Genomic DNA, 72,089 nt, shown 5'->3' on the forward strand with positions numbered 1-72,089 from the left:
TCCATTCCTATTCTTTTGAGGACCCTCCATACTGATCTCCATAGTGGTTGGACTAGTTTACAATCCCATCAACAGTGTATGAGATTTCTATTTCCCCACATCCTTGTCAGCACTTATTATTGTTTGTATTCTTGATTATTGCTGTCCTTCTTGGAGTTAGATGGAATCTCAGAGTAGTTTTGATTCACATTCCCCTTATTGTTAATGATGTTGAATATTTTTCCATATATTTACTGGCCATTTGTATTTATGTTTTGAGAAGTGTCTCTTTAGTCCAGTAGCCTTTTTTAAAAATTGAGTTATTTGGCTTTTTTAGTCCTAAGTGTTTTGAGTTATTCATATATTCTAGCTGTCAGAAGAGTCGCTGGCAAAAGTGTTCTCCCATTCTGTACGTCCTCTCATCAAATACTTGACTGATCCTTTGCTTCATAGAAGCTTTCTAAAATAATAATATCTCATTTATTCTTGGTTTTATTTTCTGAGATTTAGAGGTTTTATCGAGGAAGTATCTACCAGTGTCTATAGGTTGGAGAGCTGCTCCTGTATTTTCTTCTAGTAATTGCAAAGATTTTGGTATCTTAGGCCAATTTCTATAAATACTCAAATACTTGGAGTATTGTACTTGTCTTTAACTCTTTAGGTCTCATCATAATGTTTTTCTAAGGTTTGTTTTTAAAAATACAAGCCTTGAACTCTTTCAAAATGGTGCTCAGTTAGCTTTAAAGATAAAAGTGAAACTTGAACAAAATTACTGCCCAGAGCACAATCAGTGTCATTTTGTTGGTAGCCTATAAATAATACATAGTAGTTATCTGTCAGATTAACAGTTAAAACTTCCAAAATATTGATCAGTGCCCATGTGGTCTTTTCTGATAGACTTCAGGTAATTTAAGGGCTCTTGCCCTCACATAGGTCCTTTTTGTTTGGAACTCAAAATTGCATGGAAGCCAGGCATGGTAGTACAGACCTGTAATCCCAGTACTTGCGAGGCTGAGACAAGAGGATCACAGATTTGAGGTCAACCTCAGCAATTTAGTGAGACTCTCAGTAACCTAATGAGACCATTTTAAAACAAAACAAACAAAAAGGCTGAGGGTATAGCTAGGAGGTATAATTCCCTATTAACACAGAATGCTCCATGATATTTTATGATACCATTTGTTATTCCCAGTGTTATTAAACTTCATGACCTGCCCATCTTTTAATACTAGTCCTTTTGGCACTTACTCATGTTTTGCTAAGTACCAATGGAAAAAAAAAAGAGCAAGTACGTAAGGTAGAGGATTGTAAGGGGCACTGTGGTATAGTGGAGAGGTGCCTGGACTAGGAGAACCTAGATCCGCCCTGATGGTGCTGCATGTATGATCCTGGGCACAGCTCTTAAGACCTCTTCATTAGTTATCTAACCTAGAACATAGGAAACTTGGATTAGTTGTTCTTTATGCCAAATTAGCTTTCTAAGTAATTTTTGCTTCAAAGCCCCTGTGTGTGTGTGTGTGTGTGTGTGTGTGTGTGTGTGTGTGTGTATTTGTATGTGTGTGGTACTGAGGGTGGAACCCAGGGGCTTTTCTGCCTCCCGGCTGTACTCCAGATGTATTTTATACTTTATTTGGAAACAGGATGTCACTAAGTTGCTGAGGGCCTCACATAGTAGCTGAGGCTGGCTTCGAACCTGTGTGATCCTCCTGTCTCCCAAGTGCTGGGATTACAAGCGTGCGCCACCATGCTTGGCTGCTTCAAAGCCTTTAAAGAATTCAAGTGAAAAGGCAAATCTTAATGTATTGGAAAATGTTAGTGGGTACTTATTAACCTTTACTAACCAAGTCACTTAAGAAAATGTGTCCTTTGGCATTTAGGTCAAACTATCATTGTACAACTACCTCCTTGTACTTCTATTTTGTATATTACTAGACAGATTATTAAGTCCACGCATAAGCACTAGAATTTTAATCCTTCCTTACAGCCTATTTCTCTCAGTCAGGATATTTATAAAATAAAAAGATTAACATGATGTGAGAGCCTGTTTTCTTTCTTATATTTCACTGAAGGGGCAAATTGTAATCATGGGGCAATCTGAGAATGACATGTTAGTAGTATTAAGCATCATTGTTATGATTTTATACTAATATATGATACTTCAACATTGCACCTTTACAAAAATCACTCAATACCTTTGAGTATAGTTTACTCTCATCTGTAAAATGTGATCTGTGAATCTGACATATCCCAAGAGAACTAGCATAGAATCAGTACCCATTATTGCAGTAAGAGTCCAGTGCTTAGTAGAATAATTATATCTTCCTTCATTTGGGCACTTAGCAAGTACCATCTATACTGCTCAGTGCCAAGTTGGTTTGTTTGTTCTAATTTTTCTCTGTGTATGGTTTTGTTTTCTAGATCTGTCAATTTCTATGTCAGTTGTATTTAAAATTTTTGGCTAGTAGTTTTAAGTAGCTCATGCCTTTTAGAACTTAAAATGAATACAATTTTACTGGTTCATCTGAAGATGTGGCTTGTCGTAGTTTGTGCATATATAGTCTAAGTTGTTTTCTAGAACTTTATCTTCACAGTTTTATAGTAAGTTTTATCAAGAAAAACGCTAACAATAAACTAGCATTTTTTTTGTTGTTTTTTAACCAAACATGCTGCTTTGAAGTCTCGACCTAACTTTGATTATTGTATTAAGTGTGAAATAATAGGTGTGGTACTTGAAAGTATACACATTTCTTTTCTTATTCTAGAGAAAGCTGTTAAAACTGCCAAGAATTTTGAGTTTTGAAAGACCTTTTTAAAAGTAAAAACCTTTTTTGTGTGTGTGTTCCCAGGGAAGGAACCCAGGGGCATTTTACTTTCAAGTGACACCTCCAGCCCTATTTTTTTAATTCTGTATTTTGAAACAGGGTCTCACTAAGTTGTGGAGGGCCTCACTAAAGAGCTGAGGCTGGCCACAAACCTATGATCCTCCTGTCGCAGCCTCCCAAGTACTGGGATAACAAACAATTCAGCCCCCCATTTCTGAAGCACCCTGTCATCGTGGGGACTACAAAAATGGCCTTCATCCCCAAGCTTGCAAGGCGTTCAGTAGCTTCTCAGGTGGCTTTTTATCATTAATTAATATATTTAAATATTGTAGTACTGAGGATTGAATTCAGGGTCATTCTACCTCCAAGCTACACCCCCCAGCCTAATTTTATTCTTTATTTTGAAGCAGGGGTTCAAAGTTGCAGAGGGCTCCACGAGGTTGCTGAGGCTGGCCATGAACCTGTGATTCTCCTATCTCAGTCTCCCAGGTACTAGAATTACAGGAGTGTACCACCATCCCTGGCTCAGGTGACATTTTTAAAGTAATAGCTTTATGGATATATAATTTACATATCATATAATTTGCCTACTTAAACTGTACAATTCAGTGGGTTTTGATATATTCACAGAGTTGTACAATTATCCCTACAAGCATCTTAGAACATTTTTATCACTCTAAAAATAAATCTCATTAGCAGCCAGTCCTCATCTCCCTCTAGCCCTAAGCAACCAGTAATCTATTTTCTGCCTTTACAGGTTTTTCTGTTTTGAACATTTCACATGGGTTTGTGTCCTTATCAATGGCTTCTTTCATGTATCATAATGGCTCAAGGTTCATTCATGTTGTATTACGTATCAGTACTTCATTTCTTTTTGATTTCATATAATACTTCATTTTGTAGAGGTATACATGCTACATTATATTTATCTATTTATTAGATGATAGTGTTGGAACTGTTTCTACTTTTTTTACTATTATGAAAAATAATGCCATAATAACAGCCAGAGACTGGAAATAGCACAGATGCCCTTCAGGGGGTGAGTGAGTACACATAGGGCAGTACGCCATGCCAAGGAAGACCACTAGCGATAAAAATAAATGACCTGTCGAAACACAACAGCCTTTATAAGTCTCCAGCGAATCATGCTGAGTGGAAAAGGCCAATCCCCAAATATTATATCTTGCATGTTTTTGGTTGTTTTATATTCTTTAAATAACTATATCGTAGCAATGAAGAGCAGATTAGTGGTTGCAGTTGATTAAAGCAGTGAAATGAGCCTTCCTGCTAAAGCGCAATGTTGGTCATTATGGCAACAGTCTCCTTCCTGACTGGATTGTGGTCAGTGTTCTGGTTGTGATATTGTAATACAGTGTTGCCAAGGTATCACCATTGGGGGAAATGGGACAAAGGCTATAAGGAATGTCTGTATTATTTCTTATATATAATTACATCAAAATATCTTTTAAAAATTAAATTGGCTCTTTCAGCATTCTGTCTAGAAATCTCTTTAGTCAGACCCACATTTATTGAGAATATTTTCTGGCTTTCAATTTAACACATTTGCCAACTTCTGCTGTCACTATAAAACAGCCCTTCCTCCAATCTGCAGTAGAAATTTTCCCATTGCCCTGTCAGCCTCCCTCCTACCTGGTCTCGAAACCAATGCCAATGATGAAACCCATGTTTTCAGTTTTTGCTTTTCAGCACCCCACTTCAGTGCACCAGTTTTCATTTTGATAATCTTTTTCTGTGTTAAAAAATAATCTCAAACTGGGCATGGTGGCACACACTTTAATCCCAGTCCTTGGGAGACTGAGACAGGATTTCAAGTTTGCAACTAGCCTCAGCAATTTAGTGAGGGCCTCTGTGACTTAGTGAGACTCTGTTTCAAAATAAATAATATAAAATAGGGCTGGGGTGTAGCTCAGAGGTAGAATGTCCCTGGCTTCAATCCCCAGTACCACACACACAAAAGTCTCAAAGTTCTGTGTCTAAACCAGTTTTATTATTCCTCATGACTCTGTACATTGGCTGAGTAGTACCCTAACTGTTTTTTTGCCTAGGCTCATGTTGTATTTGGTTGATGGGAGCTGGGCTTAATTGGAATGGCTGGACCTCTTTCTCTTCATGAATTTTCAGTCATGAAGAAGGCCATCAGGAAGTCTTGGAGCTCCAAGAACCTCAAAGGCCTAACCTGGGAAATTTTATAATACCTCTCTACCACAAGTAGAAGTTGAAAGGTTGAAAATAGGGTTAGGTAAAAACACCAACCGGGTTATCAGAGACCGCTGCTTTATTCGGACCAGCACCCTCTGGGGAGTCAGCCAGCTGTGGGGGAAGGGACCGACGGGCCCACGCATCTGGAGAGTTGCACATAGTCCTGATCAGCCCACTGAGTCACATGGCAGATCAGAGGCACCAATGTTTTATAGGCATGCTGATTCTCTCGCAGCAGCTGTAGTCTCATGATCTCAAGTATGTCTCGCAGCACCTATAGTCTCGAGATATCTCCACTTATGGCTTCTGGGGTTCCGCCTCCTGTTCCTGGTGCAAGATCACATAGGGGAGGGGAGGGACCTGACTTATCAGAAGTATTACAAGTAGCTCACAAAAGGTTGAACCTAGATTCAAGGGGGGTAGGAAAATAGTCTCCATTTCTTAGTGGAATAAATAGCAGTTACATTGCAGAGAAGTATAGGAGGAATTCTCATGGCTGCTTTTGAGAAGAGTCTACCAGAGAGCCGAAATCAGGAATCCAGTTTATCTAGCAGTATCTCTCAGATGCAACCACCCCATGTATAAGGGGTTCAGTCAACAAGCAAATCACTTCGAGTTATATGGTATTTATGACCTATAAAATGTTTAGAAAGAGCTTATAAAATACAGGCTTTATAAACATTAGCCTTAGGTTCACATATGTATTCCCCCCCCCCTTGAAAACATACTTCAGACTGTTTGAGCAGTCATAATCTTACTTATGGTATAATATTCTCTCTTACTACTATTTTCAAAAATGTTTATTCTTACCCTGAATCTATTTCTAAATACTGTTTGTCAGTCTGTAAAATAGGGTTAATATAATAATAAACAGCATTACAAAATACAATATAAACTCATGTCTGATGCTATTTAAATATATTAACAAAGTTATCTTACATGGAGTTTAAGAGTTTTATATTAATTTAAGTGGATTTGGAGATATAGCTTTTAACTTAATATACATGTCTAATTTTTAGTTTACTAGCTCACATACTGTTCCAGGAGCTTTCTTTTTTGTAAGTTAGTTTTGTATCCATTTTCCCTCGGAGTACCCTTTAAAAGAGAAGAGCATGATGTACTATGGAATTAAGGAATGCTGTTAGTCAGATCTCTGTCTCAGTGATAAAATACCTGAGAAGAGTCAGCTTGAAGGAGGAACGGTTTGTTTTGGCTCACACTGCCCATGTTTCTGGCCTGGTCACGTGGCTCCGTTGATTCTGGGCATGTGGTGAGACAGAACAGCATGGTGGTGAGCAGGTGCCTAGAGCAAAGGCCAGGGAGCAGAAACAGACCAAAGGGATGCAGCCTTCAGAGGCGCGCGCAAGGACCACTGCCACCAGCCAGGCCCGCCTCCTGAGTTTCCCACTTCAGTGGTCCGTTAAATTATGACCCCATCAGTACATCAATCCATCGATGCGATTACAACTCTTAGGATCCGCTCACCTTCCACAAGCAGTCACCACTGACCACAAAGCCTTCAACAGTTGAGCTTCTGGGAGATGTTTCCGATCCAAATTATAGCAAATTCCTTGAAAATTAAAATACTTTTTTTTGTGTGTGTTGAGACTGAATTTATCTTATATTGGATTAATGTTTATGCGTGTGTGTATGTGTGTGTGTGTGTGTGTTTTGTTGGGAATTTATCCTTTTTAAAAAACTATTCCCCTAGCTGGGCATTGTGGCACATGCTTGTTATCCTAGCATTCGGGAGGCTAAGACCAGAGGAACGCCGTTCGAGGACAGCCTCAGCTACTTAGTAAGGCCCTCCGCAACTCAGTGAGACCCTGCCTTGAATTAAAAAGAATAAAAAAGGTCAGGGGATGTAGCTCAGAGGTCGACTACCCCTAGGTTCTATCACCAGACAGCAAAAAAAAAAAAAAAAGAAAGAAAAAGAAGAGCTATTTCCCAATAACAAAATAGTTTTAAAAAAGAGTAAAGATTTTATCTATCCTTCACCCAGATTCCCTAAAATGATGTCTTACAAAAGCACAGTGCAGTTATCAAGATTAGGGAATTAACTAACATACTGCCATATTTACATATTTTATACAAATTTCACCAGTGGTCTTACTAATGTCCTCTCCCTGGCCCAAAATTCCGTCTAAGATTGAATATAACATTTTAGTCTCTTTCAGTCTAGAACAATCTCGGTCTTTATTTTTCATGATTTTTATATTATTAAGGAGTACTGGCCAGTTATTTTATAAAATAATCTGCATTGGAGCCAATCAGCTGATTTGAGTCAGAGAAAGAGAGCTTTCTGGTTTCATTTTCAAGTGGTTGAATATACTGAAACATTGCAAATAAAATGATTTCTTTCTGTGAATAATAATCATAGCAGTGGATGGCTGAGGAATTGGATATTGAGACATTTTCAGTATCTTGAAGCAACTCTGTGTCTTTTTTTTTTTTATGAGTGCATTATAGGTGCTTAATTTTTTTTTAAAAAAAGACCAAAATTCTTTTGCTTTCATGTATAGTTCATAGAATCATAAACAGCCCTTCATGATACCCACAGATAGCTAGAGAATGCTTTCATCTTTCTCTGAGGCCCACGTTGATGTGTGTTTTATATGGATACACATTGAAGTATCAGCAGAGCTTTCTATCTAAAGTAAGCAGATAGTTGTAAGATTTTATCTGGATTTGTCTATATAACGTTCTTTTAATGTTCGTGTTTCTCAACACAAATCATAAAATATTTTGCTTGCATACACATTTTTTGTGAGTACTTTTGGTCTCAATTTACTCATGCCTTTTATAATTACTAATTTTCTGGGCTTGCATTCTGTTTTGGAAAAAAGTTACACATCAGATTTACTACAAGAGTTCTATCTTTAAAATATTCATGTGTAAAGAAATATATAATAACCCACAATAAACATTTCTTCCCAAAAAAAGTTGAGGAATCATTTTTTTCTCTCTTGCACATATTCATTTTTATATTCTGTTTCGTATTTTCTCTTTCTTACATATACACATACATCTTCTTTCTTTCTACTTTTTACCCATAATTTGTTTTCTAGGAACAGTGATTTTGAACTGTGGGCCACAGTTTGAAAAGCAGTGGGTCATAAGCCAATTTAAACAGATTTTTTTTTTTTTACAGCTTTAACAAGTCTATTACAAAATCAGTAGGAAATAGAGAAGAAAAAGAAAAAGCAGCATGCTGGCACACACACTGGAGAGTCTGAAAGTGGGACTCTCCAGAATATTTTTAAATAAAAATAAAAATACTAGAATGTGCCATTTAGTAAAGAAAAGTATTAGTTCATTAATTTGTTTCAGTTCTGTATCTTAGAATTTATTATTATGGATTACCTTTTATTTTATTGCAGTACTGGGGATGGAACCCAGGGGCATTGTGCCTCCAAGTACACCCCCAGCCCTATTTTTTTAGTCTTTTTTCAAAACAGGTTCTCACTGAGTTGCCAAGAGCCTCCCTAAGTTGCTGAGGATGTCCAAGAACCACAATCCTCTGGTCTCAGCTGCCCAAGTGCTGAGATTACAAGGTGCACCACCACACCTGGCATGGATTACCATTTTAAAAAGTTTAAGAACAAACATTGTAAAGTATTCCACCCCTTTGTGTCTTGAACCTAATGTTCTTTAAACATACATGTTACATTGTTGCTGCATAAATATTTGGATAAGATTTTTAAAATTAGAGCTTTGTTTATTTTTGATATCTTGTTTCTAATCTGCATGGCCAGAGGCTACATCAGAGGAATCCCCAAAGTGTTGACAAGTTTTTAAAGCATGACTTTAAACTTTTACTTTCTTTAAAAAATTTGCAGCATCTTCAACACAACGCTGTTAAAATAATTTGCACTACTGGTTTGCACCGGTGATGCACTAGAAAGCATGGCTGGGTATATGTGGTAATAAAAAATTGGTTTGGTCAGCTTTAAGGAGAAGGTACCCTGGAACTGAAATGTTTCAGATTCACCTGGAAGCAGTATTTATGCTTAAAACAAGTTGTTTAGGGGCAAAAAGGGAGAATCTACCACTAAAATATCCTTCTGTGGGAGGCTGTATAGCAGACCACAGAAACAATAGAAATATGACTTTTTTCAAGCTATGACAATTGCAGTGCTTTTCCTTTCTGGTCCAGGATAAAATCTGATGTTCGTTGCTATTGAGTACTGGCACTGGCATTTGAAAAGATATCTACAATTACCTTTGAGTCTGGGTTGTGATTGAAATCCAGGGATAGAGAGTTCAACAGACCCAGATTTAAATCTCTGCCCATCACTTGCTAGCTACGTGACCTGAGATAAGTTACTTCTCAGTGACTTTATTTTCTCATCTATAAATGGAGATAACAGGATATGATGTTCACTCCTCAACCCAGAGGCTAGCACCTAAGAGCTCAGTAACTGACCTGTTTTTAAATGCTGTGATGATCTACCACTACAGTAAGGAACACCTCGTGACTGAAGAAAATCTCTAGCAGTTATAAATACTATTCCAGACCAAGGTTTCCTACTGCTTCATTATGCACTCAGAGGACGACAAAAGTGCATAGAATAAAAAACTAGGAGAACCTGAAGAAGGGTCTCTTGAAATAATCCTTTTATTTTATAACTGATTTTGACAGCTTTACAGTGTTACTGCCTTTTTACTTCATATTTTAGCTGTCCTTAAGTTGTTATATAACCACATTTTATGTTACAAAGCTCCTTTAGACAAATCACCATGAGAAACATTTTGCAGTTACCAATTAATGTTAACAGAACCCATACATTTTTATTCAGACGTAGTTTAGTTGTATTGACTGAACTGCTTTAAAATGCTTTCTGGTACTGGAAATATCTAAAGATAACCAAAGTGTTAAGTTTTACCCTGCAGCAGAGCTAATAATATCCTTATATAAAATGGAAACTAATAATTTCACTTCTAATAGAAGGGGTGTTTATTAAAATTAAGCTTTTCATTTTTAGATGATTGAAAATGCATGTACAATTGTAAGAATTAAGAGACAGACAGACAGACATCCTGTGATACCTTTATTCAGTTTCCCTCATTAGTAACATTTTGTTAAAACAATGGGACAGTATCACAACCAGAATACTGATCAAGATAGAGCTTGAATAAGATTAATATTAGTACTAACAGATTGTCCATTTCCCACCTGCTTATATTCATTTATATGCACATATTTAGTTCTGTGTAATTTTTATCATATGCGTTCACATATTCACCATCAGTCATAATACACATAATCCCATCACCACAAGGATTGCCCCCATTGCCCTTTTATAACCAACCATACCTAATACCGTCTGTCCTGAGCATATATTTCTTCTCAAACACATCTCTCCTTATTCCCTGGCAACCACTAATTGGTTCCTCACTTTTATAATTCTTTCATTTGAAGACCATTATGTAAATAAAATCATGAAATATAACCCTTGGGATTAGCTTTTTCACCCCACATAATTCACTGTATTCAAGCTGTCTTATCAGTAATTCATTCCTGTTTATTGCCAGGTAATATTCCATAGTTATATATATTACAGTTTAATCATTCACCTGCTAAAGAATATATGGGCTGTTTCCAGTCTTTGACTTTTACAAATAAGGCTACTATAAAGATTTTTATGCTGATTGTTGTGTGAAAATAATTTTTCCTTTCTCTGGGTTAAATGACCAGGAGTATAATTGCTGGGTCATACAGTAGTTGTATGTTTAGTTTTTTTAAGAAAATACCAAGCCATGAAGCTGTCATTTCCTTTTTTTCTCTCCCCTGTCTATGGCAAGTAGAGATGACAGTAAACATTTATAAACTTTCTTGAGTTTATTTTTTTACTGCCATAACATCTAAGAATACTATTTTGTATTTAATTAAAATATTGGCCCATAGTGAATTGAAAAAGGTTTTCTGGGGCAGTTTGAGAACTGAGTTAGATGACTGTCCTGCTGATCTAGCTGTAGTTGGTTAGGTGCTCGTCATCTGTAGCAAAGCCAAAATAAATATATCTCCATGGCATAAAATAACGGTTAACCTCAATATTAGTAATAATCATGATTATTCAATTAATCATGGCTCATAGCTCTTCACACAGCTTCTGAATAGCTTTATAGTTTTTGTTTTTGTTTTTGTTTTTGTTTTTTTTTTGGTGATACTGGGGTTCCTGGAAGCCCTTCTACCTCCGGGCTACACTCCCAGACCTATTTTTACATTTTTATTTGGAAATAGGGCCTCCTAAGCCAGCGCATGTGGCTGGCTTCGAACCTGTGCGATCCTCCTGTCTCCGCCTCCCAAGCGCGAGGATTACAAGCGTGCGCCACCACGCCCGGCATAGTTTTTTTTTTTTTTTTTTTTTTTTTTTTAACTTGGAATTGAAGTACCATCTGCTAAAGTTAAATCATCTGACAACACCCTTAGCAGTTCTGACATTCTCTCTGGAAAGTTGTTAAATCACTTGAAAAAGCTGTTTCTTTTATATAGTAGTCAATTATATTCACTATAGAGGGTAGTAGTGGGCATTTTGAAACTGCCTGCTTTTCTTTTCTTTTCTTTTCTTTTCTTTTCTTTTATGTACATAGGATTGAACCCAGAGCCTTGGGTATGCTAGGCAAATGCTACACTGCCAAGCCACATTCCCAAGCCTCCATGCCCCAGAAACTATTTTTAAAGAAAATCGTATATGATATTCTGGTGACAAAATAAAGTTCTGTTTGACTCATGTAAAATTTGACTTTATTAAGAAATTAATCATGAATGTCCTTTATTTATTATGTAGATAGCAAGGGGAATCCACAGACTTGAAACATGAGTTCAGATGCCAGCCAAGGTGTGATCACTACTCCTCCTCCTCCCAGCATGCCTCACAAAGAGAGATATTTTGACCGAATCAATGAAAATGACCCAGAATACATTCGGGAAAGAAATATGTCTCCTGATCTACGCCAAGACTTCAATATGATGGAGCAGAGGAAGCGAGTTACTCAGATTCTGCAGAGTCCTGTGAGTTGATGTAATTACAAGCCTTTAATTTATTTTCTTTCTCTTTGGAAACCTTGTTATAGGAAATATCTTAAGCTACCCTCAGGTTAAAAGAGGGATAGAGGAGTGACCAGTTGTTTAAAGGAGAAATGGAGACCTACACTATATTTGATTTGCAAAGCTTTAATAACAAACTTAGTAATTGTATTAGATGGCATATCTTTTCTGTGTGTGTTTTCTGAATATAATGCTTCACTAAAGAGGACAAGTGACTTTTTTTTTAATTTTTTTTTTATTGAAAGTAAATGGCATACATTTAAACTGTACTTGGTGCCCTCATCCCCCCCACCCTGTTTTCGCTCCCCCCTCCCAACAGTGAATGTCCAGGGTAACCATGCTATATTCATACCTTTACACATATTCGGAAGTAGCCCCTCATTAATCAAGTTCAGCCTTCTTCAAGAGAACAGGTGATTTTATTGAACTCAAGCACATCCATTTCAGACTGACTGACTGTGAAGAAAAAAAGGGCGTGACTCAAGCCATAGGGGCGAAGGAATAAGTTAGGTATATCTCATGCACGTGTTTTCTTCTTCCCTTCTTCTCCTTCACACTCAGCGCAGTACAGGAAGGCTTTAGGTTATTATATACCTAATATAAGCACAGTGTGTGTACATATCCCCACTTAACTATATTATAAGTGAATTTAAATTCAGCTTGAGCCTGATTATCTGCACAGCAGTATCTAGACTTTTAAATCATATTCAAGTGGTTGGTTGGGTTTCTTACAGACATTTAGTGGAATTACACAGGTTGCATATAAATAATAGAAAATAAAAAACAGCTTAATTTAAGATCCAAATGAGCTATGCATGGTGTCACTTACCTGTAATGTGGTAGTTGGAAGTCTGAGACAGGAAGATCGAGCAGGTTTGGGCCCAGCCTCAGCAATTTGGACCCTCAGCAACTTAGTGAGACTCTTGTTTCAAAATTAAAAAAAAAAAAAAATAGGATTGGGAGTCTATCTCAGAGATAGAATGGCCCTGGATTGAATCCTCAGTACCAAAAAAAAAAAAAGAATCAAAATGATTTTAAAATTTTATGCATAATGAAGATCATAGGCTCCTTGAAGCAGAGTTATGCACACATAAACACATGATGGCCAGGTTTACGGTTATGTTAGGTTTACATCCTAGGTAGTAAAATAGCCATCAGGGCATAGAGCTGGCCAGGTAAAATATTTTTTGTCCTGCCCTTATGAATTTAATCACAGAAGTTGAGTCAAAAGCTGAAGGGGAACTCCACTGTGAGTAATTCTCCCATACCAGGGACCTTGATGAAAACATTAAAGCATAAGTTATAAATGTAAGACAGGCTTTGAGGAATTTTAAAAATATAGCAGCCAGTTTGATGAAACCCTTTCTAAATAGAAGAGAGATTAACCAGAGAAGTCACCATGAGAAAGTAAAAACTGAGTTTCTGTATTTACAAATACTGGAAGGATGTATTAATTATTGAGAAAAAATTAATTTATTTCCTGCCCTTAAAAAATGCCACTTTTAAGAACTAATAGGTTAACCAAATGATTACTGTAACAAGCAGTATAAAGCAATTGAAAGGAGGAGGTGAAATTCAGATTTTGTTCAAGCTTGTTAACTATTAAAACTTCTTGAGGAAGTACCCCCGAAGAAAGCCATTCAATTCTAATTACAAAGTTTAAATGAAAAAGTACTAAACTGCATTTTTATGCTAGGCTTTCTGTTTTATATTTTCATCATTAAAAACAGCATGACTTTGAGTAGATCATTTAATTTTTAATACTTAAGTATTTCCATTTATAAATTAACTTAAAAGTATTAATTTTGTTTATGACTTGGGGAACTTAAATATTGAGAAAAGGGCTGACATATATATTGTTATTCCCTTATTTATTTAATAAGAATGTTTAATCATTTTCTACCCAAACAGGAATAAAGAAAGCTGAAATTTAAAAGCATTGTAGGTTGATCTCCTCCTTTAGATATTTGCCTAGTGAATTTAAAATATTACTAGTAAATTATGTGTAAAAGTATGAATAGAGTATGGTTAATCTGGACACTCATTAGGGGGAAAGGGCACCAAGCACAGTCTAAATATATACCATTTTCAATATGTTGCACTTATAAATAAAAGTAAAATAAATAAATAAAGTTAAAAATTTTATTTGTAAAAAACTTGGAAAAGTGTAGAAATTTTGTGTCCCCCTGCCACATTGCTCAAGACAGTTGATTTCCAAATTCCTTTCAATGCAACAGTAACTTTTCAACAAAGGAAATGATACACAATGTCTTATATTATTTTTTTAATTTTTATTGGTGCATTGTAGTCAAACATCTTAATGCAGTACAAAATGGTAGAGGCACACATGCACACATCCCTCATTTAGCCCTTCCCCAATTCCCACCCCACTCCCTCCCTCCATCCTCCTTCCCAAGTTTGGCTTGGTGATTAGCTTTGACATGCCTGTTAATGACACCATGAACATTAGGGAATTTCCTTTCTCCCCCCCCCCCCCCCGGTCAGGCCTCCTTATTTGCTCATCTATAGTTTCTCCTCCTTCGTCTAGTGCTCCTCCCATGGCTCATTTTCTCCTTTGCTTCCCCATAATAGGAAGAACATACAATTTCTTTCTTTTTGTGACTAACTAATCTCACTTAGCATAATGTTTTCCAGTTCCATACATTTCCCTGTAAATGACATAATTTTGTTCTCCTTTATGGCTGAGTAAAATTCCATTGTGTACACATCCCATAGTTTTGTAATTCACTCATCTGTTGATGGGCATCGTGGCTGGTTCTATAGTTTGGCAATGATGAACTATACTGCTATGAATATAGAGGTTCATGCATTCATTTGGCAGTTTGGTTTCATTCTTTTAGGTAGATACTCAGAAGTGGTATTGCTGGATCATATGTTAAGTTTGTCTTCATTCTTCTGAGGATCCTTCATACGGTTTTCCAAAGTGGTTGCACTATTTTGCAATCCCGCTAACAATGTAGTAGAGTTTCTACTTTTCCACATCCTATCACTTAAAATTTCTTTCTGCGTTAGAAGTCCTTCTCTTATTTTCAGCACTGATTCCCACTTAACTGTAATCTTGAAAGCCAGAAGGTGAGTAACTTTGACTAGATGATCCACTCATCCAATTTTTTAAATAGAGGTGAAGCAGTGGCAGCTTCAAGTGCTTCCTGACCAGATGGTTGCAGGACATACATGCAGGGACCCACTGGCCCTTTGCTGTGGAGTGGGCCCCCGTCCCAGCCTTGCTGTGGAGCCGGCCCTGGTCCCCGGCCTTGCTGTGGAGCAGGCCCCAGCAAAGGCTTGTATTAGTTATCTATAGCTAAATAAAATATACCCCAAAAATTAGCAGCTTAAGCAACAAGCATTTTTAATCTTATCATTTCTGTGAGTCAGTAACTTAGGCGCATCTTTGATGAATGATTCTGGCTCAAGTTCTTTCATGAAATTGAAGTTTAAGAGATCGGCCAAAGCTGCTGCCATCTGTAGGCTATATGGAACTGACTGGAACATCCATTCCTAAGATGGATTGCTCACACAGCTAGTCACAGTTCTGTGTCACTATCTTTAGGGCTGTATAAGTGCTCTCCCCCAGGGAAAGCAGACAGTAATGTTTTTATGACCTAATCTCGACATCACATCCACCATATTTTTTTTATTTTATCGGTGCACTGTATTCATACATCATAGTGGGATACAAACTTTTGTAGACATACATGCACACATCGCCCAGTCAGCCCCCACTCGATCCAACCCCATTCTCTCCCCATCCCTCCCTCCCATGCTTGGCTTAGTGGTTGATATCTAGTATTATAGCAATTTATCCAAAATTAAAAATGATAATCTCACATAACAGTTTCATTTGTCTGATACCAAGCTTTTGATGACTTAAAGATAACATTTCAATATTTCTTTTTGCTTTCTTTCTTACCAGAGAATATTTTTTTTCTATTTTTTTTCTATTTTTTTAGGTGAAACTATCATATATTTATATATTTATTTTTCAGAAAAAAAAAATCTATCCTAATATGGAATATGGTCTCTAGATACCCAAAACGATCTTGAAAAAGAACAAAGCTAGAAGATATATATTTTCTGATTTCAAACCATATAAAGCTACAATAATTGAAACAGTGTAGTACTATTCTAAAGGCAGATATATAAACCATTGGAGTTAAATAAAAGCCTAGAGCTAAATTCTTCCCTATATTGTCAAGTTATTTTTGACAAGGTTTCCACGAACATTTGGTGGTGGAAATAATAATCTTTTAACTAAATATTGTTGAAAAATAATAATAACATGGAAAAGAATAAAATTGGACCCTTACCTAATCCCATATACAAATATTAACTCAAAATAGATAAAAGACCTAAATATAAATCTTAAGACTATAAACTTTTAGAAGAAAATCTGGGTCATAAAACCTCACAACTTGGAAATTGGCAGTGATTTCTTGGATATGATTTCAATGGCACAGGCAACAGAAGAGTATACAAACTCCCTAAAAAATAAAAAAAAATATTGTATATCCAAAGATAATGTAAACAGAGTTAAAAGTTACTAATAGAATGGGATAAAATATTTTCAAATGCTATATCTGAAGGTATATTAATATTCCAACTAGAAATCCTAAAAATTAACAACAATAAAGGCAAACAATACCATTTAGAGATAGGTAAAAGACTAACATAAGTAATGAATCTCCACAGATAACCAATCTTAGTTGTCTGTTGGATGGAAAATCTTGTTTCTCTGGTTCTGGTGTGTGTTACCTATTTCTTCTTTGTAGTTAATCTCTTTGAGTATTTTCTCTAGCGCTGGTTTTGAAGACATAAATTCCTTCAGTTTCTGTTTGTCATGGAAGCTTCTTATTTCTCCATGTAATTTGATAGAAAGTTTTGCTGGGTAGGAAATTTTTGGCTGGAAGTTGTTTTCTTTCAGAGTTTGGAATATGTTACTCCAAGCCCTTCTGGCTCTCATGACTTGGTTTGGGAAGTCTGGAGTGATTCTAATTGGTTTGCCTCTGAATGTCACTTGGCCCTTTGTTTTCGTTGCCTTTAAGATTCTCTGCTTGGCTTCCACATTGGTCATTTTGACAATTATGTGGCGTGGGGATCCTCTTCTCCGATCCTGTCTAAAGGGAGTTCTATAAGTTTCCTGGACCTGTGTATCAACCTCTTGCTCTATGTCTGGAAAATTTTCTGCTATTACTTCCTTGAAGAGATTGTTGATCCCTTTGGTTTCACTTTCTTTTCCCTCCTCTATTCCAATTATTCTTAGGTTAGCTCTCTTAAAATGGGCCCATATTTCTTCAATGTCAGATTCCTGCTGTTGGATATTTTTTTCTAGATTAGAAACTATGCGTTCATTTTTGGATTGCTCATCTTCTAAGAGCGAGATTCTGTTCTCTATGTGTTCTAATCGGTTGTTTGTGCTTTGAATTGAGGCCTTTACTTCATTAATTGCATCCTTTATCTCTTTTTGGCTCTCTCTGAGTTCTTTTCGAAGCACCTGTATTATTTCTACAGTTATTTTCCTGATTTGATCTTCTATAAATCTCTGATTTTCTGTTTTATCGGGTTCTGATGTTGTGGGGTTGTGGGCATTCATTGCTCCAGTGTTATTCCTCTTTCCCATGATTTCGGATGTTTGTGCCTTCTCTGGGTTCTTCCCTAGGGTCACTATGACTTCACTTAAGGTGTTCTGGATCTCGAGTCAGTAGTATCTCAGACCCCACTACTCCTTTACTGGGTTGTATCACAGAGTCTTGACCCAGATAGTCGATAGAGGCTGCTTTAGACTGTGGGGGGTGCCAGGTTGCACGTTCTCCTATGGTGTGATATCTCTGCCACCGCCCCTTTCCCACTGGGTCAAGTCCCAGGGAGTACAGTACTGGGATTTCTCCTCTGGGGCCCGCAATTTGACTCACTGTTCTTGAGTACGCAGATGTAGCTGTACTGGACTCGGTGAATTCGCTGCTGCTGCTGCCGCCGGTGGCAATATGGCGCCGCTGCTACGCCCTCGGCCGTGAGGCTGGCGTATTTCTTCTTGGTTTTGAGTTCCACTCTGAATCCCTGCAGCGTGTGCTGAGCTCAGTCACTGGGAGCTTTAGATGATCCCTGCACCGAGAAATCCCACCTGGCTGTTCCGCAGTGGCTCACCTCGGCTTGCTGTAGCCGTCCGGTGAATTTGCCGCTGCCGCTGGCAGTATGGTGCTGCTGCCGCGTCCTCGGGCATGAGGCTGGTGTATCACCTCTGTGGCTCTGAGCTCTGTTCTCAGTCCGCTTTCTCTCTGGAGCCTGGTGATTTTTTTGTTTCTCTGGTGATGGTGTTTTCTGGCTATGAAAGGCACTGATTTTGTGGTAATGGAGATTGGTTGTTAGCGGGGCTCTTAAGCCCCGCTTTTCTCGGTCGCCATCTTCCCGGAAGTCCCACCATATTTTTAAGTTAGAAGCAAGTCACTAATTTCAGCCCATGATCAAAGAGAGAATAATTAATGAAGTTCCCCTTTTGAGGGGATAATTGTCTATTCTTTGATCACAATTTATTTTAAAAGAACTACGGAATGTCCTTAACCACGGTTTCTTTTTCTTTCACCCGCATAGAAAGCATACTTGTCCTCTCCCAGTATCCACTAAAAGTCTCATTCCATTATGGTATTAACTTGAATCTGGAATCTCATCTAATTTGGTCCCAGTGCCCATGATCCTCCTCAGAAAATAGTTCCAGATATACAATTCCTCAGGTATAGTTCCTCTCAATGTATTAACTGTAGAGAGATAGTTATCTGCCTCCTCTCCCCACATACATGCACCCTAGGTTGGGATACGCATAAAGTAACTACTATAGCTATTGCTATTCAAATCTGGATAGTAAAGAGTCACTGCTTCAAAGCAATTCTGAAATCTCTCTGGACAAATGTTCAAAAATTTCTTGTTGAGGAATCAGTCCTATTCCTTAACAGGAGCAAGTCTCCCTAGCTCCTACCTATGCCCTCTGGATTCTTGGTTACCTATCTGAATCATCCTTTCTTTCTCTTTTTTTTTTTCCTTTTTCCTTTTTTTTTTTTTTTTTTTTTTTTTTTTACTTCAAAAATTCAAGCCAGCTGTGGTGGTGCATGCGTTTTCTAATCCCAGCATTCAGGAGGCAGAGACTGGAGGATCGTGGTTTGTGGACAGCCTCAGCTACTTAGTGAGGCCCTTCACAACTCAGTGAGACCCTGTTTCAAAAAATTAAAAAAAAAAAAAAAAAGACTAGAGGCTGGGTGTGGTGGCGCACGCTTGTAATCCCCACGCTTGGGAGGCGGAGACAAGAGGATTGCGCAGGTTCGAAGCCAGCCACAGCGGCTTAAGAGACCCTGTTTCCAAATAAAAATATAAAAAATAGGTCTGGGAGTGTAGCCCGGAGGTGAAGGGCTTCCAAGAACCCCAGTACCACCAAAAAAAAAAAAAAAAGACTAAAAAGTAGGGTTGGGAGTGTAGCTTGGAGATAAAATGCCCCTGGGTTCCATTCCCAGTACTGCCAAAAAAAAAAAAAGTTTCATAACATTCAATAAAGATCAATTTATCTTAAAAAGTAATGTCTCCCAGTGGACAATTATTACATAATTACTACACTGGAGGAGTTCCTTATTCAAGTGATAGACTGATGAGACTAGCTAATAACCTATGAAATGAATCTTTACTATCATTAACTCAGACTAAGATTGAAATTGAATTCTTCACTTTCTTTTCTTTTTTTTTTTTTTTTTTTTTGGTGGTACTGGGGATGGAACCCATGGGCCTTCTACCTCCGGGCTACACTCCCAGACCTATTTTATATTTTTATTTGGAAACAGGGTCTCTTAAGCCCACAAGGCTGGCTTTGAACCTGCGCGATCCTCCTTTCTCTGCCTCCCAAGCGCAGGGATTACAAGCATGCGCCGCCACACCCGGCTTCACTTTCTTTCTTTATATGTAGGAAAATTTAAAAATAGTGCATACAAAATTTTTTTTTTTTTTAGTGATACTGGGGGTGGAACCCAGGGGCTTTCTACCTCTGGCTATACTCCCAAACCTATTTTTTATATTTTATTTGGAAACAGGGTCTCACTAAGTTGCTGAGAGCCTCACTAAGTAGCTGAGGCTGGCTTTGAACCTGTGCAGTTTTCCTGTCTCAACTTCCCAAGCGCGGGATTTACAAGTGTGCAGCAGCACACCTGTTTTAGTGCATACAAATTTGAATACACTGCTTAGTTTGAATCTGGGTCCAAATCTTGCCTCATCCACTACTTATTAACTGTGTGACATTAGAAAACTCACTCAACTTTTTAGTTAGAAAAATGGGGAAATTACCACACACATTGGTTGTGACAATTAAATGAAATAACATAAAACGATGTAGTGCAGTGCCTAACACCTATTAGGCAGCTATTTTTGCGGAAACTGAATACATAAATTACTAATTTAAAGCACATTATAGCCAAGTTGGTAGATACCTGCAATCCCGTTACTTGGGAAACTGAGACAGAGGATCACAGGTTCAAAGACAGCCTTAGCAATGCAGTGAGACCCTGTTTCCAAACAAAAGAAGGGCCGAGAGTGTGGTTCAGAAGTAGAATGCCCCTGTGTTCAATCCCAATACCAAAAATAAAGAAATACATAGCAGATTATGCTTTTGTGGCAGCACTTTGAAGATTATAATCATAATACCTTGAACTATATTTTGGGTTTTGAAAGTCTTAAAGATTCTATCACCTGATGGCACTCTGGCTTGTTCGTGTTATTCACGAAATATCACAGGCCCACCACTTCCTCTTCTACGCTCTTCTCTGTCTGAGAAGAAAAACATGGTTAATGCTGCAGTTTAAAAGCCCAGCAGGTGACTTTGCCATCCTGCTCATGAGTTAATCTCTCATTACGCTCTGATGAATTCCTAGCTGCATGGGAGCAGATTCTTTGCCTAGTACTCCAGAATTGCCACAGTCTGCTGTTACATAGCAATCTTGCTTGCTTTAACCATCAAATGCTGTAATCTGGCCTAAGAAGTTTACTCAACAGTGTTTTTCACCGCATGTCTACTGCCTTATTTGTTGTATTTGGTTTTAGAGATTCAGCCCAGCTCAAATAAAATTGGGAAAATTTTATTAGGAAAATCTTGTTTAATTGAGAGTTTCAAGTTTGAATCTTTTTCTACTTCTTAGCTATGCAATCTTGAGCAAGTCATTGCCTATTTCAGAACTTTGTAGGGATTCAAATGAATCAGCTACAAAGAATTATTAACATTGGGCTTTTGTAGGAATATGATTATTCTCCTAAAGATAAGTAAAATGTTTATTTTTTATAATTTTAATAAAAGTTTACTACATTTACTGATACATAACAGTAGTAATTTTTATACTTGCTATTGTCTATGACAGGTAATTATCTGAACAAATCTCAAAAAATATCTGAAACAGCCAGGCATGGTGGTACATGCTTTGTTATCCCTTGGGAGGCTGAGCCAGGAGGATCTGGGTTCATGGACAGCCTCAGCTACTTAGGCCCTTTGCAACTCAATGAGACCCTGTTTCAAAATAAAGAATAAAAAACAGGGTTAGGGTTGTAGGTCGGAGGTAGAATGCCCTGGGCTCCATCCCCAGTACCACAAAATATATATTTGAAACAAAAATGAGTCATTTGTTCATGACAAAAATTAAATCTTTCCACACTAGAGGATTTTTACCTGTTGAAGCACTGCCAACTAACAAAAAAAGGATGTAGAAATTTCATTTATATTGAAATTGTTTCCTTTACTCATATACTGCCTCAAGCTATTTACCCTCAACAGGACATAACTAATTGATTTCAGACGGCTTTTACATTCCTCTATGACACCATAGGTAGCCCATAGTTTAAGGTGGTACTTACTATATTGTGGGATATATGGAAGCGAAAACATTTTCATTAACAAGGAAAAAAAGCATTTGATCTGTGTCCTTGCCTCTGGCATTAACTTACTATGTCACCTTGAACAAGTGTTCAATCTTTCTTATGTAGCTTTGTCATCCCACCCAGCAGAAATTTCTCATCAGTTCAAAAGTGTTGTGTAAACAACTGGTTGGTCTTCATCAGAAAGCCATTCTATTTTTTTTTTATTGATGCATTGTATTCATACAACTTATTGGGGTAAAAAACTTGTGTGTACAAACATGTACTCATCGCTGATTTAACCCCTACCCAAATCCCACCCCATTCCCTCCCCGTCCCTCCCTTCCTTGCTTGGCTTAGTGATTGACTTCGATATGTTTAAGTACATTGTGTGCTTTAGAGATTTTTCTCTTCCCCCTCCTTTCTCTTCCTTTAGGTTATCTTGTTTGCTCCTCTTTTCTCCCTAACTCTCACATATTAGGGAAAGCATCTGATTTCTTATTTTTTGTGACTGACTAATCTCACTTAGCATAATGTCCTCCAGTTCCATCTATTTTCCTGGAAATGACGTAATTGAGTTTTTTTTTTGATGGCTGAGTAAAATTCCATTGTGTACATATCCCACAGTTTTGTAATCCATTCATCTGTTGATGGACATCTTGGCTGGTTCCATAGTTTGGCTATGGTGAATTGTGCAGCTATGAACATAGATACACATGCATTAGTTTGGTAGTTTGGTTTCTTTTCTTTTGGGTAGATACCCAACAGTGGTATTGCTGGATCAAATGGTAGGTGTGTTCCCATTCTTCTGAGGATTCTCCATACTGTTTTCCAAAGTGGTTGCACTAATTTGCAATCCCACCAACAATGTCTTAGAGTTCCCACTTCTCCACATCCTCGCCAGCATCTGTTGTTGTTTGTGTTTTGAATGATTGCCATTCTAGTTGGAGTTAGGTGAAATCTCAGGGTAGTTTTGATTTGCATCTCTCTGATTGCCAGTGATGTTGAGCATTTTTTCATGCATTTATTGGCCATTTGAATTTCTTCTTTTGTGAAGTGTCTATTTAGTTCATTTGCCCATTTCTAAATCAGCACACTGAGCAGATTGTTTTGAGGCATGTTGGTTCCCTGTGGGCTTTATTTATTTATTTGTAGTACTGGTTATGGAACCCAGAGTCATTCTACCACCAAGCTACACCCCCAGGCCTATTTTATTTTATTTTATTTTGAAACAAGGGTCTAAGTTGCAGAGGGCCTCACTAAGTTGTCCAGTCTGGCTTCAAACCTGTGATCCTCCTGTCTCCGCCTTCCAGGCATTTGGATTATGAGTGTACACCACCATGCCCAGCCCCTATGAGTTTAGATAAAATTCGGTTCATCTCTAGCATATGTGTATAATTTTATGGCATCAACTTAGTAATCTTAACCTTATTTCTGGCTTTGTCTAAACTTGTTAGGCTTACTTTTGTCTTTAAGTTGATTTTTCTTACATTTATTTTGGTTTTGTACCATTTTAATCCATGGAAACTGCTTAAATTCTTTCTTGGAAAGACATGGAGTCATGGACATTCCAATAAAACAGATAATGCCTACTTCCAGAGCTGTTGTAATGTATGTAATGAGTAGTATACATAGTAGATATCATTAATACTTTCTTACCAAATCAAAGAATACTGATAAGAGCTGCTTTGAACTGTGGAAAAATGTGAAGGTAAGATAAATTTCAAGGGAGTAAATTTGCCCATTGCCACATGTCCAGAAAGTTTTTATAGTTTATATAAAGATAGATGAGGATATCAAGGAATTCTCCTTTTAACCTTTACCATGGTAAATAAAATACTCACGTTACTGCTCTGTATGAAGGCATCCATCCATCTTAGATACAGCTCATAACCATTTTATGTTCACAGAGTCTTGGGTATTAGTGGAGTTTTCTGGTAAATATCTTTATGGAAGATATTTTATATTAGACATTCTACTTCTGAGCTACACCCCCAACCCTATTTTTTATTCTTTACTTTGAAACAGGGTCTAAGTTGCAGAGGACATCACCAAGTAGCTGAGACTGGCCACGAACCTGTGATCCTCCAGTCTCAGCCTCCCAAGTACTGAGATTACAAGTGTGCATCACCATGCCCAGCTTCAATTTTTATTTTTTATCAGTACATAACTGTACAGAATGTTAGGTCCCTTGGGGTATATTTGTACATGCATAAACCATCATTAGATCACTTTAAATCCCAATGCCTCTTTGTACTTTTCCCTCCCTCCCCAAAAACGTCATCCTCTATTGCACGGATCTCCCGTCAGTGTCTGTGAGGCACCCTCCCCTCGCACATCCCTTCCTCCCTCCCTCCCCCCCTCTCTAGCTTTCATATAGAAGAGAAAACATACAACCCTTGACTTTCTGAGTCTGGCTTATTTTGCTCTACAGTTCCATCTACTTTCCTGAAAATGACTTTATTTTGGTTTTTTATGGCTGAATAAAGCTCCATTTTTTTTATAGCTGAGTAAAGCTCCATTTCCTTTTATTTTTTGGTCCATTTGTTTGTTGATAGACACCTAGGCTGGTTCTATGGTTTGACCAGGCTATTATGAATTGTGCTGCTATAAAAATGTGTGTGCTTGTATCTCCATAGTACGCTGACCTTAGTTCTTTTGGATAAATACTAAGAGTGATTTTCCTCGTCTTTTGAGAGCCTCCATACTGAACTCCATAGTGGTTGTACCAATGTATATTCCCACTATCAGTGTACTAGAGTTCCTTTTCCCCTGTCAGAATTCATTGTTTCTTGTGTAATGATTGCCATTCTAATTTGAGTGAGGTGAATATCAGTGTAGTTTGCATTTGCATTTCCCTGATGACTAGAAATTTTTAGAATTTTTCATATAATTTTTGGCCATTGTACTTCTTTTGAAGTGTCTGTTTAGTTCATTTGCCCGTTTACTGAATGGATTGTTGGTTTGTTGGTGTTTTTTGGTATTGAGGTTTTTTTAGTTCTTTTTATATTCTAGATATTAAACCTCTGTGAAAAGAGTAGCTGTCAAAGATTTTTTCCCATTCTGTAGGTTCCGTCTTCGCCCTGTTGCTTCCTTTGCTGAGCAGAAGCTTTTTAGTTTGATACCATCCCACTTAGTAATTCTCAGTATTATTTCATAAGCTGTTGGAGTCCTGTTGAGGAAGTAGCTGCCTATGCCTGTGTGTTCGGTTCCCCTGTGTTCTCCTCTAACATTTGAAATTGAACAGTCTTATTCTTGGGTCTTTGATTCATTTTTACTTTTGTGCAGGGTGACAGGGATATATTTTGGTGATAATTTCAATTTGGGGTACTGGTGATTGAACTCAGTGGTGTTCTACCTCTGGGCTGGATCCTCAGTCCTATATTATTTTAAAGTTTGAAACAGGTTCTAAGTTGCTGAGGGTCCCACTTAGCTGCTAAGACTGGTCTCGAACCTCAGATCCTCCTATTTTAGCCTCTCAAGCACTGGGACTACAGGTGTGCACCACTACCCTGGCTTAGTTTCAGTCTTTTACATATGGATATCTAGTAAGTTTTGATGCCTTTGTTGAGAATCAGATAACTATAAATATGTGTCTCTTTGCTTTCTATTCTGTCCCACTGTCTATGTGTCTATGTCTGTACCAAGCTATTTTGTGTTACTATGGCTCTGTAGTATAATTTGAAGGTGGATATTGTGATGCCTTTAGTTTTACTCTTTTTGCTCAGAATGAACTAGATATGCATTTAGGTATTTTCCATTTTTTTATAATTTAACTAATGATCTACATTTAACAAGTCTTAAATTTGTAAAAGAAAATCTATATTTAATGAGTGTTGACTGCTCCACAAACTCAGACTTCAATTATGATCACAATTATTATTTTAAATTAATCACTCAGACACCCATCTGCCTTTTGTTTGTTTTGTTTTGTGTGGTACTAGGAATTGAACCCAAGAGTATTCTACCTCTGATCTTCATTCCCAGCCCTATTTTGTGTGTGTGTGTGCGTGTGTGTGTGTGTGTGTGTGTGTGTGTGTGTGTGTGTGGTTTTTTTGTTTATTTGAAACAGGTTCTCTCTAGGTATTGCTATATTGCTGATACTGTCCTCAAACCTGTGATCCTCCTATCTCAGCCTCATATGCACTACCACCTGGCTCCCATTTGCCTTTTTAGCAGAAAAAATAGCATCTCCCTTTTGGATTTTTGGATTTTCTTCTTCCCACAGAATCGTCTCAATACATTTAGTAGCTTATATAGTCCAAAGGGGTGCATTAGTGGCTTCCATATCCAAGATGTGGTGTGTGTTGTGTGTACATGTGTCTGTGTGTATATGAGAAAGATACACTAAAGTCTGTTGAGCACACCCACCATTACCACTGCACTCCCCTGCCACGTGGTGATGATGCTGAGAACTAGTTTTACACTGTCCAACAGGAGGCTACAGGTTTACTGTTGATCCAGATGCCTGTGCAGGCCACAATGGCACACCAGGGAAGGCCTTCTTATGCTAACGCTCCATTTGGATGATCCCATGGTGCCTGTAGTTGAGTTCTGTACTAATATTGCAGATGTTAGTACCCAGCTCATTCAATTCATATCACAGGTACCTCTCAACTATTATTCTAACATCAGCATAAGCATTGAGTCAGACCTGGTCCTAACATCTATCAGCTTCTATCCTTAGAACATTTTCCTTCCCATGATGGGCTACTATGATATTATTATTTTTTATTATTATTTTTTTGGGGGGGTGATGGTGATAGTACTGGGGTTCCTGGAAACCCTTCTACCTCCGGGCTACACTCCTAGACCTATTTTATATTTTTATTTGGTCTCTTAAGCCAGCAAGGCTGGCTTCAAACCAGCGCGATTCTCCTGTCTCCGCCTCCCAAGTGCGGGGATTACAAGTGTGTGCCACCACACCCGGCTGACATTATTTTTAAAGGAACTAGGCAAGGTGGTACACACCTATAATCCTAGTACTTGGGAAGCTGACACAGAAGGATCACCATTTCCAGGCCAGTCTTAGGAGCTTACTGAGATTCTTTTTCCAAACTAAAAGGGACTGGCAGTGTAGGTGACAGGTAGAATGCCCCTCAATTGAATCTTCAGCATGGATGGATAGAGAGACAGACAAACTGACCAACCATCTGTTCGTTCATCCCCTGGACCTCTAGGTTATGAACCATCCTCTAACCATGGCTACATCTAAACAAGGACCCTAAGAAATCTTATTCCCACCCTTTTAAAAATTACTTCTATCATTGACTCAAAAAAGATTCACTCTTCTAAGTGCACACCTGCACTCCCAATACTTTCCCTAAAGATGTCTCAGAAGTAGTGATTCCAAAATAAAATTTGGCCCTGAAAGGGGGAAGGATGAATTTAAATTCTGACCGGGCATCCTGCCATAGATGTAACTAATCTCAAATAGAATAGCAAGGTTTAAGTGATTTATTGCAAGAGCCTTTGCATTTAAAAATGAATGAAATAGATATGAGCTAATCTCAGATGGAAGAGTGAGGTTTGAGTGATTTATGTTTCAAGAGCCTTCATGTTGAAAATGAATGAAATAGACGTGAGCAAGAGGATAAATGACAAATTTAACAAAATAAATGTTGGTTGGGTATGATGGAAAGATAAAACCAATTTAAACAAATGTGAAGGCTTGGGAGAAGTTTTGGATGATGAATCATATTAGCAACTTGAGTAACTAGAATAGAGGTATACTCTGAATGTTCAGGATTTTTATTTATATATGTAAATACTGTTACACACACACATACACCAAAAAAACGATTCAATAGGAAAATATGGAAGCTCAAATTGGAGAAAAAAGTATAATTCCTATAGGGTAGTGTTGTAACTCTTCTTACAAATTTGCATTCAGAGAGTATGGAGTTAAGGAATTGCTATGGAAATCATAACATGACAACCATGATTTAGTATATCTTACTAAAACTTTTTTCTGGGAACCACCTCATGTTCAGAGTGATACCACATTCAAAAAGGGACTGTTCTACTTAGATGATGAGGCTGCTGAGCAAGGAATGAGTTGCATGTTAATAACAGTAGTTTTATCTGCACCTGTCCAGTGTAGATATTATACCTCATTTTCTTGGAGATTAAGAATTTTTTTGGAGATTAAGAATAAAAACACTTCTTTCAAGTGTTTTTATTATTTTGTGTCTGTGAATAGTGTAGGTGATGTTATTCAAAAGAGAGATAGAGGGAAACGATGACTGGTTATTATCAGAGCAAGTTCAGGTGATTCTGATGCCAGGAGATTGTGTGCTCAGTGGTCATTTTTGTGTGTTGCAGGCCTTTCGGGAAGACCTGGAATGCCTTATTCAAGAACAGATGAAGAAAGGCCACAACCCATCTGGATTACTGGCATTGCAACAGATTGCAGATTACATCATGACCAGTTCTTTCTCAGGCTTTTCTTCACCTCCCCTCAGTATGTCAGTTTTGAAGAGTTTTAAAAATTCTAATTGTATCTACTTGGGGACACTCTACTTCTCTAGCAGCATTTCTGCTTAGGTTCAGTCCTTCCGTTTATAACATCCAGCACGTAGCATAACATAATGTTAGAGTTTCTTTATCATCAGTCAGGAATTTACTAGACTGTGTGAGGGTTACAAAGTAGTAGAAGAAATTGTCCCTGCCCCCAGATAAATATATTGTAATTAATGCTGTAAGATAACTACAGAGGAAAACTTGCAAAACAGTTCATAAGAAATTGCCTAAAGACTTTTCATAAGTCATTGTGCTATGGTCTCAGAGTTGGAAATGATCACTGGCTGGAGTAGACTTGAGAAAAGTTTATGGGAGAAAAGAAGCGTGAACCAAACAGGCTTTAAAGTATAGAATAGAAAGGTATGAAAGAAGGGTTTGAACATTTTATTCATTCAGCAGCTCTTCGTGAGAACACCAATTTGGTGAACTTCAACACCTTCAGGATATGAAGAATCATAGGATCTGAAGGTCCAGTGCTGTGCATCTGACTGAGATCGATAAGGAAACACTGCAGTGCAAGGGCAAGTGCATTGTGCCAGGGACAACTAGCTGGGACTGCTCTGGGTCAGGCTCCAAGGATGAGGGACATTTTCCTTTTCTTTTTTTCTTTTTTTCTCTTTTTTTATTGTTGTTAGAGATTTGTAAGTAGAATTTCAAAGAAGTCAAGTAGTTTTCAAGTAGAGGGAACAGCAAGAAATGAGATGTGAAAGTGGTGACATGCAAATGAGGATGGATTGCAGAACTCCAGGTAGACCATTGTCAGACCATCGGGTTCTGGTGTAGAAGCCTAGTGAGAGGAGCTGGTTCTGACAGGGTTCTTCACCAAGGGCTGCCAGCATGGAAAGTGAAAAACCTTGTGAAGAAAAATCAACAGGTGATAACTTAAATGAGTACCAGGAAAGGGAAAGAAAGAAGTCAGAAAGAACCAGCGGTTGGAATCTCAGCCTCAGAGCTTTGGAGAGAGACTTGGCAAATGGACAAAAAATATTACTGAACACCGTGGGCATCGAACAACCATACAGAAGGCAAAGGAAGAGGAGCCCAAAGAGAAAACTCAAAAGTTCTAAGAGGAAGATAGTCAGGGAAAACAAATAATAAGAGAAGCTACCCCATGAGCGTCCTAGATTCCATGGAGTGCAGAGCTGCAGGGCTTTGGGCTAGTTGGCTGGAATGTACAAAGGAGGGCACCAGAAAGACATACCTGGTGTCAGAGGTCGGAAAGAGAAACTGGTTGCTTAGAATAGTTACGTGGTGGTGTGAAAATGGAAATTAAATTGGAAGCAGTGGGGGGTCGGAGATAGGATAGGGGCTGACTCTAAAGTTTTGTGAGAAATTATGCTATTTTGTATGGCTAACATATAATTAAAACTATTTATTTGAATTAGTTTGCAACATTTCAAAATTAGAAGATCTCATATTTGGGACATCTTTTTTAAACACTCTCACCGGTCTCCTGTTCTCAGGTTAAAAGCAGTACTTGAGAAACAGTCTGATGCTCTGTGCAGAGTGGATTTACAGAGAAGGGCTACAGGCAGGGACAAGAATGAGAGGGCTTACTGCAGGAGTCCATATGCAAGTTAAGGCCTGAACTCAAGTGTGGAAAATTTCTTCTTCATAAGAAAAGTGTGATGGAACAGGATGACAAGTTACCTGTGTTGGCCCAGGAAAGATTGGGGGTAAAGATTACTAAGGATTGAGCCTGCAGGAATTACAATGTTATCAGTATTAGAAGGGTGAAGAGGCCAGGCGTGGTGGCGCATGCTTGTAATCCCCGCGCTTGGGAGGCGGAGACAGAAGAATCGCGCAGGTTCTAAGCCAGCTGTGCTGGTTTAAGAAACCCTGTTTCCAAATAAAAATATAAAAATAGGTCTGAGAGTGTAGCCCAGAGGTAGAAGGGCTTCCAGGAACTCCAGTACCACCAAAAAAAAAAAAAAAAAAAAAAAAAAAGGGGGTGAAGGAAGAGGGAAGGTAATAAAAAGGGTAGAGAGAGAAGGTAAAGTTACTTTACACTTCTTGAACTTTTATGTTACTGTGTTTGAGCAGTTACAAATAAGTTGGAGAGCCCAGTACTTGTAATCCCAGTACTTGGGAGACTGAGACATGAGGATTGCAGGTTAGAGGACAGCCTCAGCAAGTAGTGAGACTTTCATCAACTTAGTGAGACCCCATCTCAAAAATAAAAAGTAGGTCTGGGCGTGTAGAATGCCCCTGGGCTCAATCCCCAGCCACACACATACATAAAAAGAAACAATAGCTAAAGAATGAGGAGGACCTGGTCAGAAAAGAAGTCAGGATGTCATTTACATAGAAAGAGCAGTGGGGAGGCTTGAGAATATGTCATATTTTCATGGAGAAAACTAAAATAAGAAAGGAATAGAGTGGAGGCCTGGACTTTGAGAAGAGCCAGAGTAGGAGGGAGGAAAAGAAGAGAACTTGAACTTGCTGAAGGGGAAAAGAAGTAGGTGGAAAGGCAGCCAGAGATCCAAAGTAGTATCCCACGGGCCTGGGTGAGGATTCCAGGAGGGCGGGGTGAGGGCGTGAGCGTAAGAGGTAAAGGAGAATGAGGACTGTGCAGAAGCAGAACTCTGAACTTGGTAAGAGGTGGACTTGACAACTAGCTCATTAGGGACCTTCAAGAAGCAGAAGCCAGAAATTCTTTTCTATCTTAAATGTTTTCTTTTGTGTGAATAAAAGTCAAAAGATATATTAGAAAAGTCTTCTTCTATGGGGGTCTTTTTATCATAAAATTAGTAATGACCTCAATATTTCGTAACACTTTCACGTTTGGGATCCTGTAATCATTGTTCTCAGTGATGTGAGCCTTTGATACAGTCACTCCTTATCAAGTACTAGGTAAAGCAGCTCTTACCAGGCAGTCACAGAAGATACCTCATGGATATTTTTTACTCAGTATACTTCTCTGAAAGAGAATAAGCTAAGAAATATTGATTGCCTGTATAAATTTCAGATCATTCCTTACAAGGCTAGGTAGGATACTCGCAGGCTACTTCTTGGCGTCTAATTTACAGGGAAGGGATCACGTGACTTAAGTCTCTCCACAATTTCTCCTCTTTTAGGTCTTGGCATGGTCACACCTATCAACGACCTTCCTGGTGCAGATACATCCTCATATGTGAAGGGAGAGAAACTTACTCGTTGTAAACTTGCCAGTCTGTACAGACTTGCAGATTTGTTGGGATGGGCCCACCTGGCAAATGCATATATTTCAGTAAGTTCTTTTGCTTTTGACACTTTCTTGTAAAATTCCAACCAGAAAGCAGCTGTGCTCTTCCCATCTCTACTCACAAATCCAGTTTTCAGACTTTATTCTCTGAACCCAGCATGCAACTCATAACCTGAAGCTAATTTAAACCTTATTTTCAAGAAAGAGGCCGCAGTTCCCAGCTGCCTTCCCTTACACTCTGTGTTGATGTGCCTTTGATGCAGACCAGCTGCAAAACCTTTCCAGATAGAAATCATATGGCAGATTATTCCTCTTCATACTAATTCTATCTGACCATTAGTGGCTTTAAAAAAGCATTAGGGGAAGAAAAACAGGGGGTCAAGGAAGTTTTCCCCCTAGTTTTTATTTTTTAAATAGAGTTTTCCTGTTCCCTATGAACATGTTTTCACTTTGCCACACTTGGAAGCAAGACATTATTTGGAATGAAAAAAAAAATCTTAAAATACTGTGTCATGGAAGTGGTATAGCTATATGGTACAAACTACCAACAGTCTTTCTCCTTTTACCCCTGGCCAATAATTAGTTGCCCACTTCCATCACCACAATTCCATCCTAGGTAGAGATTTTGTTCTCATTCCTGCCTGTTTTTTTAATTTCTGTATCACAAATTAAGGTCATAATGATTACAGCACTGGGTAGAGTAATATTGGCATTTGTTTTTCATAAATGTAGCTGACCCTAAGCAACCTTAGAACTCCAAAATTACACTTAATCCCAGTAAATGGAAAAATAATGTCAGAAGTTTTTAGCAAGTACTTGAAAGTTGAGGGAAACTTTTAAGGAACGTTTCGTGTTGTAGACCTGGGAAATCCCCCCCAGGTCCCTTATAAATATTTATTGAAGCTATATTTCTAGTCACATTCATACCACAAAATATGAATGCTCAGAATAAGCCCTTACTGATTTTTCTTTCTTTCAGGTAAGAATAAGTAAGGAGCAAGACCACATCATAATAATTCCCAGAGGCCTATCTTTTTCTGAAGCCACAGCCTCCAATTTGGTATAATTTTCATTCCTATGATACTTTTTCTGTACCCTTGTAGACTTTCCTGACAGTTTTTAGCTTTTAGCACAGGGTGGAACAAGAGAACAGTATGGATGAAAAGAACATCTACTAGTGAACAGTGAAGAGTTTGAAAAACTATGTTGATTTTTTTAAGGGTTCAAGAACATTAGGATGGTTGAAGAAACTAATGAGTTTGAATCATCCTTTAACCTAAGCATGTTTTAAAGGGAATCTTTTTCCACCCTTCACACGCTGTAATGTTTTTAAAAAAAACACACACAAGCATAGTGTCTATATGAATTTTGGTAGCTAGATTTAAACAGTTGAATTGGTGAAAACATAGGATGTGACCTAGTATTTCCCATGATCTCCTCGCAGCTTGAGCTACCCTGGTTCTGTGTGCTACAGTGTTAGCAGATGGAAGGTTTCCAGCCAATTTAGTAAATGCTGAACTTGTCCAAACTTCTGGTGAAGAGGTTAAGTTACTCAATTTCTTTTTTTTTTTTTTTTTTCCAGCAATACTGGGGATTGAACTCAGGGGCATTCTGTCCCCAAGCTACACACTTCAGCCCTTTTTATTTTTTTTCCTTATTCCTTATTTTGAAACAAGGTCTTACTAAGTAGTAAGGGGCATCAATAAGCTGCTGAGCCTGGTCACAAACCCTGATCCTTCTGTCTCGGCCTCCTAAGTACTGAGATGACAAACACATGCCACCAAGCCTATCTTTATTCAATTTCTTTGAAACTTTGCTTCTTGCCAGGCATTGCACTTGTATTCCCAATACCTGGAAGGCTGAGACAGGAGGATCAGGGTTCGTGGCCAGCCTCAGCTTACTTAGTGAGGCCCTTCACAACTTATTGAGACCCTGTTTCAAAATAAAGAATAAAATAAGTCTGAGTGTGTAGCCTGGAGGTAGAAGGCCCCTGGGTTCCATCCCCAGTACCACACACAAAAAAGTGCTTCTTGCTAAGTACTAAGTTTTGTTGAAGACTACCAATTTTATAAAGTTTTATGGAAATAAAGCTATAACCATTCTTTTACAAATTGTTTCTGGCTGCTTTTGTACCATAGTGGCAGAGTTGAATAGTTGCAACAGAGGCCCAGAAAGTCTAAAATATTTACTGTCTGGCCTTTTACTCGAAAGCTTGCCACTCCACGGTTAGCTTGTGGAACAGATAAACTTTGATATGTGTGTACTGAGCAAATATGTCTTTCTGATTTTTCCAGGTGAAAGTCAATATAATAGGAGAAGTTGTTGACCAGGGAAGTACAAATTTGAAAATTGACCATACAGGATTCAGTCCCCATGCTGCAATCTACTCAACACGTCCTGATGTTAAATGTGTGATACACATTCATACCCCTGCTGCGGCAGCTGTAAGTTAGTGAAAGGCCAAACCAACAAGGGCTCTGGAAAATGTATTGTTTTCATGACTCTCCCAACCTGAGGCCATACTGTCTACATTCCTTCAGATCCTGCCACTCAAAATTGTACTTGAAATATTAACCTTCTTCTCCCATTCTAGGGAGCAACTGAAGAGGAGATTTGGATTTTAAAAACAATCAGTTTAATAACTGGGTCGTTGAATTTTTTGGAGCAAAACTTATTTCATAATATTTGACACAGCATTTAAATTGAGTTGTATACCTTAAGTCCTTTTTGGTGGGGAGGGGGAAAGAAGTGAAGAACTAAAGTGAGAGGTAGGCTGCAATGGTGAGCAAGAGGAATCGTCTGGCATTTCCTGGGCTGCCTAAGAATTGAGTTCCTATGGAGATATATGTAATAGCTAAAATGTTGTCTTGGTATGGGCTCAATCTCTAGGTGTCCTCTATGAAGTGTGGAGTCCTTCCCATCTCTCAAGAGTCCCTTATCCTAGGAGATGTCGCCTATTATGACTACCAAGGGTTACTTGATGAACAGGAGGAGAGAATTCAACTGCAGAAAGTTCTGGGGCCCAGTTGTAAGGTATGTAGTAGAGTCTGTAAGGAGCTATTTTTGTTGTGGCTGCTGTTGATTAAAACAGTGTGAACTATGCTAGTTATTTACAGTGATTGCTGTGGGATTCTATTTTAGGTGCTGGTACTCAGGAATCATGGAGTGGTAGCACTTGGAGAAACAGTGGAAGAGGCTTTTCATTATATTTTTAATGTGCAGATAGCCTGTGAGATTCAGGTAGGAGATTATCCCCTCTTTTTATTACTGTTATTTTCAAATTTGGTTGGACTTGTGTTCACTTATTTACAAAGTGGTATTGATTGATGTCTTTTCTTTTTGTCTTTTAAATGGAGTTCTACTCTACTTAAGTAAAAAGTATTGTCAACTCAGTTACTTAATGAATTGGAAGTAGAATAAAAGCAAATCAAAATTCACTCTCTTACACACACACACACACACACACACACACACACACACACACACACACAGTTTTATAAACATCATTTTCCCCACAATCCTACTTTCTCTGTTTTATCTTCAAGTGATGCTGCTAATTGAGAAATAAAGGCAACCACAAATCATCAAGAACCAAATATGTCATGGACACTTTCATAGAGACTAAAACTAGGGCCAGGAGTTTTATGAACTTATGCAATTCCGTAGCCTCTTTATTATAATAGGCTGGATGTTTATTAACTAGAGAATAGTTAATAAATAGAGATTAGTTAGTAAAGTTAATAGAACATTTTTTAACCAGGGAATAGTCCCTCCTATATTTTGAATATTAACCCCTTGTCAGAATACAATATACCATTCTTAATTATAGTCACATATTGTGCAATTTATCACTTCAATTTTTTCTGTAGAGAACTGAGTGTATGTAAATGTTCCAATTTCCCTCTTAAAATCAAGCAGATTCACCTGAAGCAAATAGTGTCAATCTTAACTATTGGAAGAGCCACAAAAAAGAGGAAAACATTTTTTCTACTAACCTTAATGTATTTTAATAACCAACTTTTTTTGTTTTAATGGTCTCTCTTCCCAAAGGGGGCTACGAGAAGCTTGATTAAATTAAGACAATGAACTGATAACTTCTTTTTTTTTTTTTTTTTTTTTTTGGTGGTACTGGGATTCCTGGAAGCCCGTCTATCTCCGGACTACACTCCCAGACCTATTTTATTTTTGGAAACAGGGTCTCCTAAGCCAGCACGGCTGGCTTCGAACCTGCGCGATCCTCCTGTCTCTGCCTCCCAAGCGCGGGGATTACAAGCGTGCGCCACCACGCCCGGCAATGAACTGATAACTTCTGCATAAATACCTTTAAATTCAAATTATAGTGTCTCTATATGCCTTTAAAATTATACCTTTTAGCAAAAGTATTAACTTAATAGCTATGGGAAAATAGGAGGGAAAAAGTTTAATATTTGGCAAGAGAACTGAGTTGCTTGAAATACTATTAAAAGGTGTGGCTGCAAATGTCTTTTCCAGCAGGAGGATCAGAGTCCCTGGAAGGAATGTTTTTTGGTCAATGGAAAAGATACGGTAGCTGCTTCGTGCACAACAGCATTGCCTTGCCTTTGTTGTTGGTAGCCTGGGCAGCTGCATGGATATGCCAAGTTGGAGCTGTGCCTCGTGGAAAGTGAAGTGTTCGTTAGAGTCTTGACAGTTTTTCGCATCTGTATGTTTAACTGTTGATTCCAGGTACGCGCATTAGCAGGGGCAGGTGGAGTGGACAATCTACTTGTACTGGATCTTCAGAAGTATAAAGCTTTCACTCACACTGTAGCGGCATCTGGAGGAGGAGGCGTAAATATGGGTTCCCATCAGAAATGGAAGGTTGGCGAGGTCGAGTTTGAAGGGCTGATGAGGACTCTGGACAATTTGGTAGGTGAAAAATTGAGCCTAAACTTGAATTTTCTGTCTTCACTTTCAGAAGCAGATATTCCATCTCCCTTTGGTTTTAGGACATGCTCATTATTTTTCCAGACCAGAGTTTGACCCTAGGAAGGCATTTTGGTGTGACGTAGCCACATTTTTAAGAATCATACATATTTTGAATTTAATCCCCCTATCTAACTGAAATTTTGTATCCTTTGCTTAACTTCTCCCCTCACCCCTACTTCCCTGGCAACCACCATTCTGGTCTGCTTTAATGAGTTCAACTTTTTGAGATCCCACATGTAAGTGAGGTAATACAGTATTTGTCTTTCAATGCCTGGCTTATTTCACTTAACAAAATATCTTCCAAGTTCATCCAAACTGTTGCAAATGACAAAATTTCCTTCTTAAGGCTATATAGTGTTCCATTGAGTATTTGTACCACATTTTCTTTACTGATGGATACTTGAGTTGACTCCCTCTTTTAGCTGTTGTGACGTAATGCTGCAGTGAGTGTGCGAGTGCAGTGTCTTCACCATAGTAATTTCGGTTGCCTTAGCTAGCTGTCCAGAGGTGGGATTGACTGATCACAGACTAGTTCCATTTTGGACATTCATTGCGGCCTCCCTAATGGCCATACTGATTTATATTACCACCAGCAGTGCTCAAGGGCTCCCTTTCCCCCTCATCTTTCCAACCTATCTCTGTCTTCTTGATAATTGACAATCTAGCAGATGTAGTTTTAATTTGTGGGATTTTTGTATAATTAGTGATATTAAGTGTTTTTTCATAACCTGTTGACCATTTGAGTATCACATTTTAAGAAATGTTTATAGGGTCTTTTGGCCATTTTTAAATTGAGTTATTTCTTTTATTAATTAGTTTTTTCAGTTCCTTATATTTTTTGGCTATTAGACCCTTATCGTATGCATGGTTTGGAAAATGTCATCTCAGATGTTACTCTTCCATGAAGGGTCAGAAAGAAAACTGCCTCTAGACCCAGACTCAAATGAGCACTGACATTTGGTTTCCTAATACCATTTATAGGTAGAAAAATGTTTCTGATCAGCAGTTTAGAAATTATCTTTGTCAGGAACTGTTATATGAGTTGAAATTAAAATGCCAGCTGGAATCAGTTTTGACCAGATCTTGAAACTTGCTTAATTTTGACTCTCCTGTTACATGGCTCTTAGAATAATGTTTTCCCCTTTGTTTTTTAGTAAAGGAGTCTTTATGAATTGTTTGTATAAGCAGTCTGTATAAAGCAAATGCTCTGTTGGTACAGGTCTGATGGCTTCAAATGTGGTTTCTCTTTCCCATAGGGTTATAGAACAGGCTATGCTTATAGGCATCCTCTCATTCGGGAGAAGCCTAGGCACAAGAGTGATGTGGAAATCCCAGCAACTGTGACTGCTTTTTCCTTTGAAGATGATACAGTGCCACTCTCTCCTCAAAAATACATGGCACAGAAACAGCAGCGTGAAAAAACAAGGTGGTTGAACTCACCAAATACCTACATGAAGGTGAACGTGCCTGAGGAGTCTCGAAATGGGGAGACCAGCCCCAGGACCAAAACCACAGTATGCCACTATGTTTTGTAGTTTTCTTTTACTGTATAACTTGCCTACTCACTCATAAATTGAATATTCTACAGCTAAATTATTGGGAGCGTAAAATATAATACTAAAAATAGCCAGGCATTTGGTACACACCTGTAATCTCAGTGCTTGAGAGCCTGAGACAAGACAATCATTCCCAGTACCACAAAAAAGGAATATAAGTACATACTTCCATACATATATACATACATACATACATACATACATATGTGTGTGTATATATAATACTAAAAATAAAATCAGTGTCATATATCAGGTATTAACTTTGTTTAAGATATTGTTCTGAGCTGGGCGTGGTTGCGCACGCTTGTAATCCCAGTATTCGGGAGGCTGAGACAGGAGGATCAGGGTTCGCGGACAGCCTCAGCTTCTTAGTGTGGACATCTGCAACTCAGTGAGACCTGGTTTCAAAATGAAGAATTAAAAGTAGGGCAGGGGATGTAGCTCAGTGGTCAAATGCCCCTGGGTTTCATCCCCAGACCCGCAAAAAAAAAAAAAAAAAGATATTGTTCTAAGTGTCATACATGAAAAGTCTCATTTAGTTCTCTTAATATAATTAGATGCTCTTTTTCTCCCTACTCTTTAGATGGGAAAACCAAGGCAGAAAGGACCAACCAGTCACTGTATAGATAAAGCCAGTGAGTGAATGCCAGCAACCTGACTGGAGCCTAGTGTTACCACTACATGATATTCTTATGTAGATGATTGTACCAGTCAGTTAGAACTATAAAAAATTATCAATATCAAATTGTGCCAGAGTTGCATTAATTATTGATATAGATTCCATTAAGCAATATAATGTATGTAGAGAAATGGGTTATTTTATCTTCAGATTTGATTTGCTGTTGGAGTATTTACTACCAAATATTTTCTAGCTATTCAAAATTTGTTTATCCTATCACATAGGATAACAGGTTTTATAGATGAGGTAAAAACACTGATACTCTAAAATTTCTTGTCTTCAGTAAAAGGATATAATTGAACTCTTAAGTTTCCCAGTACTCTTTTTATAGACAGATTGATGGTCAGTCATCATAAATCTTGTTAACTAGTAGCCTTCTCTAAGGCTATAGTATGGAGCAAATGAGAATTATATAAGGTCCTTTTTTTTGTGTGTGTGGTACTGGAAATGGAACCCAGGGGCCTTCTACCTTCAGGCTAAACTCTCAGACCTATTTTTTATATTTTATTTGGAAACAGGGTCTCATTAAGTTGCTGAGAGCCTCAATAAGTAGCTGAGGCTGGCTTAGAACCTGCGCCATCCTCCTGTCTCAGCCTCCCAAGTGCTGGGATTACAAGCGTGGCCACCACGCTTAGCTATAAGGTCCTTTCTTAACCCTCTGGTTCTGTTAAATTGTGTTCCACAAGATCATCCCCATTCTAGAATGCTGACTAAGGGTTCGGCCTTTCTGTCACCCAAAAATAAAAGGCAAAGAGTGGAAAACTGTATCCTAAGAAATTCCTTGCATCTTTCTCAGTGACGTCTTGGCCATTATCATCTAATGAAATTCAGGGCAGGCAACAGAACTGAGTGTGAGTTAATATGAGACCATGTGTGTTTGAAATGGTTTCCACATCATATCTTCAGTTATCAAGAGGAAAAAGTTTAATTAGGAGTGCAATTAAGTGTTTATTTGAATAGTAATGAAATTTATTTTTCAAGTGCAGTGAATGCTTTTGTGAGTTTTTCTCTAAATAGTGTGAGGTATAGATTAATTGACCATTAATATATTACTTAGTGAAGTTCTTTAAGAGATTAATGATTATGCTCTCCTTGAAACTGGAAACAGCTATTGAATACCTACTGATATTTCCTTAACACAATGATTCATTCTAGAATTTTTTTTTATTCTTTAGTGGATGAAGGCAGAGGACTCCTCCAAAGTTAGTAGTGGAACACCTATCAAAATTGAAGATCCCAATCAGTTTGTTCCTTTAAACACAAACCCAAATGAGGTACTAGAAAAGAGAAATAAGGTAAGGCATGAACCTCTGTGGCCAGGAATCATTTTAATTCTGTTTTATGTTTAAATGTTGCTGATTGAATCTGATAACAAACTTAGAAGTTTGGATACAGAAAAAAATAATTCAGTAATTTTGGCTTATATAAAATACCCCTATCCCTGTTCTAATCATTGATGAACAAGCTACACAAGGAAGAAATACAAAGATATTTCTGCCTTAAAGAGCGCTGGTATCAGAGGGAAATTCAGTTAGCAGCATAGGACAATAGGGAATGAGAAACCACGAAGGCTAGAGGAGATCAGAGCAAGTGAGGCTGGTGAGGAGGTCTTTATGGAGATGGGCTTGGAAGAGGCTCCTGCTCAGTCGTGTCAATAAGCTTTTAGGGAAAGCGGAGGCCAGGTTCTCCTGACCAGTGTCCTAAGGACTCGTGACTGTGCTTCCATTCAGATTCGGGAACAAAACCGCTATGACTTGAAAACAGCAGGACCGCAGTCTCAGCTGCTGGCCGGGATTGTCGTGGATAAGCCTCCTTCTGTAAGTCCACCACAGTGCGATCCTTGTTTGCGTTCTGCCACATGGTATCTTTGCTTTCGAAATATGAACATTTTTTCCCCAAAGAATATAAGTACAAGTTAAAAAGTCAAGTAATCCCAAGACTTAAATGCCACCCTCAATTCCCAATTTCCAGAAGCAAAGGCTTTCTGTTCTTTTAATTGTTTGTTGCATTTACTCTCATGTTTCTAAATAACATCTTTGTTCTCCTCTCTCTTGTTTAATCTTTTACATTTCATCAGATGTCAATTATCATTACTTTATGTGTCAGTAAAAGAGAAAAACACTGCCAATTACATTGCAGGAATCTGGGCATGGTGGCCCAAGCCTGTAATCTCAGTACTTGGGAGGCTGAGATAGGAGGATCACAGACCAAGGCCATCCTCAGCAAGTTAGCAAGACCTTGTTTCATAAAAAAAAAAAAAAAAAAAAAAAGAGGGGGCAGAGTATAGCTTGGAGATAGAACTCCCCTGGGTTCCATCTCCAGTACAAAAAAATACATATATTTATAGAAAGCCATAAAATTATAAATGATTTCCAATTTCAGAGATAGGAAAATGTGGGGAAAAGTTTGTTTTAAAGATGGTCGTCAGCTAGCACAGTGGCACAGGTCTGTAATCCTAGTATGTGGGAGGCTGAGACAGAAGGGTGACAGGTTCAAGGCCAGCAGTGTGAGGTAACTTAGTTGAGACTCTGTTTCAAAACAGACATTTAAAAAGGGCTGGATGTAGCTCGGTGATAGGAAGCCTGGGTTCCATCCACAGCACCCAACATAGCTCCTCTTATGGGACTGGAGGGGCGCCCGGTTCTCCCAGCGCTTCCTTTTGCTTCCTCCACATTCTCCCAGTGAGGTAGAACAAGGGTGATCAAAGGCATTTTGGTTTTTGTTTTGTGAATCAGCTTTCAGTGTTCATATCATATGTTTACTCTCAAGCCAGGAAACATCTATGACTGCATTTTTTTTTTTCTTATACAACTTCCAGCCACTCCTTGAGTTAATAATTGCCTCCTTTATATTGGCTTAGTATTTGGGGTATGTTGCCTTCATACTTCCCAAACTTTTTAAAAGAATTACAAAGTCCTTCCTAATATTATTTTCCATAGCGTCAGAGGCCATAGGTAACGTCCCCCTCGCAGCCCCCAGTAATTCTGGTCCCGGTCTGGACTGCTGTCGTTCAGAGCAGCGGCACGGGCTCTTCCTGGGCATTCCTGCGTGTCTTCTGCTGTCTTGACTCTCTTTTACATAAAGCACCTTTCATAGTGTTCTTCTGAAAAAGGATACACAGAAGGAAACCATCTGAATATGCCTTTATTCTACCTTAAAACATGCATATGATGGGTATGGAATTCTAGTTTGGAAATAATCGCCTTCTCCCTCCCCCCCAAAAATAGGAAAAGCATTGCTGTCTTTTATTGTTGAGAAGTAGGAGGGCATGGTGATTCCTGAACCTTTATATGAGATCCTCTTTAATTTTTTTCTTTTAGATCTTATTATATCCCTGCTGTTCCAAAATTTTATGATTTTGTGTTTTGTAATAGATCTCTTTACTTGTCTTTATTCTTAATATTTATAACACTCTTACCCTGCAGTCATATCCTTTGGTTCTAGAAATATTTTTAAGCACTTATTTTTCCCTCTCCAGTTTCTTTCTTTTTCTGTCTCCTACTTTCCTCTTTTTTGTCTTTTTATCCTACTTCCTGGGAGGTTTTTCTGACTTTGTTTTCTAACTCTTATATTTGATTTTCTATTTTGGTATTAGATTTTTTAAAAAAAAGTGTTCTTATTCCTTGAATTTTTTTTTCCAGTACTGAGGATGGAACCCAGGGGCATTCTACCTCCAAGCCACGCCCCTGGCCTGGTTTTTTATTTTTTACTTTGAAACAGGGTCTCACTGAGTTGCAAAGGACCTCACTAAGTAGCTGAGGCTGGCCACAAATCCCGATCCTCCTGTCTCAGCCTCCTGAACGCTGGGATTCAGCATTCAGCATGCACCACCACGCCTAGTATTTTTTTTTAATGTGTGTGTGAGGAGGTGGTATTTTGGGTTGAACTCAGAGGTATTCTACCTCCAAGATACACCCACACAGCCTTGTTTTAGTTTTTATTTTGAAACAGGATCTCTCTAGGTTGCTGAGAGTCACTACATTGCTGAGGCTGTCCTCAAAACTGTCATCCTCCTATCTCAGCCTCCTAAATACTAGGATTACAGATATGCATCACCACATCTGGCTAAATGTTTCTTTTTTTCTTTCTTCTTTTTTTTTTTTTTAGGTATGGGGATGGAACCCAGGGGCATTTTACCTCCAAGCTACACTTTATTTTGAAACAAGGTCTCACTAAGTTACAGAGGGCCTGATTCAGTATGGAGGCTCCTGTCTTAGCCTCCCAAATCCTGGGATTACAAGTGTGGGCCAGCACAGCCCTACTCTGAATGTTTCTTTTTAAATAATTAAATAATGTCCCAGCCTTTGTTTCATGGATACAATATTTTTCCTAATCTCAGGGAATCAATTTTACATTTTGCTCAATTAGGTCTTTGTCGTCTTTGTCGCAGATTAGGTTCCTTCTCCTTGTTAACTCTGTCTCACACCCACATTACACACTTTCATCAATGTCTGTTAATCTGTTTATACTGAAGACTTAGATACCAAAAGCTGGGCACGTATACACAGATTGGGCATTGCAAAGCTTTACTCCAGGTTGATTGGACACAGGCCAGGTTGTTTCCATGGGGAGTCCACAAATGTTACTATCTGTAATTCTTTCACCTGGGCCACAGTCTTCCTCCAGTTTGCCGCCATCATTCTGGAAGCCTTTAGCTATGTTTTATGCTCCCTCTGTCTTGTGCAGTGCTCGACTGTGTGGCGGAGGGAAGGGGACCCAGAAATCCGTCTGTCCCCGCTGAGACGTTTCAAGTTTCCCTATTTTCAGCCTTCCCTCACCACATCTTTTTGGTGCCTGATGCTGCTAGTCTGAGCCTTACCAGAGTGAGCATGCGTCCCACTGAGACCGAGGCCAGTCCCCTCAGCTCCACCATCGCCCTTCACCTGCTCGCCTTCCTCCATTACTGTCCTTAGATGAGGTTTGGGTAGGAGTCAGAAATAAACACATGAGTTCATTCTGCCAGGTATGACTGAAAATTTCATTAATTCCCTTCCTAAAGAAATTATAATTTGCTGGGTGTGGTGGCGCACACTTGTAACCCCAGCATTTGGGAGGCTGAGATAGGAGGATTGCAGTTCGCAGACAACCTCAGCTATTTAGTGAGGCCCTTTACAACTCAGTGAAACCCTGTTTCAAAATAAAACATAAAAAAATAGGGCTGGGTATAGCTCGGAGGTAGAATGCCTCTTGGTTCCATCCCCAGTACCGCAAAAAATGAGAAAGAAAATATAATTTTTATAGTAATTTGTGTGTGTGTGTGATACTCAGAGTGGAACCAAGAAGCTTATTCTGCCTCTGGGCTACACCCCAAGTCTATTTTTTTTTTTTTGTTTGAAAACAGGATATTACTATGTTGATGAGTCTCACGGTTTGCTTAGGCTGTCCTTGAACCTGTGATTCTCCTGTCTCAGCCTCCCAAATTATGAGCATATACTACCATACCTGGCCTGAATTATTTTGGTATATTTTTATTTTCTTAAGGCTTATTTTTTTTTTATTTACGTGTGTGTGTGTGTGTGTGTGTGTGTGTGTGTGTGTGTGTAGGTGTAGTTCTGGGAATTGAACCCAGGGGCATTCTGAACTGCACCCCGGCCCTTTTTTTTTTTTTTTTTTTTTTTTTTTCGGAACTCAGGGCATTCTACCTCTAACCTACCCCAGTCCTATTTTTTATTCTTTATTTTGAAGCAGGGTCTCACTAAATTGCAGAAGGCCTCACTACTCACTATGTAGCTGAGGCTACCCACAAACCTCAGGGATTACAAGCGTGCACTACCACACTCAGCTCCCCAGTCTTATTTTTTATTCTTTATTTTGAAACATTCTTTATTTTGAAACAAGGTCTCACAGAGTTGCAGAGGACCTCACTAAGCAGCTGAGGTGAGCTGTGAACCTGCAATCCTGTCTCAGTCTCCCAAGTACTGAGATTCCAAGCATGCAACACCACACTCAGCTTTTCTAAGACTTTTTTTTACAAAGATTTTCAAGATGTTTTTAGTTATATGGAACGTATTTGAACTTGTCCTCATTGTATTTTTTAAAAAATTCAGCTGAGGATGAACCCCAATGGTAGACTGCTTACCAGCATGCATAGGCCCTGGATTCAATTCCCAGAAAAACACACACATGCGTGCACACACACACGCACACCCTCACACAGATTATTAAAATGTACCTTTACAGGCTTCTTGAGGAAACATTGCTAGCAATTTTAGTCCATTAGATCAGCAGTCCAAGAACACTAATCTGATACAAGCATTTTAAAACATTACTTTGTCATTTCTTATGATTGTTGTAAAGTCAGGAGTCATGCACCATGCACATCATGTATGCATTTATTTGTGTGTGTGTGTGTGTGTGTGTGTGTGTGTGTGTGTGTGTGTGTGTGTATGGTATGTGTGTGTATGTCGATAGATGATGGTGATCGATAAATAGGTGATAGAAGTAAAATTCTAGGTAATGAATCTATTTTTTCCTTTCTAAGACCATGCAATTTGAGGATGACGATCTTGGCCCACCAGCTCCTCCTAACCCATTCAGTCATCTCACAGAAGGAGAACTGGAAGAGTACAAGAAGACAATTGAACGGAAACAACAAGGCCTGGAAGGTTAGTTAATGTTTAGACCAAGCATAGGAGAGCAAGTCTAACAACAGCAGAGCCCCTGGAGTTAGATGATCAACAGCTGTCAAAGCTGGCGTGGCAGTGCACAACTGTCATCCAAGCTTTGGGGAGGCTGAAGTGTTTTAAAAAGGTCTCAGGATGTACTCAAGGGTAGAGTACTTGTCCAGCATATGCAAGGCCTGGGTTCAATCCCCACTATTGCCAAAAAAAAAAAGGGTTAAGCAAAGTTTTTTTTTTAATGTCCCTTTTATAGTCATTGGTTCTATTCCAAACATTCCCGTCCTTTACTGAGTGTAGGTGGGGCTGAATTGCAAAGAAATACCAAATATTTTAACATGTAGAGAAAGCTACTCTTTCTCAAAAAGCAATCTGAATGATTGCAATAAATCTATAAAATGATTGTGATAGCCGGGCGTGGTGGCGCACGCTTGTAATCCCCGCGCTTGGGAGGCAGAGACAGGAGGATCGCGCAGGTTCGAAGCCAGCCGCGCCAGCCGCGCGCGTTGGCTTAGGAGACCCTGTTTCCAAATAAAAATGTAAAAATAGGTCTGGGAGTGTAGCCCGGAGATAGAAGGGCTTCCAGGAACCCCAGTACCACAAAAAAAAAAAAAAAATGATTGTGATAAAATCTACAAAGGGAAATTGCCAGTTGAGTAAAGAATTACTACCCAAGGCAGATATAGCTGTATTATTTTGAAAGTTTTATAGTACATGGCTTTTTAAAACTTTTAGTTTGAAATCTTAGATTTATAAATATGTGACTATAATGCTTTGTAAAATATCTGTTCTTGGGTTTCTGACAGTACCAATATGGTTGATTTGTTTTGTTTGATACTGGGATTGAACCCAGGGACATTCTACCTCCAAGCCACATCCCCAGTCTATTTTTATTTTTATTTTGTTTTAAAACAGGGTCTTACCAAGTTGCAGAGAGCCTCACTAGGTTGTTGCGGTTGGCCTCTAACATGCAGTTCTCCTGTCTTGGCTTCCCAAGTACTGGGACTATAGATGTGTGCCACCAGGCCCAGCTCAATACAGTCGTTTTTAAATCAAAATTTAAAACAAACTACTACAGGTTTGATGTGACTTTCCTTAAGCACATGAGCACTCACACTAGTAAGTGAGTGCGTTTCTCTGACTTTGAAATTCTAAATAGTTTGTTAAATTATAGTTAAGAATTGGTTGTTTGGTTGGTTGGTTGGTTATACTGGGGATTGAACCTGAGGCATTTTACCTCCAATCTATACCCTCAGCCCCAGTCCTGATTTTGTGTGCACATGTATGTGTGGTACTAGGGATAGGATTCAGGGGCATTCTACCTCCAAGCTACATTCCCAGCCCTTTTTATTTTCTTGTTTTTAAACAGAGTCTCACTAGGTTACTGAGAGTCTCACTAAGTTGCTGAGGCTGGTCTCAAACTGGTACTCCTCCTGTCTCAGCCTTCCAAGTGCTGGGATTATAAATTTTTTTATTTTGAAATAAGGTCTTGTTAAATTGTTGAAGGTCTCACTAAGTTGCTGAGGCTTACCTCAAGCCAAATGTGGTATAATACACAAACCTACAATCCTCTTGTTTCAGCCTCCGACATACTGGGATTGCAGGCATGTGCCACCACACCCCTGGCTATAGTTAAGAATTGTTAATTAAGTCAGGAGTGGTTGTGTATGCCTATAATCCCAGTACTTGGAAGGCTGAGACTGGAGGATCACAGGTTCTTACGCAGTCTCAGCAACTTATTGAGGCCCTCTGCAACTTAGTGAGACTCTGTTTCAAAATAAAAAAAACAAGCCAGGTGTGGTGGCTCACACTTGTAATCCCAGCATTTGGGAGGCTGAAACTGGAGGATCGCAGTTTGCGGACAGCCTCAGCTACTTAGTGAGGCCCTCTGCAATTCAGTGAGACCCTTTTTCAAAATAAAGAATACAAAATAGGGCTGGGGGTGTAGCTCGGAGGTCAGATGCTTCTGCGTTCCATTCCCAGACCTGCATAAAAAATAAAAAATAAATTAAAAAATAGGGCTGTGGTTGTAGCTCAGAGATCAGATATACCTGGGTTCAATCCTCAGTACCACCAAAAAAAAAAAATTGTTAATACAAATATCCTTGCTAACTGAATATTAGCTCCCTTTATTTCTAGAATAAAAGACTCTTTTTAGCCACAGTTGTCCATCTTAGTTTCTGAATAAGCTTCAGACAGTTCATGATCCACTTGAAAAAATATCTGCTCAATTGTGCACAATTAACATTGAGGAAGAGGGACTGAGGGTGGGGGATGAGAAGTGTGTGACCTCCAACAAGGATAACAGCATCTACTTTAACTCATATTGCAACGTACAATGAAAATTTTGACCCAAAGCAAAACAGAAACCAATTGGTAGAAACTTTTGCCCATGTTAGATATGCAGGAAGAACTGATGACATCTGAATCATCCAAGGAACAGTTTTTATCACTGTGTTGGTGTCTTCGCCACAAAAACAAGTCTTCCTAATTCATTAGCACCCTTATACTAAATGTGTTAAATGGTCTATTGAACTTGCTAATTCTAACATAATTTTGGAAGCCATCTCTGTGGGTTTTTTTGTTGTTGTTGTTGTTGTATTTTGTAAAATTTTCCTCTTTAATCTCTTATTTGTGAAAGCTTAAAGATGCCAGGTAACAAATTATGCTCTAGAACCATCACTTTTGATATCTAACTCTGTAAATTGTTTCTCCCCCATTCATTATGACCTCCTGAATTATTAGCTCACTAGTATTGCTCTGACAGAAATCATTAATTGGATGTTGTTCAGAAATTCAGGGGCGCACTCTACCTCATTAATATAACAGCATTGGTGAGGCTTTATAACTCTTCATCTGGCTGCTCAATGTGTTTTAGTTTTCTAACACTCACAAAAGCTGAATGCATACATATAAAAGCTAAATGCATATATTTGCCTGGGCTGCCAGTAGCCGTGCTTCTTTCGTAACCTTGTATGTAAAATTACTACTAGCAACAGGCAGTTTAACATAGTTCTCTACTGTTACTGCATATTTATTGACATGTGGGATGACTGCAAGCATGCTCGGCTCAGTGCTGAAGACTTGCTCATCTCTGCATATGCAGGCGTTCGGTGTATGCACTAATCTCCCTGAAATCCTATGCTTCTTTGTTTTGTTTTGCATGGCTTTTAACTAAACTCTTATCCAACAGATGCTGAGCAGGAATTACTCTCAGATGACGCTTCATCTGTTTCACAAATTCAATCTCAAACTCAGTCACCGCAAAATGTCCCTGAAAAAGTAGAAGGTATTCAATGTAATTTCCCATCGCATTCACCGCGTGAGACAGTCTGTCCTTGTCATTTGTTTTCATGTAAGAAGTTGAACATCAGATCAGACCAAGTTTGCTGTGGATTTTGACCTATAATCTTCCAGTAATTTTATATTTTTATTAAGTGGAATGCTGCTTTTGGTCAGCATTTATATTGGTTTACTTTAACCTGGATTTTAGTAACTCGTGGTTCTTAAGAATTTGTGGAATCAAAATTGACTTGTCATGCAGCTTCCAATTAGCAGTTTGAAATCCTTTTCAATTTTAATTGCCAAATGACCCTAAAACTAAAGAAAAGTATATGTTGACTTCCTCGTTTATACTGACTTGACTTAAATGAAACTGTCATGTCCTCAAACCAGAATGACCTAGCTTTTTACTCTTTGGATGAACAACTTTGTTCTCTTCCCTTTATATCAGTAAATAAAATTAGCTTCATGCTACTAGATCCGTCATTTATTAAAATAATGATCTATCTGCATCAGAATTAAAGTAATTCCTTAGTACATTGCTAAAACCTCTTCGTTTTACAAAATAAAGCAGAAATGTTAGCTCTGTAAAATAACCAAAAAAAAAAACCTTCCCCTTTTGTAGAAAACCATGATCTGTTTTCCAAGAGCTTCATCTCCATGGAAGCGCCCGTCATGGTCGTCAATGGCAAGGACGACATGCATGATGTAGAAGACGAGCTTTCTAAGCGAGTGAGTAGATTAACTACAAGCACGACCATAGAAAACATCGAGATTACCATTAAGTCTCCAGAAAAAATCGAAGAGGTCCTCTCACCTGATGGCTCACCTTCAAAGTCACCATCCAAGAAAAAGAAGAAATTCCGCACTCCTTCTTTTCTGAAAAAGAACAAGAAAAAGGAGAAAGTTGAAGCTTAAATAAGTCTTTTTGTAATTATTACTATTACGATGTGATATTGCACATTTAAATACCACATTTAAGTTGATTATTAATATACAGTGGTAGATCAGATTTTAGGGTATGTAGCAAACTGGACTTTAAACTGGAAAGAGGTTTTACTAAAAGAAAAACATTATGAAAAACCTTTCAAATTCATCTCTCATTTATATGTCAAAAATGACTTTGAATTTTTAAAGCATTACTGGGTTCAATTAACTATGCCCTTATGAAGTATTATTATAAGTCACACAAACAGATATCTTGTCTGGATTACATCAGGCCTTATCCATATTATCTGTTGGGAAGAAATTGCCAATGAACAAGTGAGAATTTTTATTTCTCAACACCTACTTCACTTGGTAATCAGATAATAATTGTTTATCACAATTATTGACTATATCTCTTGGGTCCCCATTGTTTTAATGGGCATTAATGGAATGCTTTAAAAGTGTCTGAGATAAGAATCTATAGTATTAGTATACACTGGCACATAATTTTTTAAAAAGTTTTAAAGAGATTTGTTTGAAATTTTATTCATAGTATAAAATTTCCTCACCTGAAATAACTTTGTTTGCCAAAAAAGTCATTTTAATAAACCATAATTTTTGAAAACTTCCTTTTTTATTAGTTTAGAAAGCCCCTTATTTTTCAACAAAGGGGATTTTGTACACATAACATGGGTTATTTAGTTTAACTCTGGCAAAAACAATTTTTGTATGTTGAGATGTTTTTATACCATTCAGTATAAAAGTGTCATATGCATCTTAGCCAATCATTTAACAGTAGAGCATATTTGAGACTGCTTGGTACTGAGTACACTTAATTATAATTCAAGAATCCAGGGGCTTGGTATCAAAGGGGGATTAGAGCATATAAAGGTATATCTAGATTAGTTTTTGAACCTTATAATGTATTTTTCTCTTAGTATTGCTTATGAATGGAGAAAATCTCATAACAAAATGAAAAAGAAAGCATGAAAGGGAAAGTGAAAAGTTAAGGGAATAAAAGCTAGAGTATGAAAAGAATTCTAGTTTGATAATGACTCATATTCATGATATAGTGTCATTTATTGGAAACATGTCTCAAATTCCTAAAATCCTGCTTCTCTGCCAAAAATTGATGTCTTGGTTGATATCTGAGTTTAAAAGGGTCAAATCTTTGTAACCTGTGTAGGTAGCTTTAGAGGGCAACAGGAGAAGAAATCAGTAGGTCTAATCCCACTGGTGAGAAAACTACCACTTCTTGATTTTTGCAAACCTTTTTAAAAAAATCTTTTCAGTTAACTTTCTAATGTAAATATAAATTTAAGCCAACTTTAATATAGTCTTTTTCCCTTTTCCCAAGTGATATCACAAATCAATGTAAAATCAATGATCCAAATGGTTAATGGGTAAAAGTAATCTAAAGTGTTCTAAAGGGTGAGTTGGCATGCAAAAAACTTACACTGATATTGTGTTCTGAGCTGGTTCTGTGTGTGTGTGCATGCGTGCGTGCATGTGTGTGTGTGTGTGTGTGTGTGTGTGTGTGTGTGTGTGTGTGTGATGATGATGAGATGATGATGATGACGATGATGAAAAGTGGAAACGGAACCTGGACATGTCATTCTAGATCTCACTAACTACTGGAATCAGTGTTTTAATCTTAGTGGAAACTTTCATTTGCTTAACTGTGTATTTGAGGATTGTTTTATGTTCTACATCATTTATGTTGTATTACAACGTATGTAGAAACAGTAACCTGTGAACTATGCTTTTCCATAACTTTTTTAAAAATATATATCTAAATGAATGCAATGTGCATAAATATTTTTTAAACGCAACAGTAAACTATTGCACCTTTTGCTAATGCCTCTATTTACTTGCTTTGGCATAATGAATGAGCCAATGAACCTCTGTGTCCTGTGGAAAAATGTATAAATGTTATCTGATATTGCTCTTAGATGTTATGCTAATTAATGTTAAATCATAAATAAACAGTATTTTAAATATACAGATTTGGTATCATGGGTTTCCATTCAGTAGTACTGACTTAGCCTGTACTTTGTGGTCTATCAAGCTTTATACTCCATCCAAACTTTGAGTCTTACTTAATATTGATGCTTCTGAGTAAGGAGCATCTTGATAAATGTATTTTCAAGTTAGTTTGAAAATTTATATATCGAAAACATGGAAAAATATATGTATATACATAGATACATATATATGTCTACATAAAAAACCTTTGTTTTAGCTCATATTGGAGGCATATTCCCTACGAGACCTATTTTTTGTCTTGTAGGATATGATGGCCTTAGCATCTTTATCATCTCATGTCTATCAGTGTGGAATAGAAGATATAAAATATAGACAGTTTAGATTTTACCCACTGTCAATTTTTAGTTTATTTATTATACAAATAACTAAAATAGTTCACAATTCCACCATAGTAACACTCAAATATTTTTCATTCCATTCTGGTTCTTGTCCAACTATATGTATTTTTTTCCTATAGTTTGATAATCATGGTATGAATGTAATTTCCATTCTGGGGATCTTTTTCTACTTAGCATAAGATAACCTACCTAGAAGATTTTCAAACTGAAATCCCCTATATGCATAGTTTCTAGTGATTTTTTCCCCCACTTTGTCCTAAAAATAGAGAGCAAGAAGGAGAAATCATGTTAATTGAGGGTTCTGGTTAATTGAAGTTTTTACTATAATGACTTACTATAAAAATGAAGGGCTTGGACAGAGAAGAATAGTTTCTTAGTCTTGGGCATATTTAATTATTCCTCTGGCTTATAAACAACCCTCTGTTGAAAAATTACTGTTGTAGAATGATGCTCATTTCAAAATGGCCTTTCATACAGCAACAAAGACCATTAACCTCGGTCTCACTTGAGAGTCACTATAGATTTAAAAGTATTTGCATATGTTTTTTCTTTATTGATTAATATTTTCATGCGTCAGAAAGTAAAGAGAAATGAATGGATAAAATTGCAACAGCATTGTTTTCTCTTAACTTTTTTTTACATAGAAAATACATAAAAGCAAACTGATTAATTTTAACTCAAGGATGATACACACACACACACACACACACACACACACACACACACTCAAGTTACAATCTTGGCCAAACTGGGATTTTTTTTTCTTGCACAAGCCCATTTATTACCTTGGTGTATGGCTTTCCCACAAAAACTGACTAAGACAAGAAGCATGTACATAGTGAAAACCATGTATTTAGAATTAGCCGGCTGGACTCTGTTTAGATGATTCCAGCCTTGTTGTCAACACTCAAAGCATCGTAATCAGGAGCCAGGCGAACATACGCCTTCTCTCCATCAGGCTGACCAGGGTGCTGACCTTGGCGACATTGGGGTCCTGGGGCCTGTTTGATCCAGTGCTTGTTGGCCTTAACATCCACGATAAACACAAGTGTGTTCTCTTCCATCTTCTTCATGGCTGACTCAGTGGTCAGGGGGAACTTGATGATGGCAGAGTGGTAAGCTTGTTTCTCCTGGGGGCGCTCTTCCTAGGGTATTTGGGCTGTTTCCGGAGCCGCAGTGTCTTGGGCCGCTGGAATGTTGGTGATGTGCTTGCTGTGCGGATCTTCTCCTTGTGGCCGTGGACTTTTTAAAGAATGGTCTTTGTGGCCACTAGAGGGTGGAATACACCTAACAATCCAGTATGTTTCCAATGGAGGCACTCAACTTCCCTTACCCTACTTATTTCTGTAGACACCATGTTTGTTTTGAACTTGAAAGACATTTCCTTTGTTGCTTATTCTCCTTCCTAGACTATCTTGAACTGCTCTTTTAGCAGGTTCTGTTTCACTAGTGCAGATTTCACCTGCAGTAACTGTATACCAATGGAGAACACACTGAAAGCTTTTGAAACATGGTCTCAGAAAGCAACTGATAGGAAGTGACTCCTCAGAGGGTTCCTGCCAGCGAGTGGTAACATAATGCCTCCTTCAATAATTGGAACCTTTTTTTTTTTTTTACTGAGGAGCTTGTTAATGACACCTGTCTTTTTTTTTTTTTAATGCTTTCTATATAGCAAAGACTATGTTTAGTGGTTTTCATATAGTAACTCATTTGGCCTACCCATTATCCCAACAAAGTAAATGATATTATCCACATTTTGTAGATGATGAAACTAAGATTTGTAGGGGGGTGCTAGCATTTAACCCATAGAGTCATACTTCTAAATCACGAGTGCCCTCTGTGTGCTGGTCTCTGTGTGTGGTTCGAGTGTACATTTTTTGTTGCAGTGGTGCTGAGTTCTCTACCCAGGAGCATTCTACCCTGAGCTACACCCTCAGACCTTTTTTTTTTTTTTTTAATCACCAAGTTGCTGACAACCTCACTGAGTTGCTACGGCTGGCTTTGAACCTGTGATCCTCCTGTCTCAGCCTCCCAAGTACTGGATTATAAGCCTACACCATCATGCCAGCTACCCGTGTACATTTTTGTGGTTTTAATTTTAGGGAGAGGCAGTTTCTTAGTTTGGACTGTAAATGTAACTGTGGTGGACTCATATTTTGATATAAGTAGATTTGGGATAAAGCAGTGACTTTTGACTTGAAAGACACTTTTCCCAAGTTACCTTAGAGTGCTGAGATTGACGAGAACTGGGAATGCACTGCGGGGATAGCATCCTTTAGAAAGATAAAGAACCAGCTCTTCACTCTTCACCAGGACATCCAGGAAACAAGATAACTGTATCTTTGCCTGAGAAGCAACAAAGGCTTGAGAAGAAAACCTTTATCTTTTCTATTTATAATATTGAAAGCAGGTGAGAACCGCACAGGAAAGTATTTTAAAAACCTAAAAGTCACAGAAGTAGTTTTAAGGATCAGAAGTGATTATAACTACTTATAATTTATTTAAATGAATATTATAGAGAAGGGTCTTTCTTAGAGAAATACCTAGAATACCTGCTGGAATTCATAACAAGAATACATTCTAAGGAACTCATAATAGAAACACATACTTAGTATTCAAAGGGGTTGTATTTCCGAGATGACCATTAGGGGGCAATACTGGGTCCAAGTTTAGTTACAGTTAATTGAGGGAACTTCCTTCAAAATATAAGTTTGGGTTTAGAACTTTCTTTTCATTATGTGTTGCTGGTTGCTATCTAAAGTGAAGCAAAGCTTATATATACCAAATTAATTTGTTGGTCCCACACAGCAGTTCTCTTGTTCCATCTTGTGAAGAGGCAATTCTTCAGTACAGCTGTGATTGCCTAGCAGGCAGCTCAGAGGGGCCAAGCCAGGATTCCAGCAAGGGCTTTGAAGTCTGCACCTCCTGCCTTCCTCCTGCACCAGTCTCCCCTGAAACCCACTGGATCATAACCTAGGAATAGGTAAATACGATTTTTTGCTTTTTTGTTTGTTTGTCGTGGTGGTGGGGTTTTTGTTTTGTTTTGGTGTGTGTGTGTGTGTGTGTGTGTGTGTGTGTGTGTGTATGTTCATATGTTACTGGGGATTGAACTTGAGCATTCTACCTTCTACCTACACCCACAGCCCTATTTTTATTCTTTATTTTTGAAACAGGATCTCACTAAGTTGTAGAGAGCCCGTGTGGCTGAAGCTATCCTCAAACCTACTATCCTCCTGTCTCAGCCTCCCAAGTACTGGGATTGCAGGTATCTGCCACCACACCCAGCTTAAATATACAGTTTTATAAAGTTTGATGCAATCTAATATTTAGATCTTTGTGCTTCAAATAGTTAGAGAAGCACATTGTAAGACTGAGCCTGTATATTACTTATCATTGTTTTCCTAAAATTTAAAACTGTTAGTATCTCCACAAGAGTCTTGAATATTCTCTCTAGTTAATCAACATGCTAATTTCTTTACTGTTAGAACCTATATTTTTTAATGTGATTTTTACTTTAAATGTCAAAATGGCATATTTTGATATTTTTTTGTAACAACAACAAAAAGCACCTTTATATCTAGCAGAAAAATAGAGATGGCTAAATATCCAGTCCTTTTTTTCTGTTCTGAAAGAGGACCTCACTGAGTTGCTGAGGCCCTCACTACATTTCTGAGGCAGGCCTCAGACCTGCAATCCTCCTGTTGCAGACTCCTGAGGACTGGTATTACTGGCTTGCAGCACCATACCCTACCAGTTCACAATTATTTTTAAGGCCTATATAAATCCTAATTGGGTAAGTGAACATTGAATCTGTTGTGTTTATTAACTAAGCCAGGTTTTGTTTCTGACTTTTATTCCTACACAAACTACCTGCAGGTTTTATCATTTTCTAGGCCAGAGTTGATCTTGCCTATGACAGTAAAAATAAATTTTAAAAACCCTTTCTTTTGGTCCCAGATAACTTTTGTTATCTGAAAAAGCACTAGTTCCTTGCTAAAACTCCATGTCTTAAAAGCAATAGTAATTATTTTATGTATTGAATTTGGATGTGCACTGAGAAATATTAAATACCTAAGAAGTCATTCTAAAAACTTGTGTTTTTGAAATAAGAATATGTAACACAAATCTGTGGCATCAAATGAAAAAATTGTGAAAGTGATTTTTCTTCATATTAGGCTCTGGCCCTCAAAAAGCTAGGAAATATGGGAGAATTCTAGAAAACCTTTTTTAGAATAGTAACTAATATAATTTCTTAGACTAAACAATGTCCCTTCTGGTTTGATATTTAGATGTGACATTTTCAAGGAAAAACTTAGATTTCCCAGAACAGTATAACACACCCTGACAAACAGGAGTGGAGATGAAAAAGGGGTGTGTTATAAAAGCAGGAGTGATGAGGTAGACTCTCTGAATTTGCTTAGGTTAAGGACTCTTGACTTAAATTATCTTTTCTCAGTTAAAAAAAAGAAAAGGTGGCCGTCTCAACCTGGACCTGGCGCTGCAGTGCCACCAGACCGTCTTTGGTGATTTGCCAGCCACACTTAAAAGTGGGAGCACTTTCCTAGACAGTCAGGATCTAAACAGATTGTTTTTCCCTGAAGCAAAGTCTCTGCCATTCTCCCCGTGCAGGGGTGAGAGGTAGTGGAGGAAGCCGTTGCTGCGCCTAGAGCTTACCACGCTCCTGTTGAGTACCGCGCCAGGGGTTGGGACGCAGTGGTGACTGGTGTGATAGACTTTGACTTCAGGAGAGATGACCTTCTCGGTTTTATGAGAGGACATGTAGATATAGCCAAGTTGTTGGCAGGCACAGAAAACTCTTCCAGAGGTGTTTACTGGACTAACAAGTTAAGGTTAAACATTACTTCCTACCTGGTTTCTATTTTGGAAATGTTGGCTTCAGTTGTTTCAACTGAAATAAAGATCATTTGAGGCTAAGACATCCAAGAATGCATCCCAGTTATTACCCCCGTCCCTAGGGAGCAGGAAGGGGCTCCCATCCTCCCTGGATCTGTCTGTGTGGCAAGCCTTTTAAAATATATTATGTAAAAATGAGATGTTCTGTTTATAAAATAACTTTCAAATTAAGTTTTATATTTTAGGATTGTGGATATGAAATTTTTTGTATAGAGTTGTGGTCTTGTCTCCATTTTGACCTTTAGGTTAATATTGAGTAAGAGTATATGCACATAATTTGCCAAAGTCAAGCAGGGTATGGCTCAATTTACTGCAGAGCAGGGCAGACTAGGTGGGGCAGGCTCTGGAATTCTTCCCACTCACTGAGCGGAGTCAGGTGTTAGAGGAACAGCTTGAACTGGAGACGCCGGCAGCAAGTCCAGCCAGCAGGAGAAACGTAGAACCCAGGGGACTTGGCCATCAGCAAAAGCACAGTCTGGTGAAGGGGCCTGTGCCAGGGAAGCCCCAGTCAGCAAAGCGGGGCTGTGGAAGTCCTGTGGGATGTGTGGGAGCCCCGGCCCCAGGCTGAGCTTCAAGAGCAGAGCTTCCTCCACTTCCTGTGGGGCAATGGCCAGATCAAGACAAGGCCTCAGGCTCCAGGAGACAAAGAGATGTTAGCAGTTCTTCATGATGGGAACTCAGTTGTTTAAAAAAAAAAAAAAAAAAAAAACGGCAGATGGGGAGCCTCTTACAGAACCGAGGACCCGTCTCCAGGAAGTGCTCAGATGCTCAGAGACAAGGTTCTGATTGGCCTGATGGGAGTGAGTCCTAGAGCTGGAAGCTATAACTCCCACAGTTTCCCCGGCCTCATCAGGTCAAGCGGGGAGACCACAGCCAGGTGAGTAGGCCAAGGTGGCCCTAGCTGCCAGAAACGGAGAGCTGCAGAGACAGAGGAAGGCTGGACCTGGCTTTCACAATGGAAGCTGCTGGGGGAGAAGACCCAGCCGTTTAAGAATGCTGCGGAGCTGCAGGCGTGAGGCACTAATACTGCGCACCAAAACCCACCTAGGAGCACGAGCAAAGACTACTGAGCAAGGGCTGAGGGCTGCCAAAATTCAGCTATAAAGATGGCCCTGGATTCCTTCACTATCCAGAGGCAGTTTCCTATAGAAAAATTTAGCACTCGCGGTGGCTCTGCCCCCGCCGTCAGGAGCACTAAAACACTCCTCCAGAGCACTAATCGGATAAAAGACTCAGTGTCAATTGAGTTTCCTCCCAACCCGGGAAGAAGCGTGCCTGACTCTACTAGCAGAACAGCCCAGACTGCACGTGGCTTATCCTCCATAACTCTCTGGTTGTGGTCATAGCCTTTGGCCAGAGTCAGAGGCCTCTGGTTTGTCTTGCCACATTTGCCCGAACAATGACCGCTCAGGTCACTCCTGCACTGTGCTGCTAGGAAGAATGGCTTCCTTGGAACCTCACTGTAGCAGCTCCAATCTGTGGTCATCATCCGAGTCACCCAGAAGATGGGCCCTCAGTCCTCTGCACCCACAGATGTCCATACAGCACCCAGCCCGGGCCCCACCAGCAAGCAGGGGCCCTTTCACACCCCTCAGCCCTAACCCAGTGCCTCCCCAGCCTGCAGGAACCTTTCTATACCCATCCCCAACTAACAGGAGATGTCCCTTTTACCAAAGTGATTTCGCCCTTTACCAAGCTCTAGTAGCACTTAGGATCATACTTAGCCTGCCTTAAACTAGCATTATTGAGTATATATTTGTCTCTACAAAACTGAGCTCTCACAAAGGAAGGCCTGTACCTTGTTCACCCTTTCTCCTCTCCCATGCTTAACCAAAAAGAGGTTTTGCTGTTTTGTTGCTCATGATGGACAATATTATTTGTGTTGATGACATGCCGATATATGTGCATAGCAAAGATGCTCTCATATTTGTCTTAAATACTGTGCAAGTCAGAAAATGGCTTTGAGAAAATCCTACTTGAAGCCACTGGTCTAATCTATAAGGCAGGTGGCAATAGCTATGGTTTATCAAGTGTCTATTATGTGTAGGCATGGTACTACCTGTCTTAATTGTATTGTCTCATTTAAGCCTCAGCCCTGCACCAGAGTCATCTCCACTGAAAGGACAGTGACATTCAGAGAGAGGCTAAGGAACCTGTCTCATTCCACCACCTCGTAAGTTGCAGAGCCAGGAACTCAAACTCTGTTTCTCTCTATTTTTGCGGGGTATTCACTGAATGTAGCCTTTGTTGCCTGCTAGTAGGAAACGTGGGTATCAGGTATTAGAACTTGCAGCAGTGGCAGAGAAGCCTTCTCTAACCTCCTTTCATGGCTAACGTGGCTCTAGGTAAGAAAAAATTTGCCCAGGGCAACTAGCCTGCGCGCTCTTGTCTGGCATTCACTAATCAGGAGCGAAAGGGGCTTCCTGATCAAGTCTAAAGGTAGTTTCCATTGACTAGCCAAGGACAACTTTGGCGGTGTACAAAGGGTAGAAGACTGTTTACTAGTCTTTCCTTAGCAAACTCGCCTGCAGATAAGCTAATAAAATGAATAATGCTGTGGCTGTGATGTCCTGATCAGCCACGTGGGTACATTATTCGTGTACTGCCCATTGGGCCCTCGTAATTGTTTACTTAACTGAAGGCTGCTATCATTAGTTGAGGTTGTTGGCAGATAACTCCACGTGATAGCTAGAATTTACTGAGTATCAAAAACTTTAAATAGGTACATTAATTTGACAAATCTCCGTTGCTGTTATCTCCCATTTTCAGCATCTTAGAGGGGCTCTGGTAACAGGTTAGTCTGCAGAACCTGCAGAAAAGGCAGGTTCACATCAGTTCTGAGCTGGGGAGGACATTAAGAAAATGAATATGAGCTGGGCGTGCAGGTGCACACTTTTTTTTTTTTTTTTTGATGGCACTGGGGTTCCTGGAAGCCCTTCTACCTCCAGGCTACACTCCCAGACCTATTTTTTATATTTTTTTTTATTTGGAAACAGGGTCTCTTAAGCCAGCGAGGCTGGCTCCAAACCAGCGCGATCCTCCTGTCCCCGCCTCCCAAGCACTGGGATTACAAGCGTGCGCCACCACGCCCGGCCTCAGATGCACACTTTTAACCCCAGTATTTGGGAGGCTGAGACAAGGGGATCACAGATTCTAGGCCAGGCTTGACAACTTAGCAAGGCCCTCAGCAACTCAGGAAGAACTTGTTTCAAAATAAAAATAAAATAGGGCTGGAGGTGTAGCTCAGAGATAAATGGTCCCTTGGTACAATCCCCAGAAGTACAGAAAGAAAGAAAGAAAGAAAGAAAGAAAGAAAGAAAGAAAGAAAGAAAGAAAGAAAGAAAGAAAGAAAGAAAGAAAGAAGAGAGAGAGAGAGAGAGAGAGAGAGAGAGAGAGAGAGAGGGAGGGAGGGAGGGGGAGGGAGGGGCTTAAGAAAAACCTACATATATTCACAGTGTAATGGTATTCAGGGTGAAGTATGTGACAGTAAAAGGAAAACATAACAGAATATAAAATTTTCCCTGCAGCTTGGTGCCAGTATTGTTTTGGTTTTGTGGTGCTAGATATTAAGCCCAGAGGCATTCTACCTCTGAGCTATACTCCAAGCCCGGTTTTATTTTTTATTTTGAAACTGGGTCTCGCTAAGTGGCTGAGGCTGGCCTTGAACCTGCAATCCTCTTGTCTAAGCCTCCCAAGTACTGGGATAACACGCCTGTGCCACCATGCTCAGCTTTCACGTTCATATTTTATACATTCATACTTATATGGAGAGACAAGAAAAAGAATATACCTAAAAAGCATGTACTTAATAGTGATGATTTCTTGCTATTGAAATTACATGTGTGTTTTTTTTATTTCCTCGAGTCTTTTCTATATTTTCAAATGTTTAATAATAAAGTATTAGAGCCAGGTGTCTTGGTGCATGCCTGTAATCTCAGTACTTAGGAGGCTGAGACATGAGGACCACAGGTTCCAGGCCAAGCCCAGTGCCTAGCAAGAGCCTCGGCAACTTAGCAAGACCCTGCTTCAAAACAAAAAATAAACAGGACAGGAGGGGCAAGGCAGAGGTAGAAATTCCCCTGGATTCAATCCCGAGTACTACAAAAATAAAGTGTGAGAAACTCGAAAACCAGGGATAAGTAAGGGAAGAAGTTATTCTAGGTCCTAGCAACATTGAATAATGAAAAAGCACAGTGCACAACATTTCCTTTTTGTGTCATAAGAGGGGGAAGCAATTTACGTGACTTGCTTGTGTATGTGTGAAATATCCCTGGACTTTACAGCAGAAGCCAGCCATTCAGGGCTCTCCATGAGAACGGGACCCAGCCTGAAGGAGTAGGGCAGGGCTTTACACTAGAAGCCCGTGTTCCTTATTTGTTATCTACAGCCTGCACTGAAAGTTCACATTTTAAAAGACAGTACATTTTTTGTATTTTTCCGATCCCCTGAGTTCCTGAAAACTATGAGAAAGTGCCTCATTATTAGTGAACTGTGAGCACTGCTGGGCTTAGCCCTCCACGCGTGCCGGTCGTGCCTTCCACCTGCTGTATGATGCCGTTTATCCACAGGCCCACACATCAGATGGCTGCCCCCATTCAAACCCCACACTCACACGCCACGAACACAGGTAGAGTCTGATCTGTCTTTGCCCGGCTTCAAGGGAGTTTCAGAGCTGTGTCTCAGGAGGCTGAGACAGGAGGACTGGCTTCACCCAGGTTTCCTGGTATAGTCAGACTCCTCCCTTAACCTACGCTGCTTACCTCACTCCCAACTTTCAAATCTCCTCCTAGCCTTTCATTTTGTTACAGCTTTGCCTTTACCTACATTTTTCAATTTCAAGATCTGCAATTTCAGGGTCTTTTGGGAAGGCAGTAGGGGTATGTATGCATGATCTATTGGTGATGTAACAAATCACTGCAAAATGTAGATACTTAAAACAATGTATATTTAATATATTTCACAGTTTCTTTGGGTCAGGAAGTTTCTTGCTTGTCCTCTCCAGGAGCTGCAGTTGAAGACATCAGCCAGAGCCAGTCATCTGAAAGCTTGACTGTGCTGGCAGGTCATCTTCCATGATGGCTGGCAAGTTGGTCCTGGCAGTTGGTGGGGACCTTAAATGCCCCCACTTGGGCCTCCCCATGGTAACCTGAGTATCCTCCTGATAGGATGGTCCCAGAACAGCAATCCAAGAGAAGAACAAAGTGGAAACCATAATACCCTAGACGACTATGCCTCCAGAGTCATGCACCTGCACGTCTGCCATGTTCTAGTCACTAACTGGGTGTGGTGGCACATACCTCTAGTGCTTGCTATTCAGGAGGCTGAGGCAAGAAGGATCATCATCCCATCACCCCCTCAAAAAAAGTCACTGACTCCAGCCTGCCAGGGGAGGGACATTAGGTTCTTCCTTTTGAAGAAAGAAATGTCAGAGGATCTTTAATTATATTTTAAAACCACCATAGATGAGCTGGGCATGGTGTAGAACACCTGTAGTCTCCATAGTTGGGAGACTGAAACAGGAGGATCACAGGTTCAAAGCCAGCCTCGGCAACTCAGTGAGCCCCTCAGCAACCTAGCAAGACCCTGTTTCCAAATATGAAACTTAAAAATTCAGGCTGGGACTTCCGGGAAGATGGCGACCAAGAAAAGCGGGGCTTAAGAGCCCCGCTAACAACAAATCTCCATTACCACAAAATCAGCACCTTTCATAGCCAGAAAACACCATCACCAGTGAAACAAAAAATCACCAGGCTCCAGAGAGAAAGCGGACTGAGAACAGAGCCACAGAGGAGATAACCGGCCTCACGCCCGAGGACGTGGTAGAAGCGGCAGCAGCGCCATACTGCCAGCGGCACCGGCGAATTCACGGGCAGCTACAGCAAGCCGAGGTGAGCCACTGCGGAACAGCCAGGCAGGATTTCTCTGCGCAGAGAGCATCTAAATCTCCCAGTGGCCGAGCTCAGCACACGCTGCAGGGATTCAGAGTGGAAATCAAAACCAAGAAGAAAAACACCAGCCCCACAGCCGAGGGCATAGCAGCGGCACCATATTGCCACTGGCGGCAGCAGCACCGAATTCAGCGAGGCCAGTACAGCTACATCTTCGTACTCAAGAACAGTGAGTCAAATTGCAGGCCCCAGAGGAGAAATTCCAGTACTGTACTCCCTGGGACTTGACCCAGTGGGAGAGGGGCGGTGGCAGAGATATCACACCATAGGAGAATGTGCAACCTGGCAACCCCCATAGTCTAAAGCAGCCTCTATCGACTCTCTGGGTCGGAGACTCTGTAATAAAACCCAGTAAAGGAGTAGTGGGGTCTGAGATACTACTGACTCGAGATCCAGAGCACCTTAAGTGAAGTCATAGTGACCCTAGGAAAGAACCCAGAGAAGGCACAAACATCCGAAATCATGGGAAAGAGGAATAATACTGGAGCAATAAATGCCCACAACCCCACAACATCAGAACCCGATAAAAAAGAAAATCAGAGATTTATAGAAGATCAAATCAGGAAAATATCTGTAGAAATAATAGAGGTGCTTCAAAAAGAACTCAGAGAGAGCCAAAAAGAGATAAAGGATGCAATTAATGAAGTAAAGGCCTCAATTCAAAGCACAAACAACCGATTAGACCACATGGAGAACAGAATCTCGCTCTTAGAAGATGATCATTCCAAAAATGAACGCATAGTTTCTAATCTAGAAAAAAATATCCGACAGCAGGAATCTGACATTGAAGAAATATGGGCCCATTTTAAGAGAGCTAACCTAAGAATAATTGGAATAGAGGAGGGAAAAGAAAGTGAAACCAAAGGGATCAACAATCTCTTCAAGGAAGTAATAGCAGAAAATTTTCCAGACATAGAGCAAGAGGTCGATACACAGGTCCAGGAAACTTATAGAACTCCCTTTAGACAGGATCGGAGAAGAGGATCCCCATGCCACATAATTGTCAAAATGACCAATGTGGAAGCCAAGCAGAGAATCTTAAAGGCAACAAAAGCAAAGGGCCAAGTGACGTTCAGAGGCAAACCAATTAGAATCACTCCAGACTTCCCAAAACAAGTCATGAGAGCCAGAAGGGCTTGGAGTAACATATTCCCAACTCTGAAATTAAACAACTTCCAGCCAAAAATCTCCTACCCAGCAAAACTTCCTATCAAATTAGATGGAGAAATAAGAAGCTTCCATGACAAACAGAAACTGAAGGAATTTATGTCTTCAAAACCAGCGCTAGAGAAAATACTCAGAGATTAACTACAAAGAAGAAATAGGTAACACACTCCAGAACTAGAGAAACAAGATTTTCCATCCAACAGACAACTAAGATTGGTTATCTGTGGAGATTCATTATTTATGTTAGTCTTTTACCTATCTGTAAAGGGTATTGTTTGCCTTTATTGTTGTTAATTTTTAGGATTTCTAGTTGGAATATTAATATACCTTCAGATATAGCATTTGGAAATATTTTATCCCATTCTATTAGTAACTGTTAACTCTGTTTACATTGTCTTTGGATATACAATATGTTTTTTTTTTTTTTGGGAGTTTGTATACTCTTCTGTTGCCTGTGCCATTGAAATCATAACCAAGAAATCACTGCCAATTTCAATGTTGTGAGGTTTTATGACCCAGATTTTCTCCTAAAAGTTTATAGTCTTAAGATTTATATTTAGGTCTATTATCTATTTGAGTTAATATTTGTATATGGGATTAGGTAAGGGTCCAATTTTATTCTTTTCCATGTAATTATTATTTTTTAACAATATTTAGTTAAAAGATTAATATTTCCACCACCAAATGTTCGTGGAAACCTTGTCAAAAATAACGACAATATAGGGAAGAATTTAGCTCTAGGCTTTTATTTAACTCCAATGGTTTATATATCTGCCTTTAGAATAGTACTACACTGTTTCAATTATTGTAGCTTTATATGGTTTGAAATCAGAAAATATATATATTCTAGCTTTGTTCTTTTTCAAGATCGTTTTGGGTACCTAGACTCCATATTCCATACTAGGATAGATTTTTTTCTGAAAAATAAATATATAAATATATGATAGTTTCACCTAAAAAATAGAAAAAAAAATATTCTCTGGTAAGAAAGAAAGCAAAAAGAAATATTGAAATGTTACCTTTAAGTCATCAAAAGCTTGGTATCAGACAAATGAAACTGTTATGTGAGATTATCATTTTTAATTTTAGATAAATTGCCATAATACTAGATGTCAACTACTAAGCCAAGCATGGGAGGGAGGGATAGGGAGAGAATGGGGTGGGGATTGGGTGGGGGCTGACTGGGAAAAGTGTGCATGTATGTCTACAAAAGTATGTATCCTACTATGATGTATGAAGACAGTGCACCAATAAAAAAAAAAATTCAGGCTGGAAGTGTAGCTCAGAGGTAGAATGCCTCTGGGTTCAACCCCCAAGTACCACAATAAATAAATAAACAAACAAATAAATAAATGAAGCTACAGGTTATGATAATCAGAAATGTTCAACCAAATTAGATACCAAATTAGTCATGAGAAGGTAAAGACAGTGGATGAAGGGCAGTCAGTGAGCGCCTCCTATGCCCTACGCTGTACTTAGCATACAGTGTGTATCTGGTTTCATGAAAACATCCTCAGTTTTACAGGTGAGGGAAGTGAGGCTGGAGGAGGAGATGCGGCTGCCCCAGGCCTCAGAGCCAGCAAGTGTCCCAGGAGCGTGTCAAGCACGGTCAGCTCGAGGCCACAGTAGTGCCCTCACCCTCACCCAGGAAAGCAGAATTTCCCAGTATTCGCTACCTTGACTTATCTCTGAGCCATGGCCACTTGCCACCTGGGAGAAATGTGATTAACACTCCAAGTTGAATGAATTCTGACAGAGCTGTTTAATTTGTTTCTAAACACTGGGACCAAACGGGTGTTCACTCTCCTCCGACCACACCTCCCGTAACTTCTGGCCGGGACGCCATGCCTCCCCCATCCCTGGCTCTGAACACCGGCCAGCTCTCTCCCCCTCACTACTGGCAGCAGCCTGGAGGCTGGCGGGGTCAACGGAGCGGGGTGACACGGAGCACAGGGGTGTGTGGGGACAGGGCAGGGCCCTCCTTCTTAGGGACTGAGCCAAGTCCAGCAGGGTGGAGTAGGACGGCCCATCTGCCCTGGTGCCATGCCGGACTGCGGGCACCTGATAAGGCCTGGGAAGCACCCGCCCAACGCTGTCTCTTCCAAATGTAGATTTCTCCCCACACCGCCCCCCGATGTCGACCGCCACTTGGATGCTCTCTCTGGAGGTTGCTGGCTGCCTCTTCCCCACGGGGAGATGGAACCTGACCCAGGCAGGGCCAGCTCTCAGACGACAGGTTGAGTGGCCAAGGGCTGTGGGCAAGCGTGAGTTCCCACGTCCTTTCTAGGCACTGGCCTGTCCATCCCTTTGGGATACATGTCTATTCTGAAGGATTCTCGGTGGATACTGTCATTTTCAACGAGTGCTCATACCTTGAGAATCACCAGAATTCTGCACCACATTTTCCTGCATTTTTCCTTACAAGTCTGTGGACCCAGAGTTATTGCTGGATCCAGAACTAGAGTATAAAGCAAGTCAGCTGAGCTGTGAACCAAGGCTCCCATCTGTGAGGGCAACAGAAACCGTGCTGGGAAAGGCAGAGAAGATGACCATCAGACTGGCGCTGCTCCTGAGAAGTTTGTATGTGTGGCTGAAGAATGCACTGATGGCGTGTTTGGGGAAGGCACTGAGGCTTCGAGCATCCCTTGGTTGCCAAAGGTGGAGAGCTGGTCAACAGCCAGGCTTTTTTTTTCTGGGTGTGGCTTCTGTATTTGAAGCCCATTGCTGCTCCCACCCACCTCATTGGGCTCCCCACCCTTCTCTCGGCTCCATCTGCTCTCTGAGTCAAGGAGTAACATATCAGGAGGTTATCAGCAGGCAGGGGCACCACGGTGCTAGCTCATGTCAAAAGGCCAGGTCTTGGTCTGCTGAGTCGGAGCACTATGAGTATGGGAAGGCTGCCCTGGGCTGGGCCTCTGTGGGCATGCACCCCAGCCCCACCGACGGGTGGAGGGACCCAGCCCCTGAACTGCAGCTGCCTGGCTGGCTGCCCTCCTCAGCCGTCCCTACTGGCCTTAAGGCCATCACTAAGAGCTGAATTTCCCTTCCTGGTAGCTGGGCTTGATCCTCACTTGGACACTGATGAAGAAAACAGTCTGAGTCCACATCCTGCCTGGAGGGTGGCATGAGCCAGCGCAGGTGGAAGCAGTGGCCTACTGCCCCACCTGTCCACCGTGGTGTTCTGAGTCCCCAAGAAGGTGACCCGGGGGCCTGGAAAGGTCAGCCTGGTGGTAGGAAATGCAGGAATGGTAAGCTTCCTGGTATATATGGCGTACCTGCACATCTAAGCCAGGGCCCAGCACGCTCCTGGACCATTGTGCCCATGGGACAGCCTGGGGAGGAAGGCCTGAGACTACCTGCCCTGTGTGAGTAGCCGGCAGCTGGGGCTAGACACGGCCAATGGAATGGGTACGGGGTCCGGACCCCAAGACTGAGGAAAGTTCGCTCATGGTGCTCACAGTCCTCCTTGCAGTGTCTCTTCCCTTCCCCTGCTCCACCCGCCTCCCTCCAGTGGGACGGGCTTTTACAGAACAGATCAGGTACCCGAAATCCAGCCATAAGCGTGTCCCACAAGAAGGCAGAGCCCAGCCTGGAGAGCAGGCGCTGGGCTATGATCAGGGCTGACAGTGTAGTCCAAAGGGTGGCCAGCCACAGACTGGCTGAGAAAAAAGCAGTGAACTTTGGACCGGCTGAGTGGCTGGGACAGCTGTTTGCTTGGAGCTTGGTTTTCTCTGTGGTGTCCTGGGGACACGCGTGTAGTGGTATCCTGGTGCAGATATGAGGGGTGAGACGGTGTGGGCAGGGTGCCCGGGAGCTGGCCCACCCAGGGCACCTGATGTTGCTGAAGGGCGCCTGGGACCCACCCACGATCCCCACCCCCATCAAAAGGCTTCTCTTCCACGTTCATTCCTTCCTGCCTCTCCATGGCTGCAGGCCTCAGAGTGGCCCAGAGACTGCACTGGCTCAGGGAGGAGCCTCCAGCCACACCTATAAGCCCTCACTGGAAAGGTTAACTGAGTTGATGAGGGATGTGTGTCCCCACGCCAGCACACCCCGTGCCTCAGACCTCCCTGCCCACTCCTTATCCACAGGACCTACCTGCCTGCCACCGGCCACCCTCACCCTGCCCTCCACCCGGGAGCTCCAGCTGGGGCCTGTGTCAGGTGATGGCCAGACCACGGCCACTTCAGCCAGCAAGGAGACTGCAGGCTACCTCTCCCCCTCACCTCCTGCCCCAAAGGAAGAGACAGACGTGGGAGGGGCGAGGATTACCACGCTTGGCTGGCCGCCTTTCTGTGTGCGGGGGTATTGAGGCTGCCTAATTGACAGATAGCAAACAGGGATAAAGACTTGGGGGCAGAGAAGGGGAGTCGTCCAGCATGAGGTAGGCTGAGGCTTTGGAGGCGTGGGGGGCTGAGGGTCTTGGGAGACAACCAGATGGCTCCCTGCCATGTCCCCATCTGGGCCTCGCTGACTTCAAGCCAAGCAAGCCTGGCCTGGTGGACAAAGGCCATGGTGGTGTGGTGGGGGTGGAGATGGCATCCCTTCCCCTGCGAGGCCTGGCAGCCTAGGGATCCACTCATGCCACCCTCCGCACCTGGGGAGAAGTCCCAAGCTCCCATGTGGCCCTCGGCTCAGCTCCCTGTGAGGGCCGCAGGGCAGCTTCATACCCGCTCAAGGTTGATTTTTCCTGCAAAGGGCTGCAGATGGCAGAGCTCAGGAGAGGAGAGAAGAGAGCGGCTCCTGCCTTCAGGTGGGCCTGTGTGCAACCGTGTCCCCTGCCATGGCCCCTGGGTACACCCGCTTCTGCTTCCGAGGCTTCTCACAGCTGAGCAAGAAGAGGCTGGGACAGGCCGCCTCCTGATGGGCGAATTCTCTCCTTCCACCCCACCCTTGGGAGAGGCCTTCCCAGCCTCAGTTTGACCCACCTGAGCTTCAGCCTCCCTCCAAGCCAAGGCTGCTCACCGGGTAGAGAAGCCCCCCACCTGCTCTCCATTCCCGTCCACGGCCTCCCCAGCTCTCCAGTGCAGCAGAGTCCTTCCCAGAGACACACACGGGCCGACCTGGATTCCAGCTCCATCCTGCCGTTTACGACGTCTTCCGAGCCTCAGTTTCCTCATCCGTGACTAGAAGGCAGACGCCTCCTGGCAGAGTCCTGAGGACTGAAGGAGGTCAGGTCAGGCTGCCCTTCCTCCCTCCCTGGCAGGTGCTCAGGGAGCCTGTCAGACTACAGCCCGGAGGCCGCAGCCACCACCCCCCGTGGACACTGCCCCTGTGTCTCCCTTTCTGCTCCTTTTCTCATCCTGTCCAGCAGTCACAGCCCTAGTCCCCTCCTCAGCCCCTCATTTCCCACCTGGATTGTTGAAACACTTCCTGGACCCCTGGCTGGTCTCACATCCAGCCAGCCTCACCGGTGGAGGTGGAATTCTTTAAAATGCAAATCATGGTCCTGTCCCTCCAGCCTCTGCCAGGACTCATAAGGGAGATGACAACCCACTTTCCTCCAGGTGTGGGTGCGAGGGGGCCGTGAGAATGCAGCCCCTCTGCCTCCTGGCTGGATTCCCACGCCGCCACCCAGCCGCTGCCCTGCGCATGCTGTGTCTGTGTCTTACCCAGCTCCTCTGGGAGCCAACTCTCCTCCTCTAAGGCAGAAGGGGACTTAAGCCAGGCATTATCTCATGAGGTAGGTACTGTGATCGTGCTCACTGAACAAGTGATGAAACCCAGTCTACGTGGGTGACACAGGTCCGCCTTGCTCCTTCCTGAACCCAGGCTCTTGTAACCATCACCTCCCCGTGGCCCTCTCCCCACTCCAACCGAGTGTGGGGCTGCTTTAGGGGACAGAGTGTATGTGTGTGGATGAATTTCAGAGAAGCAAAAAGTTAGCATTTGGCGTTGGTGCGTGATCAGCCCAACGAACACGGATTCAGCAGCTCCCTGGTTCAAGGGATGGGTCTGAGTGTGCAGTGACAAGTGTTGGCATGTGTTGTACATCTCATAAAACTGTTTTCAAAAACTGGATCCCCTTCTGCTCTGGGAGGGTGAGAACTTGGCTCTCAGATGAGCTGGGTAAGGACAGCCCAAGCCAAAGCAACAGTCTAAGTGCCCAAGAGCAGGGGGTGGGCTGAGAAACCAGCAACATCATTGGCAGAGCACCTTGCAGGGATTTTCAGTGATACAGAATATTGATATGATAATGTTGTGGGGGGGGGCGCCAGAGATGGAACCCTCAGCCCTATTTTTTATTCTTTATTTTGAAACAGGGTCTCACTGAGTTGCAAAGGGCCTCACTAAGTAGCTGAGGCTGTCTGTGAACCACAAAGTGACAGGTTATTTACTACAAGGTGTGGTGGCACGTAACTATAATCTCAGCACTTCGGAGGCTGAGACAGAGGATCACAGAATCAGGACCAGCCTCAGCAACTCAGCAAGACCTTCAGCAGCTGACTTTGTTTCAAGAAAACAAACAATTTAGGGCTGGAGGTATAGCTCAGAGGTAGAATGCCCCCTGGATTCCACTCCCAGTGAGAGAGAGAGAGAGAGATTGTCTACACCTCTCCAATCCGAATCCAGCAGACAACCCACGCAGGAACATCATGAAGGGAGGTTGGAGTGTGGGAGCAGACAGGAGGGGAAGGTTAAGCCTCGTGAGGGTCTCCAGGAATGCCCCGGAGGACCTGGAGTTGAAAGTACATTTAGAGAATTTAGTTGAAATTACATTTAGAAAAGACATTTAGAGGCAGAATCAGAAAATGGAGCCAATGGCCCTCGATTTCCAGGAGACAAGTCATTCGACTGTCCAGAAAGACTCTGTGTCCAGTGACCCAGTGCTGGCTGAATAGTTCCAGATGGTGACTGTGCCCACTCCACTCCCCACCATTGAGGGGGGGCAGCAAGCCCCTTTGTCAAAGCTGGGCACAGGCCATGCATGGTCCAGGGTCTGGAGCATCCAGGCTGGTGGACCCGTGGGGTGCAGTCCCCCCCTTCCAAACAGCCCAGCGGTGAAGAGGCAGGCACGGCCCCTGCACCCTGCGGCTCTACCTCCCACCTTCTCTCTGCTTTCTTCTTTACAAGCTGGGAAGTGCCCAGAGGCCTGTGAAGCGAAGTCAGAAGCTGTGAAATGAGGCAACCGTGGAGATCACCAGGAAGCAGGGAGATAAATCACAAGCAGAATGACCTAGGGAGGGCGTGTGTGGGGCTTGGTCTTATTTTTAGTGGTCATGGTGGTGATGGTGGTGGGGAATTGAGGGCCAGAAGCAGGAAGCTGGGTTTCCCAGTCTCAGTGTTTGATGGTTTCCGGATCCCCGTGGGCTTGTGAAGACGGGACCTGTCTCTGTGATCAACCAGTCCTTAAAATTGCCTTTGAGAAAGAGAGAGGGAGAGAGAGAGTTACTGGAGTTTGGATTGAATCTAGGGGCATTCTATCTCTGAGCTGCGCCCCCAGCCCTTTCTATGTTTTTGTTTTGAAACAGGGTCTCCTTTGATTGCTTTGTTGCTGAGGCTGTCTTCAAACTTGAGATCCTCCTGTCTCAGCCTGACTCCGGGTGATTGACTAGGTTCTTGTGAAACTGCTGCTCCAGGGAGGGTTCTTCAGATCATAAATGAGGCAGAACACGTTACCCAGGGACCAAACATCACCCTAAATTTGAAGCACTGTGAATAAACTCACACACTCATCTGGATGCTCACAGCCTGGAGAGACAGCTTTCATCAGACTCCCAAAGGGACCTGCTCCCTGCAGCAAATTAAGAATCACTCACATGCTTAGAATAGTGGCGCATGCTTGTAATCTCAGTACTTGGGAGGCTGAGACAGGAGGATCACAGGTTCACAGCCAGCCTCAACTACTTAGTGAAGCCCTCACCTCACAACTCAGTGAGACTCTGTTTGAAAACAAAAGATAAAAATAAGGCTGGAGGTGTAACTTGGAGGTAGAATTCTCTGGAGTCTGAGGCCCAGGTTGGAATCCCAGCTGTACTATTCACTCTCTGAACAACCTGGG

General features: G+C 40.5%; 1 protein-coding gene across 2 annotated transcripts; it reads left to right on the plus strand.

The window, feature by feature from the left end:
• Positions 1-11,841: 11,841 nt before the first annotated feature.
• ADD3 (adducin 3) lies at positions 11,842-49,665 on the plus strand (the record flags this gene model as incomplete). Of its 2 annotated transcripts, XM_080695294.1 has the most annotated exons (14): positions 11,842-12,036; positions 28,285-28,423; positions 31,560-31,711; positions 32,646-32,726; positions 33,961-34,110; positions 34,556-34,699; positions 34,808-34,906; positions 36,371-36,553; positions 37,870-38,127; positions 40,024-40,143; positions 40,579-40,665; positions 45,330-45,453; positions 48,659-48,754; positions 49,373-49,665. In XM_080695294.1, 14 exons carry the CDS (start codon positions 11,842-11,844, stop codon positions 49,663-49,665), a joined length of 2,121 nt encoding a protein of 706 aa, XP_080551420.1. The 2 variants fall into 2 exon arrangements, with proteins under 2 accessions (XP_080551420.1, XP_080551421.1); XM_080695295.1 differs by lacking the exon at positions 48,659-48,754.
• Between the last annotated feature and the right edge of the window lie 22,424 nt (positions 49,666-72,089).

The sequence above is a fragment of the Muscardinus avellanarius genome (genome assembly GCF_963383645.1).
Source record: "Muscardinus avellanarius genome assembly, chromosome: 4".
Lineage (NCBI taxonomy): Eukaryota > Metazoa > Chordata > Mammalia > Rodentia > Gliridae > Muscardinus > Muscardinus avellanarius.